Source organism: Mya arenaria, chromosome 5 (genome assembly GCF_026914265.1).
Source record: "Mya arenaria isolate MELC-2E11 chromosome 5, ASM2691426v1".
NCBI classification, from domain to species: Eukaryota; Metazoa; Mollusca; class Bivalvia; order Myida; family Myidae; genus Mya; species Mya arenaria.
Window position 1 is genome coordinate 49,791,954 of NC_069126.1, and position 72,089 is coordinate 49,864,042.

The 72,089-nt window shown below is 37.2% G+C and overlaps 1 protein-coding gene across 1 annotated transcript; it reads left to right on the top strand.

Moving 5' to 3' along the window:
* Positions 1-24,939: 24,939 nt before the first annotated feature.
* On the top strand, positions 24,940-50,710 carry LOC128235401 (guanine nucleotide-binding protein G(s) subunit alpha-like). The gene is made up of 9 exons (XM_052950219.1): positions 24,940-25,468; positions 29,151-29,223; positions 31,927-32,098; positions 32,340-32,437; positions 36,848-36,988; positions 39,655-39,834; positions 48,856-48,998; positions 49,660-49,802; positions 50,107-50,710. Exons 1-9 carry the CDS (start codon positions 25,297-25,299, stop codon positions 50,290-50,292), a joined length of 1,308 nt encoding a protein of 435 aa, XP_052806179.1. The 5' UTR covers positions 24,940-25,296; the 3' UTR covers positions 50,293-50,710.
* The last annotated feature ends 21,379 nt before the right edge of the window (positions 50,711-72,089 follow it).

The following is a 72,089-nucleotide window of genomic DNA, read 5'->3' on the forward strand; positions in this document are numbered from 1 at the left end:
TTAAATTACATTGTAATATATACCAGAAAAGCAATTATAAAAATCCTTAAATGTATAAGAAACTGAAGACAACAAAGAATAACACCCATTTATGAATATCTCCAAAGCAAATCAGAGGTCACCTAAACAATAATCATTCATTTAATTATGTACGTGAAGTTAGCGGCCTAGCGGCCTAGCGGCCTAGCGGCGTGAAGTTAGCGGCCTAGCGGCGTGACGTTAGCGGCCTGGCGGCCTAGCGGCCTAGCGGCGTGAAGTTGGCGGCCTAGCGGCCTGGCGGCCTAATTATTTTTTCTATTTCCAAGCAACTGTTAATGTGTTTTTTTTTAAACAATGTTAAATCAAAGTTTTTTATTCATATAGTTACATAGCGGCCTTAAATTGTTATCTATCCAGAATATTTTTCTTTACCTTTTATTTTACAACAATTTTAAATTAACTGTATTATGCACAAATTATAACTCACTTCAGCGACCTAGCGGCCTAAATTGAATCCTATTTCAAAGCATGTTTACATGCATTTTCTCAACAAAGAAATGACATTTTAACTGGGTTTTTTTTCACACATTAACAAATTGAAACGATTATCAACATTTTTTTTTCAAAAACGTCGATCAAGCACTTCAGCGACCTAGCGGCCTAACGGCGTGAAATTAGCGGCCTGGCGGCCTAGCGGCCTAAATTGAATCCTATTTCAAAGCATGTATACATGCATTTTCTTCTAAAACAATGACATATTAAATGTTTGAATGCATAAATGAACACTTTGAAGCTATTAGCGATAATCACTTCAGCGGCCTAGCGGCCTAGCGGCATAGCGGCGTGAAGTTAGCGGCCTGGTGGCCTAGCGGCCTAGCGGCCTAAAATGGTTTCCTATTTCAAAGCGAGGCGATTATCAACATATTTTTGAGAAGGAGAGGCATGTTCACATGCTTTGAAAAGCTGACTGCTTGTTCGACTTTTTGAAAAAAAAGGTTGATAATCGCCTCAGAGTGATAGTGTGTGCTTAAAAACAGTTAATATATCATTGTTTTAGAAGAAAATGCATCTATATATGCTTTGAAATAGGATAACATTTTAGGCCGCTAGGCCGCTAGGCCGCCAGGCCGCTAGGCCGCCAGGCCGCGAACTTCACGCAGCTAGGCCGCTAGGCCGCTGAAGGGCTCGATCGACTTTTTTGAAAAAAAGTTGAAAAACGCGTCAGAGTGATAATTTGTGCATAAAAGAGTTAATTTCAAATTGTTTTAGAATAAAAGGTAAAGAAAAATATTCTGAATAGATAACAATTTAAGGCCGCTATGTAACTATATGAATAAAAAACTTTGATTTATCATTATTTTAAAAAAAACGCATTAACAATTGCTTGGAGATAGAAAAAATAATTAGGCCGCCAGGCCGCTAGGCCGCCAACTTCACGCCGCTAGGCCGCTAGGCCGCCAGGCCGCTAACTTCACGCCGCTAGGCCGCTAGGCCGCTAGGCCGCTAACTTCACGCCGCTAGGCCGCCAACTTCACGTACATCATATAATTAGTATCAAATTGAAATGTGTCTTGTTTTGTGTCTGTTCATTATCTTTAAATGAGCATCTTTAAAGTGAAACTCTTATTTGAAATCAATACATATAATTGTATTTATAACACCCATCAAATTGACTGATAAAACAATAACTACTTACTAAATAATGCATTTACTCAAATATTGTTTACTGATAACAAGCTTGTGACCCTGTTTATAATAGCAGAAAGCATGACAAATATTTAAATGATTGGTGACTGTTAAAAGATTTACTGTGGTCTACTATAGTATCACAAGGCAGAAATACCATGTTTTATGTTCATTCTTATTAGCAAATTGAACTCATGATCCTTCATTAGAAACATTGTTGTTGACATAGATCTATCAACCCATTATAAAACAATCAAAACAATAATATTAATTGTGATAAGTCTTATTTGGGAGTAAGAGTGCATCTTTAAAAATAGTGTGTGTGTTTTTTTTTCACTTAAATATGTAACAATTCAATTTGACAAATGAGACAAAAAAATAAGTTAGGAAATAGATGTAGTAATTGTACATAATATAAAACAACAACAAAAATTGACAAAGCTCAATATAACAGGAAATCTATATGAAAACAAAAATCCTTAAAGGCCATAATTATTTAAACTGAATTAAGGAATAAGTAATACACACTTTTATAAAAGCTTTCACCGACAACATAATTATTATCATGGTACACTATGGGACTTTTATCCAAATTTTGAAGATTTTTTACCGTGAATTAAAAATATTTTGTCTATATTTGATTGATTTTTTTCACATTTAATATCAGAGATTATGAAATAAACACAACAGTTTCTGGTAAAATAAACTTCAGTTAACAGAAAACTTAAGTTCAACCGAACATATTATTGATACACAAGGAAAAAAAAATATTTTGATTGATCTTGTGTGTCTTCGGAACAGAGCAGTATTTCGATGTTTGAAAATATATAGCAGTTTTATAAATTCATAAAAAATAGTTAATAATAAGACAACCTGCTGAAATAATTTTAAATATTTTCTATGATGTCTAATGAACAATTTAAAGGACAATTTATGATAGTTTACAGTTCAGTTTTGAAGAAAATATACATAATGTAATGTAACCATACATTTTTATAACTAATAAAATGCTTAAAAATCAACCCTTTTCTTGTAAAAATTGATAAAGCTTAATTGGACTTATTCATAAAATGTAATCATTCACACAAATGAATTTTACTTATGATACTAACTCAGAATTCAGATTTAAAAACAATGAATGTACTTTTAAATTAAAATATGTAAAGAAACAAGAACACTAAGTAGGCGGTAATGCCCCTCCAAAAATGTCAGAGTATTTAATTGTTCATCAATTTAATAAATTTTGGTATCATTGCAAAGTAGAAATAACCAGCTTTTAGAAAATGGTTTTGGTTTTAAATTCCTACATTTACAAGCTGCGCAAATAATGTCTGAAAGTCACCGTTGAAATTCGCGTAATATCGCACAGAAGCGCAAGTATGAAAACACGACCCTAATGTCTAACTATTTTAATTCTTTATCAATTTAATAAGTTTTGGTAAATAAGAAACAACCAGCTTTCAGAAAATGTTTTTTTGTACTTAATTTCCTATTGTGAAAAGTGAAAGGCTCTGTGGTATAATTCCAATATTTCTAAATCAACTTTGTAAATCATGGGCTTTCACAAGCTGTTTTTTTTTAAATTTATACATGCCTTGTGTTAAGTGATGAAAAACACAATCAATTAATTAAATAAATGTATCAATGCAAATAAGAGACCACAAGCTTTCACATGATGTTCTTGTTTTTCGTTTATATTATGTTTAAGTTTATATCTTAAGAAAATTAAAGATTCATAAATTCAGCGCTGCAAATTGCTGTTAAGAGACATAATATACACATTATTGGCATTTATAATAACAACTCTTTTATTGCAGATAAAAGATCAGTCCGGTTGCATTGCCGGTGGGTTCATTAAAAAATAAATATAATCGTGAAGAATTTGCTTACGTAAATTAGATTTAAAACATCACTTTCACACATTATCTTTTGAAACATAAGATTAATTGGCTGACCACTGAAAGTGTGAAGTGGAGCTATTGGCTGCCCTTATTGGCTTAGACACGCCCACTTACGGTAGCGCTCTGTTCGATCTCCTCACAAGTTAGAATTCAAAGTCAGAAGATATACAGGTATTGCGAGAGAAAACAAGACTATGCAAATGCTGTAACGCTTATGTAATTGAAAATGAAAAACATTTTTTATTATGCTGTAGTTAATCCGTGCGTGCGTGTGGGTGTGTTGTAACAAACAAAACACGTTTTATGTGTGGCATCAATTTGGCAAATAAACAGGTACATTTCAGTGGGATGTAGGGGAAAATGCGACAGGAAGATTCTAGGTGGAGTACAGGTGTCATGTAGATATACGATTGTGACTTCCACTACGAGTATCGCGCAATAATGATAATATCTGTCATGTGTTCCCGATCCGGATGGAAAAATCCGACCCGAGGGCACCTGCGTTGCCAGGTAACGAGGCTTGCCGAGTTACCAGCCACGCAGCGTGCCCGAGGGTCGGATTTTTCTTTCCGGAACGGACACACATGATAGATATTTTTCTAGCATACATAAATAACCTTTTTATGGAGAAAATACATAAAAAGCCGCATTTTTGTACGTATCACCAAAAAGCGCGTGCGATGATGTTTACTGACGTCATGACGCGCAGTAATTTGTATTCACTGCATACGTCAAGAAGTTCCTTCAGTATCAAGTCTTTTAAGGGTTATTTTGTTTTGTTTTTTAAAGTACATTTTTGTAAAGTAAATGTTAATGGAACTTATCTATTTTAATCTCATAATTATGATACATAAAGTGTATTGTAAAAGAAATTGAAATTATTACGTCACAGCGCGTGACTCATCTGGCATGGTGATGCCAGATGGAGTTTTCCAGCGCGGCTGGATTCACCGGAAATGCCTATCCGGACATTCTGACGTGTTTTTGTTTTTTAATAATATATAGACTTTTACTCAAGCAATTTAATTTGAATACGAAGAATATCTTGGTAAAATTGAAAATGATACTTTTTCGAACGTTTTTCTTCCATGAGGTTATCTCCTCACAAGTTAGAATTCAAAGTCAGAAGATATACAGGTATTGCGAGAGAAAACAAGACTATGCAAATTCTGTAACGCTTATGTAATTGAAAATGAATAACATTTTTATTATGCTGTAGTTAATCCAGACATTTACGCTTGAAAAACTTGAGGTAATATAGCTTGGCCAAATTTAGAGATGTTTAAACGACTAATGTTAGCAAAAGAACAACTAATGAAGCAATCTACATTTAAGAAGCCATAAATTAAGAAATACTTTCCTTGTACAATATGTACAGCTTTGTTCATTAATGTATTTTCCTTGTAAATGTTTAATTTATGTTGTGAAATTTAATTACATAATGTATATTTATTATTATTCCGTTATTCTCTACAGTTGATTTATGTTTTTGCCATATTTATGTTCTTAATTGCCGAAGGCTATATTATGCCGATATGACAATACACTTTGGAAGCTTTTTGAAACTATATTTTTTTTAATTCAATATGTCATAGATGAATTTGGATACAATGGGTCACAAAATGAGGATGATGACCATAAACTATGATAAACCATAAGGATTTACCTATGATATTCCTTCAGCATTTTCGACTTCGATCTTGTTTTATTTTACGGCTTTTTTATATTAATTATAAGTGGTTTTTTTCTTATAATTCAGTACTACATATGATTTCATTCCATTTATTTGCAATATAGCTATAATAAAAATGAAACGGGAATGTCACCGTAACTTACCCAATAGGCCTTGTTTCTCCTGTATTTACAATTATTTGAGTAAAGGACTGGATTTTGAACGATTATTTCAAGACATTTTTTTTTAAATCTAAATCCAAAAATTATTTGAAAGCTTCTTGTCTTTTCTTTACAACAATAGCTTAACTATGTTCTTTGAAATTGAATAAGAATGAATAAAATAAGACCATATGGCCACGTTATTCACACCTATGTGACATCTGTGACACTAATGTGCAATTAGACGATGGCATATGAATTGAAGTTATTGTTTTAAGAAATTGTATCATTTTGCATTTCGTAGACGCGTGTTGTCTGTTTTTTTCCATCAATACCATTATTTACTTAATCAGGTATGACATATAGAAATCAGACCATAGGACCACGTTTTCATAAATGTGGTCCTATGTTTGCAGTAAAGCCTGAGCGTTTGCAGCGCTGAATTTAAGACAATTTAACTATAATTTCTTAAGATATAAATTTAAAACAAAACTACCACGTGAAAGCTTGTGTTCTCTTCGTGGTATTGACACATTTATTTACTTAATTGATTTAAAAATATAGTAATTAGATCACAAGATTCAATATTCACAGGGCCGTGTTTTTCATCACTTAGCCCCATTGTGGTACTGTGTGCATTTCAACGATATATTCGAGACAATTTTTAATACTTTCTCAATCTAGAAACAGCTCGTGAAAGCTTATGTTCCGTTTTTTGCATCAACACCTTCATTTACAAAGTTGATTTAAAAATATTGGAATTATACCACAGGGCCATGGTCGTCATACCTGTATCACTTTACTGTATAGCGCGTTTGCAAAGTTGAATTCAATGAAATTTTATCATAACTTTTTACAATAGGAAATTAATTACGAAAACATTTTCTGAAAGCTGGTTATTTCTTATGGTTCTAAGAATAGCAACATCCGTATATGTGAAGTGTTCTTAAAATAAAACAACTCGGGGGCAATCGTAATAAATTTTACTAATGTCACCTTCAACACATTAACAAATAAAGTTAGGAGAACATTTAATTCCAATATCGATTAAATTAAAGAAACAGCTTACCTCATGGATTATCAATGCAGTAAACATAACAAAACAACATAAAACATAATTATTCCCATTCACATAATTACCGGTCCACACATTTTACATTTCATTCGGAAATCCTCGGCCATTTTATCGAAAATAATGGCCGAGGAGCTCTGAATGTTTACATTTCCGGCACATGATATTACAGGTAACCAATCGGAAAACGTAAACGAATCGGGAACAGTTATTAAACTTATTTGTCGTTCTTCCGATATAATGTTTTGAAGATAAATTGAAGACAATCTATTCAACCATAAATAGCATTTTTAGCACCCATGCAATCGCCACCCATTTGCATTTGTTAATCATAATAAAATAACAGTAAAACCCAACTGTCAATCAACTTAAAAACCGCTCTTACCACTAACTAAAATAAATTCCCATTCCATAATAGGCGCGCACTTCGGTGCGGCGCCAATAAATAAGGTACCACAGGGGAGGGAACTCAGATATACGACACATAATAAATCAATGGGTTTTACTCCCTTCATGCGCTACTTGAGTAGCGAAATTAGCTAAATGGACGAAATATACAAAGAGTCAATGGACCTGAGCATGTTGCATATGCATATTTATAAACCACTAATATAAAGATGTTCATTTTGTCCACGAATGACATAGGGTGAGGGCAATATTTAGATACATCAATACATATACGGAATAAATAGTATGATGGTAATTCGAAACCGAGAAATTTTAACACGTCAAATGTTAAATGTTATCTTGGGGGCGTTGGACAGGAAATATTTAAGGAATGAATTGCGGGGTTGATGTCATTATCGGGGTATGAACGCAATTGGGCTGGTCTAAGTGTGTGGAGTCCGAAAGACACAACACGTACTTTGACCAGCCCAATGGAGTTCATATCCCCGATAATGACACCAACCCCGCAATTCATTACTTATATTTACACCAATAGTTCATTATTTAATTTAAAAAAATGTTTAAAAAAAAATCATTTCAGTAAAGAAAACCTTACAGTAAGCCTTTCTTACCCATTCTGTAAATCGAACGACCCGACTGTAACCGGAAACATTTTTTCAAATGACGTCACAATAACGCGGGAAAAGATCAACCACTTGAAATCACCTTTTAACGTAAAATTGAAACACTTATGACAACACTACATTTAAAATATAATCAATTAACACTTTCTAAAATGTTGATTTATATTTACGGAACCTGCTGACACAATACAAACAATAAAAAGATCAATAGTGTTCATGTTTATTGTTATGCTATGAATTGCGATCCGAACATATCCGAAGATGTAACATTTAAGGAATGAATTGCGGGCTTGATGTCATTATCGGGGTATGAATGCAATTGCGTTCATATTTACACCAATATTTCATTATTTCATTCAATAATTGTTTAAAAAATACTTCATTTCATTTTAGGAAACCTTTCAGTTACTCTTTCCTACCCATTCTGTAAATAGAACGACCCGACTGTAACTGGAAGCATTTCTTCAAATGACGTCACAATAACGCGGGAAAAGATCAGCCACTTGAAATCACTTTTAAACGTAAAATTCAAACACTTAAGGCAACTATTCATTTAAAATTCAAAAAATAATACTTTCTAAAATGTTGATTTATATTTTACACAATACAAACAATAACAGTATCAATATTTTTCATGTATATTGTTATGCAATGAATTGCGATCCGAACATATCCGAAGGTATTGCGTTCATCGATTGATGAACGCAATCGCCGAAACGCAGTTCATTTAAGGAATGGAAGTTGAGGTGTAAATATAAGTTAATAATCCGTCCATACGGAAAGCAATTTATAAAAGTTTTGGGAAGTAATTGACCATTTTGGAGGATGGCAACTGAATTTATAAATGTATAAGAACAGGGATGAGGCACAGCGTCTTAATAATGTGTATATGAAAAGGGAAATCATGCCGGAGTGTATCCTAACATTAACGGTAGACTTGTGTATCCCAATCCAGCTGGGTAAGCCCCTAAGTGGGAATTACACGTATTCTCAACATGCTTATATAATATAATTTTGAATAAAAGTAAGATTACTAATACAGATATATAATAATTATTAAGTGAGTTTATATAAATATAAGCGGCATGTGCGAACACTTTGCCAGCAGACTCAGCGTTTTGCGTCGGGCAAGGCCGGGCCAGGCCAAGCCAGATTTAATTATATTATAATTATATTTAATATTGCTTAAGAATTATTCCAACTAAAAAAGGGACTAGTTCATAAATTGCAAAACAATGCTTTCAATATTTTCCACGTTGCATGATAAAATGTGAAGTTAAGTGTGTTTTATAAAACTTTACACTTTAATTGATAATGAAACCTTAAATTATACTAGCCCTGCTTATCATTTTGAAAATTTTGATTTTAACTACAAACTCAATTATAACAACTCGGCCATCTCCGGCAAGCTTCGAGATAGATACTGACCGAGATGTTCCGATTGATACTAACTTCCCCCAAATAGATGAAGGTTACATGGTACTATTACAATATCCTTTATGCTTCTAAACCTCCTACGCAGTAATATCCCTTGACGACAGCAAAAAGGCGATTTTTGAAAACTTAACATTTGAAAATGTCATTCGAAAGAATGAACTCCAGATAATTCCCTCTTAATGTATAGTATTTTATCCCCGTTCCATTTACTCAAGAACACAAGAACAAAAATACAATATATATTTAGCCCGGAATTCACATCCCGGTACAAATGAAAGGTGAATTTCATGCTATTGAAATTCATGTATTAGACCAATGCTTCTTATTTCTCCCGAAAGAACGTGTGTATATTGTTGGTATAATTTAGTTTGTACCGGAGGATTAGCTTGGAAAAAAAGAGAATATCTATAATTCCGGGCTTAAACTATTGTAACAATATTATGAACCATAATGTCCTTCGAACATATGTATACCCAACATATTATCATTGAAATAGTATATATTTTTTGGTTCACTACATGCACGTTTTTCTTCTTATTTTATTGCGCCGTCTTGATGCTATGCATAATTTTTTTCTTGTATATATTGAGAGTACAATATACCTTTATTTGGAAATTAAACTGCATGTTTAATATAATGATTCTTTTCTGAGTTTTATTTAGATAAAAGGATAGTTTAATTGAATGCATTAGAATATTGTAAACACTAATCTGATAAATTCATATTTAAGTGCTCAGATCAGGCTTTACAAATCAATATTTAAAACCAATGTGTTAAGACTCAAGTAATACATACATATGATGTTGTTTTTTATTTGTGATGATTTCTATGTTTTGTCTGTATTTTAGTTGTAGGTATTCCATCTTATGGTTCATTTAGTTGATCATGAAGTAGTTCAAAACACAAGCATAGTTTAATTGAAAACATTGTATAAGTGAATTAATAATTCATATAATTGAACTTCATTATCATTACTTAGATCAATAAGTTGTTGTATTTAATAGAATTTTCAAAAAATATTCATGCTATCATTTTGTATAATCTTTTTTTATACAAATTATCCTAAGCATTGGTAGATATATATTCAATTGCTAGTTTATTTTATTTTATCTTTTCCATTTTTAGACTATCTGTGCATGCGTGCAGGTAGTCATAAGACCGCAAACTCCAAAGAACTATTTCTTTTCATGTCGTTTTAACCCATTCTTTTGTCTCAATGCGCTCTATGTTTAGCAGAATGACACATCGAAACCATAAAAATAGAGAAGTTGCATTGCGTTCCGAGTATGAGTTCATGCTTGTTCGGCTATTTCCGCGCTGTATTTCTGTATCCCGGCGTTTTATTTTTAGCAGAATATATCTATTTTTAGATCGCTATATTTATCAGATTAATGCGGGTCAAAATGATGGAGGCTCTGGTACACGGTGATGATGCAAAGCGGATTCTTTCCGTCCACATTTTTCATTTACTGGTTCTCTCCGGCACCGATGCGGAATCTATCCGTAACATCGCAACAAAGTTCAGTACATCTCAGCATTTTCTTCGCATTGTTACTGTTATCGTTTTGGATTGAGGAAAATATCTTTATTTTAAAGAATGACCATATTATAAGTGAATGTAAATCTATTTTTATTTAAGGGATGTCGTGTCAAATTAACCAAAAAAATGAAGAAATTGTACATGAAAAACGTAGGCGACGAGCAGACACGGTGTTTTTTTTTTGTGTTTTTTTTTAAATATCACTTATTCTAACATTTTATATGAACGCATAGCAGTTTTATCCTTAGAATCATGCTTCAAGTTAAACTAAATTCAGTGTTTAATCGTGTTTTAAGAACTTTTTTTCGATTTAACACGGCAACGGAATCTAGCGTTTGTGGTCACCGGATTCTACTGGCACGTTACATGTTATATTGTTTTGGAGTCTGTAAGTAGTTAATGCTAGAGGAGTGTGTGTGTATTTAGTAATGGTATACTCTGGTATGCTCGACCGAATAAAGGGTTGGGCCTAGAGAAGGCCAAAAAAGAAAAATGTGTTTATCGTAGCGGTCTCAAACGTAAATATACATTGTTACTGTAATTATTATATAATCATGATGCCTTTTCCTGATATAGGAAACAGTCATTAAAAGGGAAGATGAATTAAAATTATGCAAAATGAAAGTAATCAATAAAAGTGCGTTATTGTATGTAGGGATGGAGTATTGTAGTTTACAGATTACGGCCCAGGCAGTATTGCAATGTAGAAATTGTACAAGTCTCGTGCATGCCTTTATATTTGCCCGTGCACATGCGCATGCGCGAGCTTCTAGATTCACGTAATAAAGCCAATTAATGACTAAATGGATAGTAGTTAAAACTAATCAACAATTTGTTTCTTTTCAGGACTTTTGTTAATTAGTATCTATGCTCCAAAAATATCGGTCTTGTTGCAACAATCGAAACCAAACAAAAAATAATCATTTGTTTTCGGGCAACAGCAAAGAAGCATTAAGTTATTATTTACTTTAAATTGTATAAGCAAATAATTATCAAGACTTTATAACTCTCATATGTGAATTAAGGCATTTGGATTTTGCTCCATATTTAATTATTTATTCATACAAGACGATCTAATCCCGTATCTTAAGAGTAACAAGTAATTAGTATATTTTGTTGTTTATGTCATTGGAATGCCTGGGAATGATATTCGTGTTGATTTGATCTTCTTTTCCGGCTGAAAACAAACAAACAAAAAAAGCATATCATATCTTGGATAGAACCTAGTGCGAGTGTCAAAATATATTCGGTGCCCAAATTTCTATACAACTACTCATAAAATATAGAATCCGGAGCTCCGCTGAACCGATAAACGAGGACTTTATTTCCACTTTTTATCGCAAAGAGTATATACAGAAGCAAGAAATTAAACTATATCTACTTCGATACCTTCTTTGAAAAGATAAACGTAATTATCAGGATGTAAATAGCTGATAGTAAGAAAATATTAAGGTTTCGTTTGCATGCTATTTGTTGTCAGAATTATGATCGCTGATTTATTTTCATTCGTTAAGATGAATAAAAAGATATGGGGCTTTCATTTTTGTGTTTGTTTGTCGATAGTTGATGGAGTTATTCTTTAGGTATAAAATCACAAACATAATTACAGCACTTGTTGTTATTTTCACAGATTTACATTTCGGCATTCCACTTTTTAATGTAAACACGACGGATAGAATCCGCATCGGTGCCGGATAGAACCCGAAAATGAAAAATGTGGACGGAAAGAATCCGCTTTGCATCATCACCGTGTGGTAGGAAGGTAACACAATGATATTCACTCTGAGTTAAGCCCAATATGTTCAAGAATTTATTACCGACCGATCACCTGCAGGGTTTGTTATTATAACCTGACGTGACCTTGAAGTACGCTTATTTGCAATGGTGTTTTTTTTATATTACTTTTATGACATAAGAAACAAAAATGATTGTCTGAATGTCAAAATGATTGTTTCTGAGGTTTCGCGTTGCTAATGCTTCAAATAATATGATTTCCCTGCTATACAATAACAAATACTATTCATTCTATGATTTTTAGGCATTTATATTTCTAAGAAGATGTTTTCATTTTTTGCATATAAGCTTCGTTCCGGTGTATTCTTGGCATAGTTTTAAACATTAGGCTTTCAATTTATTTTAGCACACATGCCGGCCCTGATACGACAGTGCGTTATGCATACGTTTGATGAAGCAAAGTAGTTCGGATTAAACCTGTAAAATATCCAAAGAGTGCGATGTATTCATAACAGCACTAGTACTATTTCTACACAGATACTTACATAAACATTAAAAACATTTATTTATCAATAAAACTTGAATAGGCACAATCCTATTCTCATTCTTAGAACAGACAATTTCCGATAATCTAAAAATAGTTTCAACTACATTAACTGACCGATATTCTAAAAATAGTTTCTACATACATTTACTTACCTCACCGCGGGAAAACGACATTCATTGTAACATTAAATACATGGTGATGGGGGATTACGACGATTGAAGTGACTTTTACATAAACAAAATGACACAAGACGCCATAAAATAGATATAGATATGTTTGTTTCCTCGCCCAATCTGGGCACAAGCGCTCTTGACCCTCTTGACCTTTCACTTTTATCTATGTGCCCTTCGTCCATTCCCATTGTTCGAATAAAATTTGCAACTCTCATATATTTGCCCGCAGATAGTCTTTCAGCGCATTCGCGCTTTGATTTCATTTGTATTTTACTTGTGTTTAACTGATTCAATCAAACTAAACTAAATCAACTGACTTTTTTATTATGAATACAATCTGGGCTGGCCTGGGCTGGCCCGACCTGGCCCGGCATAAAATGCTGAGTGAGGTGACAACGTGAGGCCGACCCAGGCCAGATTTTAGAACAGAACAGATATTTTATTTTTATTAAGACTTGTACAAAGTACATCATCTTCTTCACCACAAATGAATAATAAATGAACAAACACATGGTATGACATAAGTTATACATTATATGAAAAAGATTCATAAATACATTCAAAAAAATATATATTCAAATCAGGTGAGGATTAAAAAAAACATTATTATTATAAATCAGTATTTAAAGTTGATCTTCTAATACTCAAAGCTTGTTTGACAAATAAGGATAGTGTTATAAGTTTATATCTTGTGTTTAACAGTTCAATGAACTTAAAAACAGACGGACATAATAATGATACCGTTTTATATATTTCGTTCTTATAATTTCAAAACGTGTACAAAATAAAATAAAATGAAATTCGTCTTCTATATCTCTTGAGTTACAGCATAAACAATATCTTTCTTCACGTTGTATACGATTACAATTATATATCCATCCGTTTGAATCATTAACGGGTGTGCAGAAAGTCTAAGTCTACAGAAAAATAGTCGTATACTAACCATCAGAACCTCAGATTCCAAGTAAAACAATGAAGTTTTCTAAAACAAAGTAAAACAAACATCTCTGTAGACTTTAACTGTGCACGACAATCAATCAAGCTTAAGATTTCCCGCTTCTTCTTTACAAAGGCAAGGGAGAGAAATCTGATTAACTTACTACATTATCTCATTACAGGATTATCTCTCTTCGACTGTAAATTAACTTGGCTTCGTCATTGTGTCACGTGATTGAATGATGCGCTTTGAGTGGGTAATTCTTTGTTAACATTTCGATGTTCATTCTTTTTTTGGCGCAGGGATACTACTTTAAGGTGGAACGCGACTATGAATTTTGCTTCGAGTTTCTGTCTGAAAATTGGTATACGAATAGAGAAGCATATGCCCAGTTAGGGACTGTTTTTACTTTTTCAATATTCGGAACAGTTTTGAATCTACGAGTCTTCAAAATATGCCACTGACGTCAATTTTGAGACGTCTGTCATATTTTTGCGTTCAAGCTACAATAACCGATATTTCCATCAATTCTTCGTTTACAGCTATGAAATTTCAACGTCAAGTGCGTCTTGTGAAAACGTTCACGCTCATATATTTTTCTTTCTCTTGTTGAACGTTAGTGTTTCTAAATTCGTCTTTAACGTCATTTTTCGTGGGAAAAACGGCGTCGTGTTTCGCTGAAAAAAGTGCGCCTTTCTTTAATTCTTGAAAAAAACTGCTCGTTTAATTTTTGATTTTTTTAAATATATGTATTCAATGTTTCATTGAAAATCGCCTGATATCAAGAAAAGGGTACCTCACCGACTTCGTTTTTGCGCAGTATCAAATAATCTAACCCCTATACCTGTTTCTTTTTTAATTCGTAGTGTATTTAAACGTTTAGCATGACGTTAATCGAATTGTTTTTGTTTATTAAATGGTAAGATTAGAAATCTTAGAGTGCCTGATCAGTTTTATGTTAGTGATATTTGTTATTGTTGTTGTACATTACTAATTCCACACAAGACGGGCGCTGAATAACCAGCTTTATAAATCAATGACTTAAATCTGGCGGCAATTTTAATGAAAGGCTTTCTTAATTATTGAGCAATCTCATTTGCCGAATTGTAATATGTTGATAATACACATCAATAATCGCTCCAGTCACTATGCTATGAACTGCAACTATGATGATTAGTGCTTTGTTTTTTATGTATACATCTACAGTAATAACACAACAATAAACGGTTCTACTACTTTCTTAGTTACCAATTTCTTTTATAAGTTTCAGAAAAGATCTGCAGTTATAAGGCTCTAAACTAAGCAAAAGCATAGTAAAACCAGTGTGTGACACTCATTTCATACACAAAATATAACTAACAAACCAAAAAAATGATAATCGACAGAAATCTGCATTGTAATAAGCACAAACGGATCCCGGCAGTAGAGGGGGTGCAGCCCCCCCCCCCCTAAAATCATCCAAAGTTTTCTTCTGTATGTCACTATCGGAGAGAAATGTAATAGTATACAGATCTATTATATACGCGACTATAGAGTTCAGTGTTTTGAATCTAATCTTGATGTAGTCAATCGGTTATCGTTGTATAAAAAATATACAATTAATAAATTCCACTAATAGGGGTAACCATATTATTGACGAAGTTTGGTAGTGAATATAACTCTTGAAAATTTTCAACGAGGGTCATTTGTTACGCAACGGTTTGGGGAGGGGTGGGGGATGGTCAGTTCTTGACGTTAAAAAATGATCGGTCATTCTTTGAACAGAAAGAAAATGAGTCAATATATAACGGGTCAAAATTGAATGATACATCGGCGTTAATTTAAAACACACTAAAAGTTTAAAGTGAAACTCTTATTCAAAATCAATATTCCACATGTATAACAAACAATTATTTTGACTGATAAACCCTTACTTCTTACTAAATAATAAACTCATACAAACTATTATTCACTGATTACAATATTGTAACTGTTAATTTAATAGTAGAAAGCTCAAAAATGATTCATTTATTTTGGTGAATGCTAAAGGATTTACTATGGTCTCATATTTCTTTCAAATTGAACTCGGTATTCTTCATAAGAACCATTGTTTTCGATATGTATAATAAAACAATAGTATAAGATGTGGTAAATCGTATTTTTGTTTAATACTTGCGTTTGCACTGATTGTAAATGATCGCATAGAATTGGTTCTATTATCTCATCTTATTAAGGGTTGTTATAGTTCACACAAATGCACTCACATGGACGCACGTATACGCCCACATACTCGTACATGCACGCACGCCCATACACACGAACACGCACGCCCATACACACGAACACGCACATACACGCACGCACACACACACACACACACACACACACACACACGCTATGATAAAATATATATTCCAAATGGCTCAAAGAATTATCTTAAAGTTAATGTTTTTAGTGCAGAAAAATGTTTAAATGGTTTAATTTTGTTAATCAATGCATTGTTTGTTTTAACCCATAACGAGTAATTTTGTTTTCCTGACTTTACCACGTAATCAAAGCTTCTCGTGCGTACAAGCAACTTCATAAGACAACTTTCGGCGATGCATTCAATGCCCATAATACAGACGCCAACATAGCTACTTTATCCCACACTCAATGTCCCTGCCGTGCGTACAATGGCTGTGCACGCGTGCGTTCGTGCGTGCGTGCGTATGTGCGTGCGTGCGTGTGCGTGTATGTGTGTGTGTGTGTGTGTGCGTGTGTGTGTGTGTGTGTGTGCACGCTGGTGTGTGGGCGTGTGTGTGTGTGTGTGCGTGTGTGTGTGTGTGCACGCGTGCTTGAGTTAGGGATGGTGTGTCGGGTGCGTTTTTACGCGTGCTTGCGTACCTGACTTTATTGTACGTTTTGTGCGTTTGTTTGTATGTAAGCTATAACAACCTTTAACAAAATGACCTTAAAGTAACTATTTAATGATGCACTCTTACTCTCCCATCTCAACTCAACTCAATATCTTAATTTTCCCCATGGCTGGACATAATCACAATATATCCAAACATTGATAGACATAGAACATAAATAATATTATATACAACAATAGTACAGTAAATTATAGCAAATTGGTGTCAAAATATTTATATAGGTAGGATATAGCTATATATAAGTATAAACAAAAAGCTTATATTCTACATGCAAATAAAATAATATGTGATCTGACGCTTGGATGCAGAAATCTTGTCGAAAACATAGGTTCTTATGAGAAATACCGAGTTGATTTGAAAGAAAGGAGCATAAAACATGGTATTTTTTTACATTATGAGATTAGGGTAGACCACAGTAAATATTTTAGCATTCACCAATAATTTTTTGCGCATTCTGTTATTAAACACGCGGTTAAAATCTTGTAACCTGTAATTAATATTTTCAATAAATGCATAATTGAGTAAGAAGTTTAAGTTTTATTAGACAAAATTGATCTTGTTATACATGTTTATGCATGGATTTTGGATAAGTATGTCACTTTAACAATAGTTCATTTATAATCAGTGCTTTAATGATTTAGTAATGTTAACTTTTCGGAATTCAACAGAAGAAAACAATGTTGAATTATCAATTTAACTAAAATTAACAACAACTGTTATATGTTATTGATCAGTGGTTTATTGAAAACTAAGCTCTTATTAGCGTAAATAATAGTTCGATTTACGTCATGCTAAACGTTTTATAACAATACGTAATGAAAAATAACAGGTATAGGGGTTAGATTATTTGATACCGCGCAAAAACGAACTCGGTGAGGTACCCTTATTTTGATATGAGGCGATTTGTAATGAAACATTGAATACATGTATTTAAAATCAAAAATTAAACGAACAGTTTTTTCAAGAATTAAAGAAAGGCGCACTTTTTTCAGCGAAACACGACGCCGTTTTTCCCCGCGAAAAATGACGTTAAAGACGAATTTTAAAAAAATAACGTAAAATAAGTGAACGAAAAATATATGTGCGTGAACGTTTTCACAAGACGCACTTGAGGTTTAAATTTCTTAGCGGTAAACGAAGAATTGGTGAAACTATCGGTTATTGTAGTTGGAACGCAAAAATATGAGAGACGTCTCAAAATTGACGTCAGTGGTATATTTTGAGGAGTCATAGTTTCAAAACTGTTCCGAATATTGAAAAAGTAAAAACAGTCCCTAACTGAGCATATGCTCTTCTATTCGTATTCCAATTTTCAGACAGTAACTCGAAAAAAAATTCATAGACGCGTTCCACCTTAATGTTATCTATATCTAAGTTCAACAGATTCAATTCAGTTTGGTTGTCCGGTTAGCGCAGTGGTTAGCGCACTCGCTTCTCACCAAGGCGACCCGGGTTCGATTCCCGGCCTGGGCGCATGTGAGTTTGGTTAGTGGTCACCAAGCCGTACAAGTGGGTTTTCTCCGGGTTCTCCGGTTTCCCCCACAACACAAGACCACACTCTCGCGCAACATCGTGCCAACGAGAGTGATTAATATAAGTTGTTATAGCTTGTTTCACAATCGTTGTAAAATTAAATAAAGTTTAAACTAACAGATTCAATGATTTAAATATATATTGCGTTATGATTGCTTCTTGCTTTGTCAAATCTACCTCGGTTAAATTGGAAACATAGCTTGCAATTTATATAGTCCACACTTTCTCAAACTATATTTTAGGTGGATAATCGGCAGGCGACATTTGTTACTATTAATAGGAATTTTATGTTGTGAGTGTCGAGTTTATGGCTACACTGAACAGAGTTGAAAACAACCCTGTTCAAAAAGGGTATTGAATTGTGGCAGACATCCAATTCTTACATACCGGACGTGTGTTTCCGGTCATGTGACCGATGCTGGAATAATAATATCTGTCATGTGTTCCCGTTCCGGATGGAAAAATCCGACCCGAGGGCACCTGCGTCGCCAGGTAACGAGGCTTGCCGAGTTACCGGCTACGCAGCGTGCCCGAGGGTCGGATTTTTCTATCCGGAACGGACACACATGATAGATATTTTTTCTAGCATACATTAAATTACATTTTTTGTGAACAAAATACATAAAAAAACTCATTTTTGTACATATCACCAAAAAGCGCGTGCGATGATGTTTACTGACGTCATGACGCGCAGTAATTTGTATTCACTGCATACGTCAATAAGTTCCTTCGACATCACGTCTTTTAAGAGTTATTTTGTTTTGTTTTTTAAATTTTATTTGTTTCAAAGTTAATGCAAATGGACTCATCTATTTAAATCTCATAATTATGGTTACATAAAGTGTATTATAAAAGAAATTGAAATTATTACGTCACAGCGCGTGACTCATCTGGCATGGGGGGAGGGGATGGAGTTTTCCAGCACGGCTGAATTAACCGGAAATGCCTATCCGGTGTGCTAGAAAAACTCATCTTACATCCCCCATGTAAGATGAGTCACGTGCAACAACGCGCCACTTCTTATTTCTTTTATTGTATGGTTTATGAAAAGTATATTATGTAATTTCAATAAAAGGGATTCAAAAATATAAGTAGACAATACTTTTAATTAAAATTGAAAATAAAAAATCGTAAAAGCGCGATTTTTAGAGGAACTATTTGACGTCGATAGTGATTTAAAATAACCGCGCTTTATGACGTCAGTACACAACGTCGCACGCGCTTTTTGGTGAAATGTACAAAAGTGTGTTTTCTACGTCAATTTTTACACAACTTCATAATTTTAGGTATGCAAGAAAAATATCAATCATGTTTTTCCGGTCCGGATCGAAAAATCCGACACTTGGGCACGCTGCGTGACCGGTAACTCGGCAAGCCTCGTTACCGGCTTACGCGCGTGCCCTCGAGTTGGATTTGTTTATCCGTACCGAAAACACATGATAAATACTTATAATCTTGCTCATGGCTAAAGATAAAAAATGCCCGTTTTAAACTACTTTTCTGTTCCAAATGCTTCAAATGGCGCCAAATAAAATTCACGATTCAAGAAATAATGCCAACTCTACCTTAGATCTACATGTACACAAAGAACGATTTGACTATCAACATATTTTGAATCACTGCGCGCATATCTATGATATCCACAAATTATCACATTTCTCTTTCAAATGCACTTCTCGGAAAAATCAATTTAAAAATGTATTTACGCCCTTTTTGAACATTTCTTTTTTAAATTAGTACAAGATTGATGCACAGGAACGATTATATTCCTGTGTATTTAACTGTGCGATATTGATTTAATTGCCCCTCTTATGTTCCATCTGAATATCATTTTTGTTAAAACTATACATCATGTTTCAATTTCATTATTGAATTCAAATAATGATTCTCGGTTCATATTGGAACAGTTATTTGTCCCAGTTAAGCTGTATTTGCCTGAGCCCGAAAGGGCTTATTCATTCATGGTGCCTGCTTTTCAAGCCAAGTTTTTTAATGCGCGTTTAGGGAACTTTGGAAATGCTATAAACTCATTTTAATGGAAAATTACTATCTACATGCCGAGCACGAGCAAGTGATTCTTCTTTTCTCGTTACCGGCTTACGCGCGTGCCCTGGGTCGGGTTTTTCTATCCGTACCGGAAACACATGACAGATACTTATATAATTCCTGAGCGAAACTGTTCTCTATATCCATTGTTCCATTTGTACTTTATCTCTGATCTTTCTTGATCTTCTTGAGTAACATAATTACATAACAGTTTAAAATGCAAAGGTGAGTGGTCACTCTATTGATTAAATGGACAAATAGTGAAGTCACCAACATTGAAAAGTTTCGCTAATGCATCAATAGATAATCTATAACGGAACAACCATTATTTGAAAAGTATGTATAATCATTTGAGTTGCCTACTCTGCCAATAACAATACGTATCGATGACGATTTACATAACTCTTATAACTTGATTCCGTGACTATTATTTACTATGTCGACAGAGGCCCGCAATATTAACATTATCATGTATAATAAAATCATGATTTTACCAGTTCTACTATTTAAATCGCCAGTAATAGCTACACAGCCTAAATCACTGAACTCAGATATATCGTATAACGTGTCAAATAAATCAACATTGTTAAACGCATTATAAGCTGGAGATTCTTCACCCCATAAGTAGACACCACATAAATAAATGGTCTTAAAAAATAAATGATCTAGCTTTAACCAAATAATTGTATCATGATGATTTCTAATAATTTCAATTCCATCTTTCAAGTGATCCTTATAATACAATACAATACCTCCACTACACATACGAGCATTTTGATCTTGAAACTTGCGATAAAAATTCAGTGAAATATAAACATTTAAAGAAAGGTTGCTAAGAAAATTATTCCATGATTCATATAAGAAACATATATCAGAATTAGAAACAATATTTACAAAATCAAGCGATAAGTAAGGCTGTGCACATTCCAGGAGAGAGCTCACCCTCGGCGTGTCCCTAATCCCTGACTGGCCGACCGTCCACATAGAGGGTGTCTTAAACTATCCACGCCTTCTTTCCGCCGTCCCTGGCCTCTTTCATCCTCTTTACCAGAACATGTCCTCACAGCACTGTTCTTTCTTTGTCAAGTCGTAATTACCTGATTTCCTTACTATTACTTAACATATGTGTTGACTTCACTTGAATAGGTGACCAAGATATTGAAATAGTATGAATAACAATAGAATATGAATACGTGTTTTTTGAGAGATTAGCTGTGGCATTATTACATTTATCATGTAAAATGTTAAAAAGTTGTTGATATAAAAAGCCTGGAAGTCAACATAACTTAGTCAATATAATTAAGTTTTAGCTGTCGCCTGTTTAAATGAGAATAAAACCCGGAATTTTCACTTTTGATTGAAATTCGTGGAAACCTGGTTTGAACAGTCTGGCCATACAGATGTTATAAAGTGCCCCAAGTTACCCTGGTCAGCACAATCTTATGTAGCTTTATACTCCATATTTATAAAGCTTTAGCCTTCCGCTATCATATTGTCCTGTCAATCACAGACCATTCGGTCGGTATTCGATTATTCCATTCAGCTTATTGGTCAGCTAAATGTACAGGCCAATCTAAACACCCAGTTTCAAATCTTAAATTTTAGTTCAATCACAGTTGTATATTGAATACGGCTCCCAGGTGGCTCCTATGAAAACAGATCCGAAATCAAGGACTGGGCTACTGTTAATTTTAATTCAACTTCCATGTTGGCAATAACGCCATACTCCACTCAAATAGAGCCACACGACATCACTTATAACGCCATACTCCACTCAAAGAGAGCCACAGGACATCACTTATAACGCCATACTCCACTCAAAGAGAGCCACACGGCATCACTTATAACGCCATACTCCACTCAAAGAGAGCCACAGGACATCACTTATAACGCCATACTCCACTCAAAGAGAGCCACAGGACATCACTTATAACGCCATACTCCACTCAAAGAGAGCCACACGACATCACTTATAACGCCATACTCCACTCAAAGAGAGCCACAGGACATCACTTATAACGCCATACTCCACCCAAATAGAGACGCACCACATTATTTATAACGCCATACTCCACTCAAATAGAGCCACACGGCATCACTTATAACGCCATACTCCACTCAAAGAGAGCCACACGACATCACTTATAACGCCATACTCCACCCAAAGAGAGACGCACCACATTATTTATAACGCCATACTCCACTCACATAGAGCCACACCACATTACTTATAACGCCATACTGCACTCTATGAGAGACGCGCAATATCACCTATAACGCCATACTCCACTCACAGAGGGACGCACCTCATAACTTATAACGCCATACTCCATTCACAGATAGACGCACCACATAACTTAGAACGCCATACGGCACTCTATGAGAGACGCGCAATATCACTTATAACGCCATACTGCACTCTATGAGAGACACGCAATATCACCTATAACGCCATACTCCACTAACAGAGAGCAGCACGACATTACTTATAACGCCAGACTGCCCTATTTGAGAGACGCGCAATATCACTTATAACGCCATTCTCCACTCACAGAGAGACGTTTCACATTACTTATAACGTCATTCTCCACTCACAGAGAGCAGCACGACATTACTTATAACGCCAGACTGCCCTATATGAGAGACGCGCAATATCACTTATAACGCCATTCTCCACTCACAGAGAGCCACACCACATTACTTATAACGCCATACTCCACTCACAGAGAGCCACACCACATTACTTATAACGCCATTCTCCACTCACAGAGAGCCACACCACATTACTTATAACGCCATTCTCCACTCACAGAGAGCCACACCACATTACTTATAACGCCATACTCCACTCACAGAGAGCCACACCACATAACTTATAACGCCATACTGCACTCTATGAGAGACGCACCACATAACTTATAACGCCATACTCCACTCACAGATAGACGCACCACATAACTTATAACGCCATACTGCACTTTATGAGAGACGCACCACATAACTTATAACGCCATACTCCACTCACAGAGAGCCACACCACATAACTTATAACGCCATACTGCACTTTATGAGAGACGCACCACATAACTTATAACGCCACACTCCACTCACAGAGAGCCACACCACATAACTTATAACGCCATACTGCACTTTATGAGAGACGCACCACATAACTTATAACGCCATACTCCAATCACAGATAAACGCACCACATAACTTATAACGCCATACTGCACTTTATGAGAGACGCACCACATAACTTATAACGCCATACTCCACTCACAGAGAGCCACACCACATAACTTATAACGCCATACTGCACTTTATGAGAGACGCACCACATAACTTATAACGCCATACTCCACTCACAGAGAGCCACACCACATAACTTATAACGCCATACTCCACTCTATGAGAGACGCACCACATAACTTATAACGCCATACTGCACTCTATGAGAGACGCACCACATAACTTATAACGCCATACTGCACTCTATGAGAGACGCACCACATAACTTATAACGCCATACTGCACTCTATGAGAGACGCACCACATAACTTATAACGCCATACTGCACTCACAGAGAGACGTACCACATTACTTATAACTCCATACTCGACTCACAGAGAGCCACACCACATTACTTATAACGCCATACCCCACTCACAGAGAGACGCACCACATTACTTATAAAGCCATACTCCACTCACAGAGAGCCACACCACATTACTTATAACGCCTTACGTCAACTTGAAAATATTAAAAAACATGGTTTTCTAGACTACCCAGTGACTGGTTAAACTTCGGCCAGCGGCAAAATTCGTTTGAAGGTTTCAAATTCTGCAACAGAGCGTATTTGTTTTGTAGATTTGTAGGCATAATCGTTTTCATCCTCATGAAAATGATCATGGTCAGTTTTATTACTCCAAGGTGAAATTGATGTCTTTAATTGATGTTCTATTTCTTTCAAGCATTGTATATATTACCTTCTTTATTTAACAAACACAAAGAAACAGATGCCTGAAGGTTCTTTTCTGTCACCGTTGATTTATTTCTGAACAAGAGATCTCTTTATTCCGAATGTGTCGAAATTCTACCTACTTTGCCATGTTCTCGTGAATTTCGCCACGTTCCCGAGAAATCCGCCAACTTTTTCTATAACTTTGTTGTTTCCATAGAATCAGAATATACGTGTGCAGAACAAAATTAATTGGTTAATAATATTCCGTACTTGACATTTTAGGTTTATGAAATGTTTACCAGACTTATGTACATTTCATTGGATTAATAATAATACAGGATTATTTATTTCTTAAGGTAAAACAGTCAAAATAATCATTAGATAATTTCAGGGAACGCTATATGAGTAATGATGATGATGATGATGATGATGATGATGATGATGATGATGATGATGATGATGATGATGATGATGATTGTCAAAGTATTGTCATTTACAATTAAGATATATTTTTTTCCAGAAAATCTGATGCCTTCGGTTGATGGAGTAGAAAGAAGAAAGCAATAGCAAGTATGTAATACAGTTGTTACTACTATCGGCAACATTTGTATGATGAGTATGTCATGAACTTGATCTAAACTATACCTCACCTCCACCCCCTCACCCGCTACTTATTTTGGAAATTTCGGTCTTCAATTTTTGTTTTAATTCTTATCTCAGAGACAGCTGGAATGACTGGAATTAATTAGTGACACATTTCGAAAAAAGCGGCATGAACGTTAACCTGATAAACTCATACAAGTCCACCTTCCAGCTATATCAAGACTGAGAAGTTTTAAACGGTTTTTCCAAAAACTTCAAAGACATGTGTGGCAATGTGAACTTTAAACAGAGAATGCAGAAACAAAGAAAGGTTTAAGAGAACAAATAATCAAAACCACCACAAGCGGTTTTGTTCACTACCATATTTGTTGTAAAGAACACAGATGACGGAGGAAATCATGGCTTGCTATGGAGGCGGTTGTTATGGCAACGACCCTTTATACTTTGATTCACAGGAAGAGGAAAGACTAGCGCGAATGCGCAATAAACAACTCACGAAAGCCTTAAAGGAATACCGACACCAAGAATTAAAGAAACTGAAACTTCTGTTGCTAGGTAACCGAAACTATTATTTTAGCATAATTTAATTATTATATAGATGTTGATACTTGTTCGAGTTTATCAGAAATGGTTAAGGGTTTCAATCAAAAGCAATTGAATTATTTCAGAAATAACTTTGTACCAGATGAATATGTTTTTGTGTAAATAGTCAACACTACCCTATCAACAATGTCTTGCAGGTTTGTGGTAATTGCACCTATTTTAAGAAATTTAGTGCATTTTTGTAACCAGGAAATGGATTTGATCCGGTTTTTTTGTCACTTTTTTATTGAATATTTTCTTATTAGAAAAAAATATCAGCGAGCAACCTATGACACTGTTCATTGGGTAGTGTGTTACATTTTGATACATATGTTGTCAAAAGACTTTTTCGAAAAAAACTGCAAATGCTTTTTGATCCAAAATCTGATAATATCGTCTTTCGTAAAACTTCTTAATACCACAAAACATGCCACAAAGGATGTATGTTTTACTCCAGAAAAATATTGATCCCCAAAAATGAATAAGACATAAACTTTTGAAACTTTTTAATTCTTAGCCTTCCCCACCCACTTTTGCACTCTGGAAGGCCCTTATGGGCTGATACTTATGTATACATCTTACCTAAATATTGTAATAGCTGTACGCTACTTATACAATTAGCTGTACATAGTTACAATAGTAGTTTGCAAAGTATCTCTTTGTACATCTCGACGAAAATGTGTCCGTTATAAAGTGTTTGCCTGTCATTGCCCATGTGATGACGTACTACACTCACCCTAATTTTAATATATACACGTACAAGTAGTGTGCTTCTTGAATATACATTGTCTTTATCACGCTCGCAAAATTTCAAGATGTTCCAAACCGTTATGTGTTTTACGCCTAACGTCAAACCAAGATTCAATATTTCAAGATTTATTTAGATCATGAGTTATTACAACCATGTGATCAGAACAATAACACCTTAACAGACAATTAATTATACATATATATAAACACAGTAGGCATATTTTTCATACAATTTCCTATAATATGAAATACTAAGACAAATAAGTCGTATTGTTTTAAAGGAGAATGACTATTTGACATTAGATAAAAGGGTCTTACAAAATATAGCCAATTTAATAAGTTTTTTTTTTGCATTTACTGTTCATTAATTGATCTAACTTAATACAATTAGAGTTACGACAAAAGTACAATTTAATAGTTTTCTTTCTATCATCTGAAAATGTTGACATTCAAACAAGTAATGAAATTCATCATCTAAACGATTACTACTACACAATTGACATGTTCAACGAAATCTCTCAACATTTTGACCACGACCTAGTTCAGGAAATTTGTGATTCATAATTCTAAATTTAAGCAAATACAATGAAAGATTCTTCGGTAGTATATCAATATAGCTTTCAAAAACTCTTTTTTTGTGTGTAGATTATACATTACCGCAATACGCTTAACTGGGTTTCGATTACGAAACTAAACGTGTAAATGTCAACTTATCACTGAAATGTTACGTCGTTAAGTTACATGTTTAGTTTCGTAATCGAAATCCAGTTAAGCGTACATTCGGAGCTCCTCGGCCATTTTTATCGAAAACAACCTAGGATGTATACTCTAAAAGTGGTTCTTTTAAAACCGCTGCAAGTAGATCGCGTAGTAATTTTATTTAGCAGTTAAATTTATGACTTAACTCTTGGGAATCTTAATTATGTTTGCAATAGTACACTTCAATGGCAATTAATTTAAACTTAGATCAATAAATACAACTCTAAAACACTACATTTAATTAATGATATAATTCAAAAGTTTACGAACAACTTCAACTGATCTATCAGCATACATCCGAGGTAAATCAAAGCGCGAATGCGCTTAAAGACTATCTGCGGGCAAATATTTTTTATGTGAGAGTTGCACATTTTATTTGAACAATGGGAATGGGTGAAGGGCACATAGATAAAAGTGAAAGGTCAAGAGGGTCAAGAGCACTTGTGCCCAGATTGGGCGAGGAAACAAAAATACTGATATCTATTTTATGGCGTCTAGTGTCTTTTTGTTTATGTAAAAGTCACTTCAATCGTCGTAATCCCCCATCCCCATGTATTTTAAGTTATAATGCATGCCCCTTTCAATCGATTTGTTTAAGGAAAATGATTTGATTTTACGAACAACTTTAGCAATAATTCCTTTCAAAATGCAGAGCTTATCAGATGGTCATTTTCCCGCGGTGAGGACAAACATGTGGTCAGTTAATGTATATAGAAACTATTTTTAGAATATCGGTCAGTTAATGTAGTTGAAACTATTTTTAGATTATCGGAAATTGTCTGTTTTAAGAATGAGAATATGATTGTGCCTATTCAAGTTTTATTGATAAATAAATGTTTTTAATGTTTATGTAAGTATCTGTGTAGAAATAGTACTAGTGCTGTTATGAATACTTCGCACTCTTTGGATGTTTTACAGGTTTAATCCGAACTACTTTGCTTCACCAAACGTATGCATAACGCACTGTCGTATCAGGGTCGGCATGTGTGCTAATATAAATTGAAAGCCTAATGTCTAAAACTATGCCAAGAATACACCGAAACGAAGCTTTTATGCAAAAAATAAAAACATCTTCTTAGAAATATAAACGCCTAAAAATCATAGAATGAATAGTATTGTGTTATTGTATAGCAGGCAAACCAAAGTATTTGAAGCATTAGCAACGCGAAACCTGAGATACAACTATTTTGACATTCAGATAATCATTTTTGTTTCTTATCTCATAAAAGTAATATAAAAAATACACCATTACAAATACGCGTGCTTCAAGGTTATAATAACAAACCCTGCAGGCGATGGGACACTTGCGGTCGGTAATAATTTCTGGAACATCTTGGGCTTAACTCAGAGTGAATATCATTATGTTACCTTCCTATCAGAGCCTCCATTATTTTGACCCACATTAATCTGATAAATATAGCGATCTTAAAATAGTTATATTCTGCTAAAAATAAAACGCCGGGATACAGAAATACAGCGCGGAAATAGCCGAACAAGCATGAACTCATACTCGGAACGCAATACAACTAATCTATTTTTATGGTTTCGACGTCATTCTGCTAAACATAGAGCGCATACGGACACAAAATGGGTTAAAACGACATGAAAAGAAGTAGTTCTTTGGAGTTTGCGGTCTTAAGACTACCTGCGCGCATGCGCAGATAGTCTTAAAATGGCAGAGGAGTGCCGAATGGTTAAGCGTATTGCGGTTTGGCGTTAGGCGTTAGACATATAGCGGTTTGGAACATCTTGAAATTTGCGAGCCTGATACAGACAATGTCTATTCAAAAAGCATGGGAAACGAAATGTAAATAAGGATATAACACTTTATAAAAGCGAATTAAACAATGCATGAATAGGATTTATTGTAAGAGACTATTAATCAAGCAAACAAATGTTAACAAATTGCAAATTTTATTTTTCGAACCGAATACCGCTCCATAGTTTTCATCCTCTCTTTGGCTGTCGACTGCATTGCAAAGGACTTTTACACTGGTCAAAATAAGCGTGCGTGATAAACATGCGAAACTGTTTCATTAAACTTGAAATATATCAAGAATTCTAACGTTAAGTATAAACTTAATATAGCAGTATAGTGAACGGCGTGCATATAGGTTGATGATGGGGGCAAGTACTTGTATTGTAGGGACGGGGGAATCAGGGAAGAGCACAATCACCAAACAGATGAGAATTATTCACATAAACGGCTTCGATACCAGGTAAAACACATATTTATATTCCTATCACGAGGGTTGTGAGAGTGGGAACTTTTTGTACAATAGTGCTACGGACAGCGCTCAGTGATTAGCGTGCGTATAAGTGCATATCGTGTAATTTATATGCACGCTAGTTTTTCCGTGGCTTAGCCCCGCCTACTTGGTTATGCACCAGTTAATTATAACCACGGCCCCCAGGTCCGAGGGTATACCGGGGATAGCCGGGAAAATGCGTGTTTTTACCCGCAGTGCCGGGTGAATGCGGTGGTTTTGTCTTCGCGCCAAAAAAAGCGGGGAATGGGCTTTAATAATAATAATAATAATAATAATAATAATAATAACAACAACTTTATTTAACGAAGGTTACATACTAAGTGTACAAACATTACGGACATACTACTTATTTCCAGCATGGCCTTCACACAAAAAGTATTACAAAAACACATACACCAAGTTACATATTAAGCAAAAAAACAACAACATACAATCACACTATCACTATCATACATTTCTTCGACAAACACAACTCAGTTTAATATGATGATTATAAATTACAATAATTTCATACTGTAAATAATGTAGATATATTCAGTAAAACCACATTCAATCAATATATTTTCAACATTTACATATTTGGAAGTATCCATTATAAGTTGTTGCAAGAATGTCATATGCGTACATTAACACAATTCATGTAAACAATGAACTGTTTATCATTATGTGAATTAAATAAAGTGTCAAGATTTTTTTTCATGTGATAAAATTAGTCTGCCAATAAGTAGCCTAGGGACGTGGTTATAATTGACTGGTGCATTACCGTTCGAATATGGGAGTTCATGTATAGACAAAATCTCTCCAGTATGGTACAACACACTTCTAATATTGAATCATGAAATAGTTTTGACACACTAGCGGAACTATAGAATGTCTTGTTAGAAACGGACCAAACTTTTCCTACTTTTCTTCATTTTTACCTCGACTATTCGAAGAATAAGGATGGCTATACTACTCGCCTCAGCGTCTACGTCGGCGTCGGCGTCGGTTTAAGTTTTAGGGCAAGTTGGGATTTTCACTTCTAAGTCCAATACCCTTTATTTAGTTGACTTAATACTTCACCATAACACAATGTGGTAACATAACTCCATATTATTAAGTTATGGCCCCTGATTGACTTAGGTTAAAGTTTTAGGGCAGGTTGAAGTTTTAGGGCAAGTTGGGATTTTCACTTATAAGTCCAATACCATTCATTCAATTGACTTAATACTTTACACTGTTGTTCAGGGCTATCACATAATGAGGTTAGATAACTCCATATTATATTATATACAAATTATGGACCCTTATTGACTATGGAACTTAGGTTAAAGTTTTAGGACAGGTTGGGATATTTATTGATAACTTTTATACCCTTCATTCAATTGACTTAATACTTCATACAATTGTTCAGGACCATCACACAATGAGGTTACATAACTCCATATTATCCTTTATACAAGTTGGCCCCTGATTGACTTAGGTTAAAGTTTTAGGGCAGGTTGGGATTTTATGAAAAATAACCTTCTATACCATTCATTCAGTGCACTTAATTATTGACGATCATCTAACAACAAGGAATATAACTCCGTTTTAGCCCTAAATACAAATTATTGCCCTTGATTGTTTTGTTTTTGTTTTTAATTTTTCTTTTAATTTCTTTTGAAAGGCACATTTTGATATTCCTAACCACATTTTCATAAAGGAATATCAAGTAATTTGAATGACTTGCGTCATTGTTCGGGCGGGCTGGTGTTAGGGCAACGTCAAAGTCGCCTTACGTATCGAATAATTTTAGCTAGGTTTGACATAAAGAGATCAAACTTATATGCAAAGAGTTTATGGAGACTTTTTATGGGAATGCGTTTGAGGCCCCTATGATCAAGGTCAAGGTTACTATTAATAGAAAAAGGGTTGGTATTGAATAACTTAAGTAAGGGTCTTCATATTGGTACCAAATTTGGTATATATGAAGAGTTTATAGAGACCTTTCCTGAGATGGTGTTTTGAGCCCCGAGAGTTATGTCAAGGTCAAAATAGAAATATGGTTAGTACTGAATAACTAAAGAAAGGGTTGACATAGTGTGACCAAACTTGTTATATAGGACAAGTTTATGAAGAGCTTTCATGGATTGCCTTTTGGCCACCTAGGGTCAAGATCCCTGTTACTAAAAATAGATTACTGTTTCAGTTATGGTTGACATACTGTGACCAAACTTGATATGTAGGAAGAGTTTATGGAGGTCTTCCATGGGATTGTGTGTGGGGCCCTTAGGATCAAGGCCACTGTAACAAAAAATAGAAGAAACAGTTGAAACTGAATCTCTTCTGCCAATCATTAAACACCTGGTTTTATCACATTCTTGTGATTCTTGTTCACTTTTCAATTTGATTGTTTTATTGCTTGTGACAGGCACATATTACATCGTTATTGTATTCACTTTTAAGTCAAAGCGGCATAGTCGAGCGCGGTGTCATACGACAGCTCTTGGTTGTTTTTAATACACAGTGTACGTACCATATTTAACATTTACTATTTGCGCATCTTATGAAATAACATATATAGAAGGTCTTATTTTATATTTTATATCAATATATTATCTATCAATTCTATAAGGCAAACTGTAAGATGAAGTGGGTATTATTCGGACGGTTATTTTGCATGCGCGTCAGGGAGCGACAAGGAAAGATACTGGACATCCGGCGGAACATCAAGCAGTCCATTGTGGTGATCCTGGGCGCCCTAGAACAGCTCGCCATCTCACTGGAGCACGAGAGCAACGTTAAACGCATGCACAACATCCTACAGGAGGCTAGCTCACAGGGGGACGCTGCACTCACAGATGTACGGAACCGGCAAACCAGCCATTCATTACCATGTTTTCATTATTAATTGTCATCTCTAGTAAACAACTATCGGAAAGTGTTTAGAGTAAAGTCCATAGGTAATTATTGCTGATTTATCATTTACATAATGTTTTCTATTTAAGAACGTTTGGGGGACTATGGTCAATGGGTAATATTCACTGCAACATTTCAAAACAGACGAACTCGCTATATATAACACACGTTTTTGTTTTACCAAGGAACTTCTGGCCGACATCGAGGTGCTTTGGCGGGACGCGGGTGTCCAAGAATGCTATTCACGGTCGTATGAGTACCAGCTCATAGATTCAGCAAAATAGTAAGTAAATTCGCCGTCATTTTATTGTACCAAACTCAAAATTAAGGTTGTGATAATAACGACATATCCATAAAGGATGGACTAAATGGCACTAGAGCTAAATTACCTGCTTGTCTACATCACACATCCCAAATGCCACACATCGGTCTTCTTTTGACTACAGATGCTAAGATATTTTCCAATCTATAAAAGGTCAGAACAAGGTCAAGGTTGGTTGCCTTGTCAACAATCAAGCACACGGGCCATACGCTTCGGACACATTATAACGACATATTTCATAACTGGCTCTGTTATAAGCTCAAATGTTTAGTATAATACTAAAGCAAATAAATTCCTGTTCATTTTTAACAGCTTGGGAATACGATTTTGCAAGAAAAAATAGGTTTGTCTTGTTATTTTTTATTGTTTTACATCTTAAAAGTTCTCGAAATGGCAAAAAGGGTCGTTGCGCTGTGAAAGGTGTATGCCAAAATGACTGAACCTTCTACATTGTATATCGTTTCACATTTTATATTTTTCATTGAATGTGAAACGCCTAAACTGCCTGATACATTCAATTTTCATTAAATACACATAGACTTAAACTTCTGTAAACTTATGTAGGCTATTTGTGTTATTTCATGAAGCTACAACATCATTACATAAAGATAAAACATCATTACATAAAGAAAGACTTTATTATATAGAGCTAAGACTTCATTATATAGAGCTAAGACTCCATTATATAGAGCTAAGACTCCATTATACAAAGGAACAATATTAGTACATAGAGTTACACAGTAATTGTTCATCTAAATCATAAGAGAAAAAGGTGATTTTCCCTTTGACTTCGAGAAAAAAACATTCGCCGTTCGGTACTTGTGTTTCAACAGGAAATGACATCATGAAAATATTATAAATAATGTACATATGATGATATTAACAAAGTATGCATTCTCTTTGTAAATAGAATGCAAACGATTTGAAATATTTTGTTTTAAATTATTTCGGGAACTACATTTCTTATATGCATTTACCGCGGGAAATGGCAGGTATGTATGTTTTGCTTTTTTTTAAAAGGCAAAAATGTTATATCAAAATTAAACATCGTAATATGTATCTGTTTGCTTACAGGCTGTGAAACTTGTCCTACTTAATGCCAATGTTCCATAAAATAAATTAATTATAAACTATAGAGAGTTTTCTCAACGACATCAATTTAGTTTATTTTCATTATTTTGTTATGCTTAGTAGGCTAGTTCTTAAACAATGAAACTAAAAATGAAATCTTATTGCATAATTGTTATTGTTTCATTAAACATGTAGGCAAAAATATATATATGTGTATCCTCAGCCGAAAGGCGAAGGAGATGCAGTATCATTGTTCGGAGCATAACTAGAAAGGTCTTTCAGGTATTGACTTTAAACTTCATATACAGTTACATCTCATTTAGGAGAAATGAAGTGCACAAGAACCATAACTATGGTGCAGTATTCTTGAGTTATTGCCCTTTGTTAATATTCGTAATTATTTTTGTCAAAAGCATTGTAACGCCACATAGCAGCATCGACGCATAAACGTGTTTTTTTCGTTTATGCGGTGGTTTTCAACGAATAAACAGGGCGACCACGTTTATGCGGCGACGCTCAACGCATAAAGCAGAAATTGCTTATATGGGGCGCAACTGTGCCATTTTGCCACATAAAGAGGATTAACTAAACCATTTATTATAAAGCTAAAAAAGAGTTCTAATAGTTTAACAAAAACGATGGTGATGACGTTGATGATGATGATGATGATGATGGTTGTGGGGATGATGATGATTCTGGTGGTTGTATTGTGGTGATGATGATGGTGGTTGTTGTGATGATGTCGTTGATTATGAATATGATTAAGATTAGGGCGTAGCATATAACTGTCATTTTGAAGAAAATACGGGAAAGATATGCAGGCAAATTGATCAATTTTGAGGTTACATTTTAAAGTTGATTTTTCTTGAAACGTTTGGAATGACGTTAAAAGTGCGCATTGTCAAGGGTACATGCCCGTCAGTCTGACAAAAGGCGAGGATATATGTTACGTCATACGACAATTCAATTTTTTGATTATCCCAAATGACGGTGTTGTGCGTTGTTGTAACATATATTCCCGCCTTTCGGGCCAAACGTCATTTCAAACATTTTCGCAAAAAGATCAATTGGTTTGGTTCACATTTAAACTGATCTTACTATATCTTTGTCAGAATATACGTCTCAAAAAGTAAAGTTCAAAGCTGGGTTAAGTGGACACATAAAACTAAGTCCGATCTTGATGAAACTTTATCAACCACTATTGTACTAGTATGTGTTTTTTATGCGGCGAATGTGTGCCTTTTTGTCACATAAGAAAGTCTTATTTATGCGTTGAAAATCACCGCATAAACTTCGTCGATTTCGTTTATTCGGCGATGCTGTTATGCGGTGTTACAGAGCATAACTCGAAGTATTTTTATGTACTAAAACTTCATATACATATTTATATCTCATTTAGGAAGTAAAGTGCATAAGAACAATAACTTAATGATAACTGTGCAGTATTTTGAGTTATTGTTCATTGTTTAATTGTAATCCTTTGTCGTAAGAAGCTTATACTGTTCTTTATTTGGGGAAATGGCAGTCTGTGACTGCTCTTGTTGCTATCTATGCTTATTCGTATGCATCATATGTTATTTCTAAACTAATTGTTAGGGTTAGGGTTAGGTAGTTGAGATATCTACGGTAGGCATATACCAAACAACTAAACATAGTCCCCATTTAGTCTCATTCATATACACGGAGTATCTTAATACATGTCAATAAACATGAGTGCACTTATATACAGCGTTTTGGCTCAGACTCCACGCTTTGTCTCTAGCTTCCTTGGCTGTTGGCTCAAGCTTAATCCAGAAAAAGTAGCATAAACATGCTAAGTCCGGTAAACAGGCGGTCATAGTCATTCCCGGCAAAATAAAGCACTCGGTTTTATCTTAAATGTAAGCTTCTTTAGATAAATTCAGCTGAAATTTGACTAAAATATTCCAGTATCGTTTGTAAACATGCATGTGTTTGATTGGAGAATTGTTCTTATTACTCGATAAACATTGTGTTTACAGAATAACCGAAATTGTGAAGATTAAACATTTATGTGGCACTGCATTTCCCGATTTCTTTATAATGAATTCCGCTCTTTTACTCTAGCTCGGAAGTGTCATTGGCTCTTTTTATGAAAGAGCTGGAATCTCTGTTTCGAATCAATGATACATAAAATATGGGTATAACTGCTGAAATTTCGATCTTTTATATGGATGTGTTTTCTTTTCAAATGATGTCAAATCATTCCTTTTGGATGGCATTATTTAACTGTTTCTGGTAGGAACCTGGATCTAGGTTACGTCCTTCCATGATCAATTTTAAGAGGTTAATTACACGTCGTTTCAAAAGAACTCCAGCAAAATGTTTGTTTCCGTAAAATAACCTGCACTCGGGTTGGGATACATTTGACCCAGGGAAGAAATTTAATAATGGTGACATTTTGTCTCGAATCCGTAAACAGGGGGTGTTAATTTGTATAAAAAAGGCTGCAGTATACTAGGATTGTATTTCAAACTTGACATAGGCATTAAATAGTAAGACAACTTCCTACAGATTGATTTTTAAAAAGATAGCGTTAAGCAATGCTACTGTTATACGAAATCAATTCATTTACTTTTAAATATTACAGCAAAAGCATTTCTTTCAAGACAAATGAACAAAATATGAATTAAAATGTTAATGATTGTTTTAAACTCTTTACCACTGATTACTTGTTGCTGTTATATGTCGTTGTAAAGCAACTTATCAATATTTTCTGTACTTTGTCGCATCTGTAGCCAACTCTGACAATGGTTTGAACCTATTTAATGACTTACCTTGTTGGCATTGTTAAATAACTTTTAATTCCTTCTTTTGAGTGAATTTTGATTTAGCTTTAAATCAATGTTACTTTTAAGTGAATTAATTTCATTTTAAACAAATCGTCAACAGCTTCAAATAAAAACTACAGCAAATTTACCTTTAAACTATTTAAAAGAAAATAATTTAGGTCACTGAGGAGAATAAAAACATTGGTTTCATGCCCTTCGGTGAAATATTGAGTTATGTTAGTGAAATTACAGCAGTGGATATCAGTTTGATATTTCCATCGCAAAACTCAGGAGTGAAATTATCTACTTTAAGACCTACTTAGAAATCAATTGTAGATACTTCCCCGTTGATTAGAACCGAATACCTCACTTGAATAAAGATTGTTTGAAAATAAACACAACTTACAGTCCATTAGGGGAATGACTTTGAAAGTGGAAAACATTTTGTCATAATGTGTACAACGCAATATTTGGTATGGACAGGTGGTTGATAGTTGTTTGTTATTTCTAGCTTCCTGGACAAAGTGGAGGAGATCCGGCGGCCGGACTACCTGCCCTCCGACCAGGACATCCTGCGCTGCCGCGTACTAACCACCGGCATACATCACATCGAGTTTGACGTGCACGACGCCGGACATCCCGTCTCCTTCAGGTGAACGCACGCACGCACGCACGTAAGCACGCACGCACGCACACACACACACACACACACCACTGGATTGTCGAACTATCCCCTCACAAACACTGTCCCTGGATGGCTACTAGTGATCCTGAAAGACAAGTTAACCAATTTCTTGATAATAATGTAAAAAATGAATAACTTCACAGTTGTAAAATATTACTTATTCACACATATTATTGACTACTTAGCCATTTTATCAACTGTAACCAAAACCAATTCTGATATTTTCTTTCATCTTTTACCTTAAATGAATACAACCATTTGTAATATTTATATAAACTACCTGACAGTTCAGAGAGAAGTTGCCTTAAAATCATTTTTAATTGGAAATAAAAATAAATTTTGTGACGTCAGGTTTGAAGTTGATTTTCTCGAAAACGAGGTTACCTCATTTGGACGCAAAATCTCAAAGTGCCTCTCATATTATGGCGCATACATCATTACACATATAAATGACGCCATAATTATGGCAAACATAGCATGGCACACTCACCACGGTGTAGACAGCTTGTCACATGCCACATGAAACATACATCACGGCACATATAGTATTGCACACGCAACATGTACCATACAACATCGATTGCACCCATAAGATGCCAGGCGTAACATGGAGCATACAGCCAGGTACACACAAACGCACAGAATCTCTTCTTATTTATTTCAGGAATGAATTGCTGGCTTGATGTCATTATAGTTAGTGTGTGGAGTCCGAAGGACTACACGCGTACTTTGACCAGCCCAATTGCATTCATATCCCCAATAATGACATCAAGCCCGCAATTCATTACTTATATTTACACCAATAATTCATTATTTCGTTCAAGTATTGTTAAAAAATACTTCATTTCATTTAAAAAAACTTTCAGTTATCCTTTCTTACTCATAATGTAAATAGAACGACCCGACTGTAACCGGAAACATGTTATCAAATGACGTCACAATAACGCGTGAAAAGATCAACCGCTTGAAATCACTTTTAAACGAATACGAATACGAATGTTTATTTGTAATGAAAGGCCGCCAGCCCAAAATACAGCCAGATTTGTGTTATAAATACATAATAATAACATGTTTATAAATCCATGATAATAACATATCAAATCACAAAGAAAATTACAACACTTACAATGTAATTTCAAGAGTAAAATATATGAAATTATTGAAGCGTTTAAACTATTATCATGAGATTAATATTTTACATGGCATTAACAATAGTTGATCAAACATATGTGAAAAGTGGTAAATATAATACAATGGCAAATGGGATACAAAACATATGATAGTGTATAAATCTAATGGTATATACAATAGTAATAGAACACAATTTGGATGTACAATTTTAGGAAAACAACCTGTTCATGAACTCTTCTCGTACTTTGCTGCATTCATATACAAATTTTGCTACAATGAAAATCTCTCTATCATTTTCACCAGCCATAATTCTGGTGAATAAATGTACAGTTTCTAAATGATGAAGCCAATAAGGAGGAAACATATTTCGTCTTATTGTATCATACAAAGGACATATCAAAAACATGTGGAACTCATCATCAACTGAATAAACATGCCGCATGTTTAAGCAAAATTGGCAATATTTATATTCACGGCTAATATCCATATGACGCCATTTTTCAATCATAAGTTGATGCCCAGAACAGCGAAAATTAGAGAAACATCGTTTATTAAATACATACTTGGCATATCAACAAACAAATAACGTTCGACATTTAAAAGCGTTTTAAATTCACGGTAGTAAAATGCCTTCGGCGAATTATTTGTGCTTGAAGTTTTTGTAACGCACAGTCTTTAATCCGGATTTTGAATGTTTGTAAGAACAATTTTGTATTACCATTGTCATTTGCCAGCCATGCATTTCCAAACCCATTTTCAAACAACAGTCTTTTAACGTGAAATTGAAACACATATGACAAAAATTCATTCAACATATCATAAATTAACACTTGATGTTGATTTATATTTTACGGAACCTGCTGACACAATACAAACAATAACAGGATCAACAATTTCCATGTATATTGTTATGCGATGAATTGCGATCCGAACATATCCAAAGATGTTGCGTTCATCGGACGATAACCGCAATTGCCGAAAGGCAGTTCATTTAAGAAATGGAAGTTTATTTATAGTTATATAGTTTATTATTTCATTCAAGAATTCTTAAAAATATGCTTAATTTCATTTAAGAAAACCTTTCAGTAATCCATTCTTACCCATTTTTGTAAATAGATCGACCCGACTGTAACCGGAAACATTTTATCACAATAACGCGAGAAAAGATCAACCACTTGAAATCACTTTTAAACGCAAAATTAAAACACTTATGGGTACAATGCATGTAACATATCATAAATTAACATTTCCTAAAATGTTGATTTATATTTTACGGGGCCTGCTGACACACTATAAACAATAGCAAGATAAAAAAAATCCATGTATACTGTTATGCGATGATTCGCGATCCGAACATATCCGAAGATGTTGCGTTCATCGGATGATAACCGCAATTGCCGAAGACAGTTCATTTAAGGAATGGAAGTTGAGGTGTAAATGTTGTTTGTTGTTGTTGCATTTTTATTCTAAATAAATACAGTTGTATTCGATTACATTTGCAGTGTGTTTGATGTGGGTGGGCAGCGGGGCGAGAGGCGGAAGTGGATCCAGGTATTCGACAGTGTGGTCGCCATTTTGTTCCTCGCTGACGTCAGCAGCTACGAACAAACACTTAGAGAGGACCAGACGAAAAACCGCTTCATGGAAGCACTCGAGATATTTGAACAAGTTTGGAAAAATAGGTACCGTTTAATTAAGTGATCCGCATAGCATCTTACAAGTCCATCGGACTTGGCATGAACGTACTTCCCCTTTCGTCGGACTTGGCATGCACAAGCTTCCCCTCCATCGGAATCGGCATGCACATACTTCCTACTCCATCGGAATTGGCATGCACTTACTTTCCCTTCCATCGGACCTGGAATGCACAAACTTCCCCCTACATCGGAATTGGCATGCACTTACTCCCCCCTCCATCGAAATTGGAATGCACAAGTTTACTTCCCACTCCATCGGAATTGACATGCACTTACTTCCCCTTCTATCGGACCTGAAATGCACAAATTCCCCCCTCCATCGGAATTGGCATGCACTTACTTCCTACTCCATCGGACCTGGAATGCAAAAACTCCCCCCTCTATCGGAATTGGCATCCACTTACTTCCCACTTCATCGGAATTGGCATGCACATACTTCCTACTCCATCGGAATTGGCATGCACTTTCTTCCCACTCCATCGGACTTGGTATGTACTTACTTCCCACTCCATCGGAATTGGCATGCACTTACTTCCAACACCATCGGACCTGGAATGCACAAACTCCCCCCTCCATCGGAATTGGCATGTACTTACTTCCCCCTCCATCGGAATTGGCATGTACTTACTTCCCACTCAATCGGAATTGGCATATACATACTTTCCACTTCATTGGAGTTGGCATGTACTTACTTCCCCCTCCATCGGAATTGGCATGTACTTACTTCCCACTCAATCGAAATTGGCATGCACAAGTTTACTTCCCACTCCATCGGAATTGCCATGCACAAACTTCCTCTTCCATCAGACCTGAAATGCACAAATTTCCCCCTCCATCGGAATTGCCATGACCATACTTCCGCTTCCATCGGACCTGAAATGCACAAACTCCCCCCTCTATCGGAATTGGCATGCACTTATTTCCCCCGTCATCGGAATTGCCATGCACAAAATTCCCCTTGCATCGGACCAGGAATGCACAAACTTCCCCCTCCATCGGAATTGGCATGCACTTACTTCCCACTCCATCGGAATTGGCATGAACAAACTTCCCCTTCCATCGGATCTGGAATGCACAAACTCCCTCCTCTATCGGAATTGGCATGAACTTACTTCCCCTTCCATCGGAATTGGCATGCACATACTTCCTTCTCCATCGGAATTGGCATGATCTTACTTCCCCATCCATCGGAATTGGCATGCACTTATTTCCCACTCCATCGGACCTGGAATGCACAAACTTCCCCCTCCATCGGAATTGGCATGCACCATCGGACCCACTTACTTCCCACTACATCGGAATTGGCATGTACTTACTTCCCACTTCATCAGAATTGGCATGTACTTACTTCCCACTCCATCGGAATTGGCATGCACTTACTTCCAACACCATCGGACCTGGAATGCACAAAATCCCCCCTCCATCGGAATTGGCATGTACTTACTTCCCCCTCCATCGGAATTGGCATGTACTTACTTCCCACTCAATCGGAATTGGCATATACTTACTTCCCACTTCATCGGAATTGGCATGTACTTACTTCCCACTCCATCGGGATTGGCATGTACTTAATTCCCACTTCATCGGAATTGGCATGTACTTACTTCCCTCTGCATCGGAATTGGAATGATCTTACTTCCCCTCCATCGGAATTGGCATGTACTTACTTCCCACTCCATCGGAATTGGCATGTACTTACTTCCCTCTTCATCGGAATTGGCATGTACTTACTTCCCCCCTCTATCGGAATTGGCATGTACTTACTAACCGCTCCATCGGAATTGCCATGCACAATCTTCCCCTTGCATCGGACCTGGAATTCACAAACTTCCTCCTCCATTGGAATTGGCATGCACTTACTTCCCACTCCCTCGGAATTTGCATGCACAAACTTCCCCTTCCATCGGATCTGGAATGCACAAACTCCCCCCTCTATCGGAATTGGCATGCACTTACTTCCCACTCCATCGGAATTGGCATGCACATACTTCCTACTCCATCGGAATTGGCATGTACTTACTTCCCACTCCATCGGAATTGGCATGTACTTAATTCCCACTTCATCGAAATTGGCATGTACTTACTTCCCTCTGCATCGGAATTGGAATGATCTTACTTCCCCTCCATCGGAATTGGCATGTACTTACTTCCCACTCTATCGGAATTGGCATGAACTTACTTCAACTTCCATCGGAATTGGCATGCACATACTTCCTTCTCCATCGGAATTGGCATGATCTTACTTCCCCATCCATCGGAATTGGCATGCACTTATTTCCCACTCCATCGGACCTGGAATGCACAAACTTCCCCCTCCATCGGAATTGGCATCCACCATCGGACCAACTTACTTCCCACTCCATCGGAATTGGCATGTACTTACTTCCCACTTCATCGGAATTGGCATGTACTTACTTCCCACTCCATCGGAATTGGCATGCACTTACTTCCAACACCATCGGACCTGGAATGCACAAACTCCCCCCTCCATCGGAATTGGCATGTACTTACTTCCCCCTCCATCGGAATTGGCATGTACTTACTTCCCACTCAATCGGAATTGGCATATACTTACTTCCCACTTCATCGGAATTGGCATGTACTTACTTCCCACTCCATCGGAATTGGCATGTACTTAATTACCACTTCATCGGAATTGGCATGTACTTACTTCCCTCTGCATCGGAATTGGAATGATCTTACTTCCCCTCCATCGGAATTGGCATGTACTTACTTCCCACTCCATCGGAATTGGCATGTACTTACTTCCCTCTTCATCGGAATTGGCATGTACTTACTTCCCCCCTCTATCGGAATTGGCATGTACTTACTAACCGCTCCATCGGAATTGCCATGCACAATCTTCCCCTTGCATCGGACCTGGAATTCACAAACTTTCTCCTCCATTGGAATTGGCATGCACTTACTTCCCACTCCATCGGAATTTGCATGCACAAACTTCCCCTTCCATCGGATCTGGAATGCACAAACTCCCTCCTCTATCGGAATTGGCATGCACTTACTTCCCACTCCATCGGAATTGGCATGCACATACTTCCTACTCCATCGGAATTGGCATGTACTTACTTCCCACTCCATCGGAATTGGCATGTACTTACTTCCCACTTCATCGAAATTGGCATGTACTTACTTCCCCCCTCTATCGGAATTGGCATGCACTTACTTCCCACTCCATCGGAATTGGCATGCACTTACTTCCCACTCCATCGGAATTGGCATGCACATACTTCCTACTCCATCGAAATTGGCATGTACTTACTTCCCACTCCATCGGAATTGGCATGTACTTACTTCCCACTTCATCGGAATTGGCATGTACACACTTCCTACTCCATCGGAATTGGCATGCACATACTTCCTACTCCATCGGAATTGGCATGTACTTACTTCCCACTCCATCGGAATTGGCATGTACTTACTTCCACCCTTTATCGGAATTGGCATGTACTTACTTCCCCACTCCATCGGAATTGGCATGCACTTACTTCCCACTCCATCGGAATTGGCATGCACATACTTCCTACTCCATCGGAATTGGCATGTACTTACTTCCCACTCCATCGGAATTGGCATGTTGTTACTTCCCACTTCATCGGAATTGGCATGTACATACTTCCTACTCCATCGGAATTGGCATGCACATACTTCCTACTCCATCGGAATTGGCATGTACTTACTTCCCACTCCATCGGAATTGGCATGTACTTACTTCCCTCTTCATCGGAATTGGCACGTACTTACTTCCCCCCTCTATCGGAATTGGCATGTACTTACTAACCGCTCCATCGGAATTGCCATGCACAATCTTCCCCTTGCATCGGACCTGGAATTCACAAACTTCCTCCTCCATTGGAATTGGCATGCACTTACTTCCCACTCCCTCGGAATTTGCATGCACAAACTTCCCCTTCCATCGGATCTGGAATGCACAAACTCCCCCCTCTATCGGAATTGGCATGCACTTACTTCCCACTCCATCGGAATTGGCATGCACATACTTCCTACTCCATCGGAATTGGCATGTACTTACTTCCCACTCCATCGGAATTGGCATGTACTTAATTCCAACTTCATCGAAATTGGCATGTACTTACTTCCCTCTGCATCGGAATTGGAATGATCTTACTTCCCCTCCATCGGAATTGGCATGTACTTACTTCCCACTCCATCGGAATTGGCATGCACATACTTCCTACTCTATCGGAATTGGCATGCACATACTTCCTATTCCATCAGAATTGGCATGATCTTACTCCCCCCTCCATCGGAATTGGCATGCACTTATTTCCCACTCCATCGGACCTGGAATGCACAAACTTCCCCCTCCATCGGAATTGGCATACACTTTCTTCACACTCCATCGGAATTGGCATGTACTTACTTCCCACTTCATCGGAATTGGCATGCACATACTTCCTACTCCATCAGAATTGGCATGATCTTACTTCCCCCTCCATCGGAATTGGCATGCACTTATTTCCCACTCCATCGGACCTGGAATGCACAAACTTCCCCCTCCATCGGAATTGGCATGCAATTCCTTCCCACTCCATCGGAATTGGCATGTACTTAATTCCCACTTTATCGGAATTGGCATGTACTTACTTCCCTCTTCATCGGAATTGGCATGTACTTACATCCCCTCCATCGGAATTGGCATGTACTTACTTCCCACTCCATCGGAATTGGCATGTACTTACCTCCCACTTCATCGGATTTGGCATGTACTTACTTCCCACTCCATCGGAATTGGCATGTACTTAATTCCCACTTCATCGGAATTGGCATGTACTTACTTCCCCCTCTATCGGAATTGGCATGTACTTACTTCCAGCTCCATCGGAATTGCCATGCATAATCTCCCCCTTGCATCGGACCTGGAATGCACAAACTTCCCCCTCCATCGGAATTGGCATGCACTTACTTCCCACTCCATCGGAATTGGCATGCACAAACTTCCCCTTCCATCGGATCTGGAATGCACAAACTCCCCCTCTATCTGAATTGCCATGCACTTACATACTTCCTTCTCCATCGGAATGGGCATGATCTTACTTCCCCCTCCATCGGAATTGGCATGCACTTATTTCCCACTCCATCGGACCTGGAATGCACAAACTTCCCACTCCATCGGAATTGGCATGTACTTACTTCCCACTCCATCGGAATTGGCATGTACTTACTTCCCCCTCCATCTGAATTGGCATGTACTTACTTCCCACTCCATCGGAATTGGCATGTACTTACTTCCCACTCCATCGGAATTGGCATGTACTTACTTCCCCCTCCATCTGAATTGGCATGTACTTACTTCCCCCTCCATCTGAATTGGCATGTACTTACTTCCCACTCCATCGGAATTGGCATGTACTTACTTCCCACTCCATCGGAATTGGTTTGTACTTACTTCCCCATCCATCGGAATTGGCATTCACTTACTTCCCCCTCCATCGGAATTTGCATGTGACTTACTGAATTCGTTAGATGTTATCATTATTGGAGTTTACATTCATGCCTCCGCCAATGGGATCGCCGGAGTTATTAAGTGGGTTATTTATCGGTTCGCGCATGCGCTCTATCTAGTATAGAGGTATTCCCACCAACACCAAGTAAGTTACTTTTTGGACGAGGACAATTGTGTCTTAGTTCGTAGTGTTGCACCAGATATCGAACACTTCGGCCAAGTCTACAAATCACTGACGTCACTGACGTCATGTATCACTACGCTCTGCAGTTTGATTGGATGTCCGTTAGCGAATTTGAATGCTGTTATTTTAGCGAATTTGAAAACAACAAAACAAAGTAGTACCAGGACAGAGAACAATGTACGTAGAATATAAATAAATAGGTATCCCAGCCAGACATTCTGAAACTGACAGCTGCCTTTGTTGTTGTTGGATTATTCGAAGTGTTCAGTACGAAAAACATGCCAAGAAAAGTACCCAAACGAAAAGTTGCAACAAAATCATGCAGCCTATATGCAGAATATCCCCCAATCTTTCAATTGCTACCAGATTTTACCTGAACATGTGTCTAGTTGACGGAATGTTTTCAAGTTTCCGAATGTATCCAAAACAATATCTTAACACAGATCTCCTGATCACTGAATAACACTACAGTCATTAGAAGGGAGTACAGTACAATTTAACTGTATATAGTATGTGTGGTCGATATATGTCTTTTACTCAATATGTCCATATAATAACCAAGTCCCATGTGATAGTATAGTGAAGATGTTGTTAATTGATTTTGAAATGCATGTTCTTGAAATTTTTGTTAGCACGAGGCTACATTCGAAATATGATGTGTTTTTTTTATAGTTTTATCAGTAATAGTGTTTAACTAACTTCTCAAAATGAAGATAATCTCCCTGCGTCGTCGCCGCACATTTTTCCTATTGAGCTCTCAAACTTAACCGTTTATCCTGCGCCATCCCCGCTCTCACTTCATTTTCTCCTTGTGCAAGCCTGCTCTTTTTCATATTTTCCTTGCGCCATCCCCGCTTTGTCTTTTCCTATTTTCTTGCGCTATCCCAACTCTGTCTTGTCATATTCCCCTGCGCTATCTCAACATCACTTCCTATGTTCCCAGCGCCATCACCGCTTTCCCTTTTTCCCTTTCTCCCTGTGCCATCCCCACTCTCTCTGTGCCATCCCTGCTCTAACGTTTCCCGTTTTCCTTGTGCTATCCCAACTCTGTCTTATCCTATTTCCCTGCGCTATCTCAACATCATTTCCTATGTTCCCAACGCCATCAACGCTCTCATTTTTCCCTTTCTCCCTGTGCCATCCCCACTTTCTCTGCGCCATCCCTGCTCTCAATTTTCCTTGCGCTATCCCAACTCTGTCTTGTCATATTCCCCTGCGCTATCTCAACATCACTTCCTATGTTCCCAGCGCCATCACCGCTTTCCCTTTTTCCCTTTCTCCCTGTGCCATCCCCACTTTCTCTGCGCCATCCCTGCTCTAACGTTTCCCATTTTCCTTGTGCTATCCCAAATCTGTCTTGTCATATTCCCCTGCGCTATCTCAACATCACTTCCTATGTTCCCAGCGCCATCACCGCTTTCCCTTTTCCCCTTTCTCCCTGTGCCATCCCCACTTTCTCTGCGCCATCCCTGCTCTCACTTTTCCTATTCTACTTACACCATCCCAATCATTTTTCATATTTTCCTTGCCCCAGCCCCGCTTACACTTTTCGGCTTTGACTTTCTTGGCAATCGATGACTTCTTTAGCAATTGCGTGTTTTCCTAGTTTCTCCATTGACATTAACATGCGCGATATAAGGTCATCACGGCAAGTTCTCACTTTTGTAACACTCATTGGATCATCCCCGCTCTCAAGTTTGCTATTCTCCCTTCACACACCCCGATCTTACTGCCTCGTCCGCGCTATCATTATTCCTATTTTCTCTGAACCATCCCCGCTTTCACTCTTCTTATTCTCTCTTTCCTATTGCCTATTGCCTGCACCATCCCTGCTGTCACATTTCTATTCTATCCGCGCCATCCCCGCTCCGACTTTGTTAGTGTATAAACACCACGTGATAAATTACGTCATAAATGCTTCGTCTAAAAGCAATATTTTGCTTCGAATGAAAACAAAGATAACTTTACTATTTGTTCACCATTTTAAATGAAAGCGCAGTCTGCGTCACTTACAGAGCCCCGCCTTCGGTATTTTACAAAATTTTGATTGAGAGTTTAGATTCTTAAAACACTTCGACAAACATTTACACAAAACCGCCGCCTGATGGAGCACTGTCAAAACGTTATTTTGAAAACTGGTTGGTCGAAGTGTTTGAGGAAACTAACCTCCTTATCAAACTCTGGTAATAAAACGAAGGCGGCTCTCTTAAGGCGGCATAGACTGCCCTTTATTTCATTTAAAATGGTGTAGAAAAAAAAAAGTTATCTTTGTTTTAAGTCTTAATTCGAAGCACATATTGCCTTCCCATGTAGCATTTATGATATAATTTATCACGTGGTATATATACACACTGTTTGTCAATGTCTCTGTGTCATCCCCAATCGTACTGAGCCATCCCGCTCTCGTTTTTCTATTGTACTTGCGCCATCTAAATCATTTTACTATTTTCCTGCATTACGTTTAGCTCACCTTAATATTGAAAGATGAGCTATTGTTATGGGTCACTCTCCCGACATCTCAACCTTTACCACTGGTCCAATTTCAACCAAACTTCTCAGGAGTATTTAATTGTTGATCTTTACCAAATTCCTTGAAAAGGAGATTCATTGCAGAACCATGGTTGCAATGCAACCGAAAGGAAAATTCTTATATTCTCCTAAGAAACCGCTGGCCTGATTTTAAAAAGATCTTCACAGAAATATTTCCTAGGTGACCCTCTTTTTTATTCCTTCAAGCCATTTTTGTTCGTAGAAAATGTGGTTGCCATGGGGTGAGGAAAGTTTCCCACACTCAGTCATCAACTTCCGTAGCAACTACAATTTTTATTCGACACCCTGAATCTCCTTAACAACCACTTACTTCCTTAGCAACCATATTTTGTCTTAGCGCTCTCACTTTTCCTATACTTCTGTTCTTAATCAACACTCACGTCTCCCATCATCCCTGCGCAATCTTACTGCCTTGTCCAGCTCCTACTTTTGCTTCACGCTTCACCATCCCCGGCTCTTACTTCTCCCTGCCAAAGCACCATCACCGCTCTCACTTTTTAATTTTCCCCTTAACTATCCCCGTTTTCGCATTTCCAATTATCCATTTGCAATCTCCGCTCTCACTCTTATATTTTCCATGCGTCATCCCCGCTGGCACTTTCCCTATTATCCATGTAACATTCCCGATCTGACCGTTCATATTGTACATGCACAATCCCCGCTGTTCAAGTGCCATCCTCACGCTGACTTTTCCTTTTTTCCCCGAGCTATCCTTCCAAATAATTAACCCTTCCACTTTTTCTTAAATGAGTTATCACTTTTTTAAGTTTTTGGATTTTGTTTTAAGATTTCTGAAGAACGTGTCCATCCTTCTGTTCATGAATAAGATGGACGTGCTAGCGGAGAAGATCCAGCGTGGTCGGAGCATTAGCGCATTGACCGACAAATATCCGGAGGTTTTCCCCAATTATGAGAAGTTTATACCATCTAGTAAGTGATTGTTTCAAGCAGATTATATGTTTATATTTGCCTTTCTGTAAGTTATATACAAAATTGCCGTTCTGAATTTTAATGGTTTGATCTTGACTAGAAGTACGTTTAAGTCCGCGCTAGAATACACCACAATTCGTTAAGACTAACAGTCGCTCACCTTAGCTAACGTTAGCAAACTATTTTGTTTTGAACCCGTTGCATCGCAGCTCATACACTACAAGTTGAAATCCAAATTGGAAAGATTGGCGACAAACAAACACCTCTACTGATCATAGGGCAGGTTTCAACGTATACGCAGGAGCCAAACTCGAGTAGAATTAATATCCACCAAAAGATGTCTTAATAATCAAGCTCAAATAAAATATGTGTTAATTACTGAATACCAAGATGGTCGCTTCTGCAAAAGTTCGTTCTCAACGTGGCTGACCATACTATTATATTTTTTGCATGAAGTGTCGGAAAGAAAAAGGGCAACTCACAATTTTTGTGTCGGAACTGCTCAGCCATTTTTAAATCACAACAGTCCTTCGCTTACCTGTATAAATAAGTTGTGCTCTTAATAGTATACGCAAACGTTACAAGATAAATGCTATTTTTACTGTAAAGTTTGGAAACCAATTTGAAACTGCAATGATTTTTTGTGTTTTTTAATATGCAGGCTCCGAGAAGATAGAGTTTCTGGACAGTTATTACAAGCCCGAGGGGGACGGGCGTAAACGCCGTAACTCCCGAGGCTCTAAGTCTGCTGACGTCAATCCGGACCTCATAAAAACCGCCGTCTACGTGAAACACATATTCATGGTAATTATCCCGTCATCTTTATGCAGGAAACCTCATTGAGACGTATACACCAATAACTAATTAGTAAAATTGTATTTTATAGCTTGGGGGTTAAGATGAAAACAACGTTTTGATGATAATGTTCATGGCCTGAAGTTTTGTTTTTGTATGTCTGGACGAAAAAATAACCTAATGTTAATAAGAAATGTGATGGTTTTGTAGAAGAACACTTAACAGCTTTGTTGCATGTGGAATGCAGTGTGACATGTGTTTCAAAATTATACCTTTACACGCAAACAGTTAAAGGTTTTCATTTGCATTTCAGAAAATCGTTAAGGGAGAAGTTGTTTTAAATCCAACCGTGCAAAAGATTAGCAAAGACTGGCACCAAAACCACAGTTGTGAATACTTCTACACATGCGCAGTGGACACGAACAATATACAACGTGTACTAGATGGGTGCAGGACGCTCATCATCAGAAAACATCTTGAACGATTTGGCATTATCTAAAAGACTTCACGTAGAAAAGTGTCCATCTTATATATACATGTCTAGATGTGTACAGAGTCTACCATGCTGTAAGTCCAAATACTCGACGGAGGAAAATGACAATGCTTCTTTGAGAGTAATTTATTAGCTGATTAGAAGATTTAAACAAAGATTCCAGTATTTTGTCAACTGTAAGATTGGTAAATATCGGTTAATTCATGGACACTTTTTAGACAATGCTTACTTGAAAATGTCTTTAAATTCTCTTGACATGGAACGAGAAAATGGAATGTAGACAAAATAATAGTGCAGTTGTGTAGAACAGAAATCTGACTGTATCGACATTCATAAGCGAAGGGAAAGTGTTGTCGTAGAATGGCAATTGTATGGAATCCCCCATTTTGGAATATTATAGTTTTGTTAATAGTGCGCCTTTCAATCCATGATGTTTACATTACAAAATACTAACTAAATGCTGCCACTTTGACCAACGTATTGTTTGATCTGCGGTAAAAGTTAGTTAATACATTAATTCAATTTTGCAGTGATTTCATATTCCATATACCCTATTCTGATCAAGGGCCATAAGACCCGTAACCCACTTGTCATATCTCAAAGGCACTATTCTGTCCAGTGTGATAGGGCCCATAACCGGCTTGGCATAATTCATTGAACATATTATGACTAAGGGCCATATGAAACATAGCTGTCTTGTCATATGAAATATGACCTATTCGGACCAACGACCATACGACACACGGCTGTCTTGTCTTAGTTCATAGACCCAGTTCTGACCTAGGACCCACATTTATCTCGTTATATCTCATAGACCCTATTTAACACAGGGCCATAGACACATTACTATCTCGTCATATCCAATAGACCCTAATCTGACCGGGGCCATAAGACCAACATCTGTCTCGCATATCTCATAGACCCTATTCTGACCAGGGATCAAGGTCCTTAAAACTTATAGCTGTCTTGTCGTATTCCATAGACCCTACTTTGACCCAGGCCCATAAGACCAACATCTGTCTTGTAATATTCAATAGACCCTATAATGATCCGGGGCCATTAGACCAATAACTGTCTCGTCATATCCCACACACCCTATTTTTACCCAGGGCCATAAGACCAATAACTGTCTTCTCATATTCCATAGACCCTATTTTGACCCAGGGCTATAAGACCAATACCTGTCTCGTCAATCCCACAGACGCTATTCTGAGCCGGGGCTATAAGAATAATAACTGTCACGTCATTTCCCACAGGCCCTATTCTGAGCCGGGCCGTAAGAACAATAACTGTCTCGTCATATCCCACAGACGCTATTCTGAGCCGGGCCGTAAGAACAATAACTGTCTCGTCATATCCCACAGACCCTATTCTGAGCCGGGCCGTAAGAACAATAACTGTCTCGTCATATCCCACAGACCCTATTCTGAGCCGGGCCGTAAGAACAATAACTGTCTCGTCATTTCCCACACACCCTATTCTGAGCCGGGCCGTAAGAACAATAACAGTCTCGTCATATCCCATAGACCCTATTCTGAGCCGGTCCGTAAGACAAATAACTGTCACGTCATATACCACAGACGCTATTCTGAGCCGGGCCGTAAGACAAATAACTGTCACGTCATTTCCCACAGACGCTATTCTGAGCCGGGCCGTAAGACAAATAACTGTCACGACATATACCACAGACGCTATTCTGAGCCGGGCCGTAAGAACAATACCTGTCTCGTCATATCCCACAGGCCCTATTCTGAGCCGGGCCGTAAGAACAATAACTGTCACGTCATTTCCCACAGACGCTATTCTGAGCCGGGCCGTAAGAACAATAACTGTCTCGTCATATCCCACAGACCCTATTCTGAGCCGGTCCGTAAGACAAATAACTGTCACGTCATTTCCCACAGACCCTATTCTGAGCCGGGCTATAAGACCAATAACTGTCTCGTCATTTCCCACACACCCTATTCTGAGCCGGGCCGTAAGAACAATAACTATCTCGTCATATCCCACAGACCCTATTCTGAGCCGGGCCGTAAGACAAATAACTGTCTCGTCATATCCCACACACCCTATTTTTACCCAGGGCCATAAGACCAATAACTGTCTCCTCATATCCCATAGACCCTATTTTGACCCAGGGCTATAAGACCAATACCTGTCTCGTCAATCCCACAGACGCTTTCCTGAGCCGGGGCTATAAGAATAATAACTGTCACGTCATTTCCCACAGGCCCTATTCTGAGCCGGGCGTAAGAACAATAACTGTCTCGTCATATCCCACAGACGCTATTCTGAGCCGGGCCGTAAGAACAATAACTGTCTCGTCATATCCCACAGACCCTATTCTGAGCCGGGCCGTAAGAACAATAACTGTCTCGTCATATCCCACAGACCCTATTCTGAGCCGGGCCGTAAGAACAATAACTGTCTCGTCATTTCCCACACACCCTATTCTGAGCCGGGCCGTAAGAACAATAACTGTCTCGTCATATCCCACAGACCCTATTCTGAGCCGGTCCGTAAGACAAATAACTGTCACGTCATATACCACAGACGCTATTCTGAGCCGGGCCGTAAGACAAATAACTGTCACGTCATATACCACAGACGCTATTCTGAGCCGGGCCGTAAGACAAATAACTGTCACGTCATATACCAAAGACGCTATTCTGAGCCGGGCCGTAAGAACAATACATGTCTCGTCATATTCCACAGGCCCTATTCTGAGCCGGGCCGTAAGAACAATAACTGTCACGTCATTTCACACAGACGCTATTCTGAGCCGGGCCGTAAGAACAATAACTGTCTCGTCATATCCCACAGACCCTATTCTGAGCCGGGCCGTAAGACAAATAACTGTCACGTCATATCCCACAGACCCTATTCTGAGCCGGGCTATAAGACCAATACCTGTCTCGTCATTTCCCACACACCCTATTCTGAGCCGGTCCGTAAGAACAATAACTGTCACGTCATATCCCACAGACCCTATTCTGAGCCGGGCCGTAAGACAAATAACTGTCTCGCCGTATCCCACAGACCGTATTCTGAGCCGGGCCGTAAGACAAATAACTGTCACGTCATATCCCACAGACCCTATTCTGAGCCGGGCTATAAGATCAATAACTGTCTCGTCATTTCCCACACACCCTATTCTGAGCCGGGCCGTAAGAACAATAACTGTCTCGTCATTTCCCACAGACGCTATTCTGAGCCGGGCCGTAAGAACAATAACTGTCTCGTCATATACCACAGACCCTATTCTGAGCCGGGCCGTAAGAACAATAACTGTCTCGTCATATCCCAAAGATCCTATTCTGAGCCGGGCCGTAGGACAAATAACTGTCACGTCATATACCACACACCCTGTTCTAACCCAGGGCCACAAGATCAATAACTGTCTCGTCATATCCCACAGACGCTATTCTGAGCCGGGGCTATAAGACCAATAACTGTCTCGTCATTTCCCACACACCCTATTTTGAGCCGGGCCGTAAGAACAATAACTGTCTCGTCATATCCCAAAGACCCTATTCTGAGCCGGGCCGTAAGACAAAATAATAACTGTCACGTCATATCCCACAGACCCTATTCTGAGCCTGGCCGTAAGACAAATAACTGTCTCGTCATATCCCAAAGACGCTATTCTGAGCCGGGCCGTAGAACAAATAACTGCCACGTCATATACCACACACCCTATTCTAACCCAGGGCCACAAGATCAATAACTGTCTCGTCATATCCCACAGACGCTATTTTGAGCCGGGGCTATAAGACCAATAACTGTCTCGTCATTTCCCACACACCCTATTCTAACCCAGGGTCACAAGACCAATAATTGTCTCGTCATATTCCATAGACCCTATTCTAACCCAGGGCCATAAGACCAATGACTGTCTTCTCATATTCCATAGAACCTATTCTGAACCGGGGCCACAAGACCAATAACTGTCTCGTCATATTCCACCTTCCCTATTCTGACCCAGGGCCATAAGACCAATAACCTTCTCGTCATATTCAATAGACCCTATTCTGAGCCGGGCCGTAAGACCAATAACTGTCTCGTCATATCCCACAGACGCTATTCTGAGCCGGGCCGTAAGACCAATAACTGTTTCGTCATATTCCACAGACCCTATTCTGAGCCGGGCCGTAAGACCAATAACAGTCTCGTCATGTTCAATAGACCCTATTCTGAGCCGGGCCGTAAGACCAATAACTGTCTCGTCATATTCAATAGACCCTATTCTGAGCCGGGCCATAAGACCAACAATTGTCTCCTCATATTCCATAGACCCTATCTGACCAAGGGTCATATAACACATAGCTGTTTTGCCATATATCACAGACTCTATTCTGACCCAGGGCCATAATACCCAGAAACTGTCTTGTCAAATTCCATAGGGTCTATTCTGGCACGGGACCATAAGACCCATATATCACAGAACCTGTCTTTACCCAGGGCCATAAGATCCACAACTGCCTTGTCGTTTCCCATAGACCATATTATGGACCAGGGCCATACAACCACAGTTGTCTCGTCATAACTCATACAGCATTATCTGGCCAAGGGCCAAAGGACCCGCAGTTGTCTCGTCAGAGCCTGTTCTGACCCAGTGTCATAAGGCCCACAACTGTCTTGTTATATCCCATGGAGCCTATTCCGGTCCAGGGACATAATACCAACAACTACACTGTCATATCACACAGACCCTGTTCCGACCCAGTGCCATGTGTCCCATAAACGAAGTGTCGTATGACCCTTAGTTGTCATGACATATCCCATAGACCTTATTTTTATCCAGGCCCATAAGACCAAATAACTGGCTAGTACATTGTATATCCCAGTGTTTTAAAGCATACGGTTTGGACAGAGTGTGTTTGACTAGGATAATAGAAGTAGATCAACTAATTACATGCGGTAAGGGGTTTATTATACTTGCGTCTATGTTCAGAAATATAAAATCAACCCTGTTTCGATGCCTTGAAGTACAGTATGAACGTTGTTAAGATAGTGGATTTTTGAACATACAAATTGAACTATTGTAAATAATTGATTATGTTATATATATTATGTAAAGTTATTTTCATTTGCGGCTTTACTGTACAGCATACAGTTGTTGTTGTTGTTTTTCAATTAGAACACTGCCAATCATAGAACAAACTACAATGGCATTTGATGACAAGACCAATTGAGTAAATCAACAGGAAATTATTTTTACAACATTTTCGCATAAGGAGAAAAAAAAATGAACAACATCTATACGCGGCATATAGTTAAACATGTTTAACGTGTTTAAAATTTAACATTTCTTTCATCTGTAGAAAATTATAAATAAATAGCAATATTATTAAATATTGTATCATTATCACCCGACAAAAGCTGTTAAATTTGGACATGTTTGGCGAGTGTATAATTATATTTCCTGGGTATAGTTTGGACATGTTGGGCGAGTGTATAATTATATTTCCTGGGTATAGTTTGGACATGTTTGGCGAGTGTATAATTATATTTCCTGGGTATAGTTTGGACATGTTGGGCGAGTGCATATATTTCCTGGGTATAGTTTGGACATGTTGGGCGAGTGCATATATTTCCGGGTATAGTTTGGACATGTTGGGCGAGTGTATAATTATATTTCCTGGGTATAGTTTGGACATGTTTGGCGAGTGTATAATTATATTTCCTGGGTATAGTTTGGACATGTTGGGCGAGTGTATAATTATATTTCCTGGGTATAGTTTGGACATGTTTGGCGAGTGTATAATTATATTTCCTGGGTATAGTTTGGACATGTTGGGCGAGTGTATAATTATATTTCCTGGGTATAGTTTGGACATGTTGGGCGAGTGCATATATTTCCTGGGTATAGTTTGGACATGTTTTGCAAGTGTATATATTTCCTGGGCATAGTTTGGACATGTTTTGCGACGTAGCAAGATGGCGTTGGGTGGTCACGGATTTTATGCACTCCAAGTAAAAACTTTATAAAATTAATATGGAATGGATATTTTGTAAAATGAAGAGTAAATACATGGACTATTAGTTGCGCAAAACTGTTCTGTACTTTTGTCTTAGAGAAAAATACTGTTTTTTGTGTGTACGAGTGCATTACATTTTTCTCGTGCTCTTGTTTTCAACGGGGTACAAAATGGCGGCTAACTTTTCCCAGGTAGATATTTCTCGGGACGATGATACGGGTGATTGGGAGTTTACGGCCAAGAATACTAGTAAACGGAAGCGCCATACTACTAGTGCTAGTTCGGTTCCTACAGGCGAGGACTTTGAAAATGCAAGTAATAATACCAAACTATCAATGATTTTTGAAGAAATATTGAATTTGAAAGGTGATCATGCCAGTACACGTGAACTAATATCGATATCCAATCAGTACATGAAAATTGCCTGTGATAAGACTAACGGTATTTCCTCGGTCATTAACCAGCAGTCAACACTTCTCAAAACGCTCTCGTGCAAATTGATACAACTGGAGTAGTGATTACTCGTGCACATCGATTAGGCCCCATTAAGATGGGTCAAATCTATACTAGGCCAATTATTGCAAACTTTATGAACTTTAATGATGTAGAACATATTATGTCCAATGCAAAATCACTTAAACATTGCCCTGGTTATTCCATTGATCGAGATATGCCAAAGGAAATTGTTGACGCCAGGAAACGCTTATGGGGGCAGTTTAAGAACGCCAAGAAAGATAACCCCGGGTCCAGCGTGCGTATCGTTTATCCAGCCAAACTCCTCTGTGGTAACCGTGTAATCCAAGATGAGTTTCCCGACTGGCACTCTGTACTAAATCAGTCCAGGTTAGTTGATTTTCCCATACTGGACACACATGGAAAATGTGACGTCACGTCGTACAACTTTTTGTCGCCGATGGACAGGACATCAGTTTCTGCTTCTAGAAACCCACCCCAAACTGCGCTTGATGTTATGCCAGATAACGGCGTGGCGGCGGAGAGTGTGCCGTCTGCTGATGCCTCAGGACATACAGCCCAAATTACACCTGATGTAATCTTTCCAACGGCACGATCCAAAAGTCACGAGAAAGACATGGTGACTGACTTTCCGCAGCCACGTGATATTGTTGTATCATCACTCTTTAAACATAGGGAAACACGTGACGCCCCTAAACAAAATGGTACAAAACTAACAACTGTTAAGTCTAAACCCCAGCCGAGTAAGGATGGTTCACATACTCCTAGATCAACGACCAGACGTAAGCAGGGTCCACGTCGGACACAGTCAGTATCAGCGCGCCGTGTAAACCTTCAACTTACTCCGGGTACAAACATTAACTCTGCCCCTGGTGGTGAATCTGTGGCATTAGGAGGTGCTGACTCTGGCTAGGAATGGCAGGAGAAGGTTAAAGGGGTAACAGGAGTATATAAACCTCCAGGTGGCGCTGGGGCAAGCTTTTGTATAATTTTATGCATGTTTCACATCAGGGACACTTTTTCCAAATTTATGCAATGCTTACAAAAAGTTGAGACATGAAACTTTGCAGGCATGTAGAATGAAGGTTAAACAAATAAAAAATCCTTAATTTGTTTTTGAAACATTACTAGAAACATGACTTTAAGAAAAAAAATCCAACTGTCAGATTGAAAATTTGAATTTGCCGGGGGAGTGGCTAATTGGTGTTCTGGGGGTTATGAACCCTCTATGCTACATTTTAGTCTAATTGTTTTCTATGATATTAACACTTTTTCCTTTTGAAGCGTTACGTAATTAATAAGTCTGGTGAATCATTCCCAGGTTTAAATATGTAACATTGTTGTCATATTTGTCGTTTTAAAAAAATAATTATGAACCTCATTGCTTAAATGTTAGTTGATCCTTCGCTTTCTATCAAAAGTTATGTCATCATTACAAATGTTTATATCCCAGCCAGGTAAAGGGAATATCTCCTATTATTCTTCAGTCATGTAAACTATATATATATATATATATATATATATATATATATATATATATATATATATATATATATATATATATATATATATATATATATATCTTTATCCTGATTATTTTGTTCCATATTTTGAGTCTTCTTATTCTGCCCAAAGTTATTATTTTAAAGGAAGGCAGTACCTAGTTCCATGTCTTGCAAATGTTCATGTATAACTGTGTTTGAGTTCCCTCCTTTTTGACTCAAAATGTGCATTTGATTTCCAGTTATCAATACACAAACCAGATTCCAGCCAGTGACATTTAATTACCAATTAAAGGTGTCAACACTATCTGAATTGTTTCCTTGCTGAACTCGTTTACAATAAGGTTAATTTGTACTAGGGTTGTGGATGCATTCAATAAAGCATTATTATTGTTTGTTGACAAAATAGTTTTGGATTCCAGACTGAGAATAAACCTTGCTATTTTGGACCGGAATGAGAATGTTGATTCTAAACATTTGAGAGGGATGTCCCATACAGAAAAAAAGATTTAGTCGAAATAACAAAATGCCAGTCAGGGACAAGAAAACAATCATTTCAAAAAAAACATCTGTTAAAGATGGCTTGGTCATCTTTATTTCATATAGAAGATTGTAGTGTGGGGAAATACATCGTCTGCTCTGATCAGCCCTGTTTGTTTACATTTCTCTTGTGTGTGCTAAAGATAGAACACTGGTACATAGCTGAGGGAATTTACAATAAGCCACTCCCCATTTACTCGCTGCCGAGGCAGCGAATGCTGCCCCTTTAACCTTAAAATAGCCGTCCTTAATGTACAGTGTTTAGTGTCTAAATATTGTAACAAACTGCATTGTCCTGAAATTATTTCCATATTGCAAATACAGAATATGACATAGTTATGCTTACTGTTATGCGCACATGGTCTAATGAATCTATTGATTTAAATGTACAAAACTTTCAGCATTTTTGTTTACATAGGAAAAAAAAGTAAAAACTCTAAACGTGATTCCGGTGGAATAATTATTTATGTAAAAGATACATATGTCAATGATAAAAGTTTGTTTTTCCAAAGTGAAGATGACATTTTATGGATACGGCTAGACGGCAATATTTTTTTTCTAGATAATGATTTATTTATCGGTTTATGTTATGTTGTACCAGAGAGTAGCGGGAGATTTAACTTACAGTTAGAAAATGTTTTTGACAGATTGTTAAACTGTGTAGCATTTATTCACAATTTTACGGATGGTCAGTGTAATATATTACTGTCTGGTGATTTTAACAGCCGTACATCGGATAACTCCGATTGTATTGATTTTGACCTAAATAATGACCTGATTATACTACCTGACGATTATACGGTTGACATATCCCGACCTAGATTCTCTCAAGATAAAGGTCACACCAATAGTAACGGTACTGCTTTTATAGATTTTTGTAAACAAACAGGTTTACGCATAGTGAATGGTCGTTGTGGCGAGGACGCGGGGTTTGGTAAATTTACTTTTGTAGGGTCGAGAGGATGCAGTTAGTGGATTATGTTTTAGTTTCGGAATCCGTGTTTGATTGCATTACTTCATTTACCGTTCATGATCCAAATTCCTTATCTGATCATTGTTTAATTGAGAGCATCTAGTACTGAATGGTTTTAATGGTATCGAGACAAAAATGTTTATTTTATTATACGCTGACGACATTGCTGTTTTTTTCTGATTCGCCCGAATGCATGCAAAACGGTTTAGATCATTTATATGAGTATTGTCGTAGATGGAAACTCAAAATAAATGTCCAGAAAACCAAAATAATTGTTTTCAGAAAGGGTGGCATTTTGCCAAGGAATCTACAGTTTTCATTCAATGGGGAAATTCTTGAAATAGTCAGGTCTCTTTCTTATTTAGGTGTTGTCTTTTCCTCGGGTGGTTCTTTTAATAAAACAGAAGTAACTCTAGCTGGCAAAGCACAAAAAGCTATTTTTAAACTTAATAAATATTTATACAATTTTCCTAACGCGAGCGTGAAACACCGACTCGACCTTTTTGACAAGCTGATTGTACCTTTTTTGAATTACTCTAGCGAGGTTTGGGGTTTTCATAAGGCAAATACTATCGAACGTATCCATACACAGTATTGCAAACGCATTCTTCGAGTAAAACGCTGTTCACAGAATGATTTTGTTTACGGTGTACTCCGTCGATTTGATTTACAATAGATATATTAGAATTGTAAAGTAATGGCTAAAGATTCTAACTAGTGACGACCTGAAGTATTGTAAAATTGTCTACGAAGTTTTAAAAACTGATGCTGATTTGCTTCCAAATAAGGTGTCGTGGGTAACATTACTTCAACATTTATTGTCATCATTAGGATTTTATGAAGTTTGGGTAGCTCAGGGTGTTGGTGATGCTAATGTTTTGTAAGAATTTTTAAACAACGTTTGTGCGATACAATTGTACAAAACTGGAACGCGAGAATTTAAAATTCACCACGCAGCACTTTCTTTAAATCCATTGTTTCCTTTGGCTTTCAGTATTATTTAAAATGTAACATATGTAATAGTTTAACCATAGCAATGTCTAGGTTACTTCTTTCATCTCATAATCTGTCTATTGAAACAGGTCGATGGCATCGTCCAAACTGTATTCCATGTCAAGACAGAAAGTGTTTTACATGCAATAAATTGGAAGACGAATATCACTTTGTGATAGAATGTAATTTATATACTGAACTCCGTAAAAGATACATTGCACAATATTATTGGTCCAATCCAAGTATGTATAAACTTAAACAACTCTTCGAAAGTACTAATATTACTAAACTCAGAAAGTTATGCACATACGTAGATAAGGCTTTTAAATTTAGAAAAAGTTTACAAATATAAACAACCTTCTTTTTTTCCATTTTTTTCTTCTTGTTATAATATGTTGCCTTACATTTCATTTTATGTATTTGTAAATTTGTCCTTTGATTTGTATGTATTGAAGATCGATAATTTTGTTTTTGAAATGTGTAAATGTACAATGTGTAAAAAGTCCACTTTTCTCAGATTTCTATGTTGCACTTTGTTGACACTGTATGTAGTAATATAGGTATATGTACACTTTCTCCGTATATGATGTCGCCTTGCACCTTTAAGTATTACGTTGTCTCTTATCATGTCCTTCGTTAGCTGTAAAATCTATCGTAAAATTTAAATAAGCCTTACGTGCTCCACTTGCTATGTCATTTTTAAATGTTAAATGGTGTATTTTGTTTTTCTCACGGGCCATCAGGCTTATTGAATATGTATTCAAAATAAACCATCTCTCTCTCTATTTCCTGGGTATAGTTTGGACATGTTTTGCGAATGTATATATTCCCTGGGTATCGTTTTGTACGTAAGTCCATAGGGACAATCTAACAACAATTATTTTTCTGTTATAACATTCCTATTACATTTACATTTATTACATTTTCTATTGTCTGAGTTTATTTTTAGTCTTCAATATAAAGGTTGTATGCCGAAAATCTAACTCGAGTTAGTAATATCCTTAACTTATTGCTGTTGAAACATATATTTTTAACGCCAGTAATTCAACTCCGACAAGACGTACCGAAAAAGACGATATACAAAACGTTGTGAAAAATGATATACTTACATATATTATTGTCTTATGCAGACAAATGAATCACATGTACGTATACACGTATTTTTGAGTTAACTAGTGTATGTTACAGGTTTACAAGAAGTATACAATTTTGAACTTGGAGTTTACCATGTTAGTGCTTCAATTTTAAGGTAGTAAGGATAAGATTATGATGTGTTTATTACAAAATTGTTTGTAGTCACAGGTCTTTCATTTTGCATGTTTTGCCCTTTAATTTAGTTTAATACATAAAAGGGAACACGTTTGTAACATAGTGATGAAACGATATTCGAGTACATTCGTTTCATCACTATGTTTCACACGTGTTCACATAATTAATACACTCAGAACTAATCGGCGTCTGTTTTTGAAATGGATATCATTTTTCCTGAACGAATCATTCTACGTTTTATAAGAGTTAAACGAATGCGAGTTCACTTTTCCATAAAAAACAAAGTCACTAGATCATTTAATAAGATAAAATATAAATTAAATATGTAAATAATAGCTTAGATTATATATATATGATGTTCAAAAATTAACAACATATAAAGTAGACTGTTCCTGACAGTATTTAATAGATAATGCTAAATCCAGTTATGGGGCAATTAATTAATTAATTAAAAGTGCCGACAGCTTCCAGACAACCGACCTTTATAAATAAAAATAAAAATATAATTAAAAATAATGTAACATATTGTATATTATGATATACAACACATTGTATATTATGTCTAAATTTTGTCGGTTATCTGGCAGTCAACCAGGAATTTGGCAAGTGACCTGAAGACAGACCTTTGGGCAGCCTTGCTGGGGTTTAGAATATTGTTTATATTATAATCCAAACCAGAAAAAGTTAGGGCTGCCCTAAGTTCTGCCCTCTGGCCCCTGTAAGTGTCACAGTGTAACAGAATGTGGGAAGTGTCACAGGTCACTCCACACCGAGCACAGTTCGGATCACTTTTGAGAATATATTTCCCAGCACTTCCTGGGAGAAGTGATGTGCCCAGTCTCAGCCTCGTTATGCATTTATCAATTCTAAAGAAATTAGAATATTTATTTGGAGGCTGGAGACTCACAGAGGTCCTATCAAATGTATTAATGTATGTTTTAGGTGTCCTCGCCGACCGCCATTCATTTATTCATTTTTTTGTTTAGGACCATGGTTTAGTTTATACACCCTGTGTACTTTAACGGCTTGGCTTAGTTTACACGCCATTACCCATTCCTTACCATGGTTTAGTTATCACACCATGTGTAGTATTTACAGCTTGGCTTAGTTTACACGCCATGTCCCATTACTTACCATGGTTTAGTTATCATACCATGTGTATATTTTACGGCTTGGCTTAGTTTTCACAACATGGTGGCGGCGGAGGATTCTCCTTGTGGCGGTTTGCCCACCCAGATATGTATTTCGGGAACTGTTATTATACACTGGCTATTGACTCTTGTGTTTTGTTAATATTGGATGTTTTACTATTCCTTGATTCAGTTAATAACAGAATATAAAAATTAGATACAAAGTTTAAAAAATCAGGGTCATCAAGTTTAGAGCGTATACCCTGGACATTCCATACGAGAAAGGTTAACTGTTTCCAATCACAATCCTAGTAGTGGCTATAGCCAGAAGTGTTCACAGTGTTTATGGAATAGATTTTGTAAAGTTTATCAGACGACATGTACAGGTATGCTGTCTTGCCGTCCTTTTTGGCATTGATCATAGCGGGAATAAGCTGCTTCCGGCGCTCCTAAACATTGCTACGATCGGGCGTTTCTTTGAATCTTTCAATGCGATGTGCCCGCTCGAATTTGATTGAGTCCTGAGGATTTCAATTTTAAGAACATCCCGGAAATGGTTATGGAGCATTTTTGAACAGTCCTCGTTTTTTTCGTTCATCAGAGGAACTCTGCTCAGGAAAACCGAAAAATAACAGATTATTTCGCATTAATCGGGATTTCAAGTCAATAATATCCTCCTGCACCGAGTTAACTTTTGCAAGGTCCTTTTCAAGTCCAGTTATTTTATCTTGTCAGCCTTTAGCGTATTATCGATGGCGCACTGCTTTTTGGATATATCGTCATTAACGCTTGACTCGAATGCACGTGTCGCTTCAAGTTCTATTAGTCTTTTATTGACATCATGGGAAGCAGTTTCAAGAGACACGACACGGCGGTCCATTCCAGAAAGCTTGAATGAAACATCCGACAGCTGCTTTTCAATGACATCTAGTCTCACAAGACGTTTATCCATTGAATTTAGTTTGTCTAGGATTTGTTGTTGAAACGCGTCATGTGGTAGACAATACTGGGGGACGTGGGTAGCGTGGCTGGTGTGTAGAAGGCACCCGTCGGGGTTTGATAAGCGTTCATATTGCTCATGTTTGACATATACATAGGTTGAACATACTGCTGCGGCCCGGGTGTTGCCATGCTATGATATGTAACAGGCTGATCGTGTGCGGACGAGACACCCGGCAGGGTCCTCTTTTCCGGCTGCGAGTTGGTATTGTACGTCGAAGAAAGGTTCTGCTTTTTTTGCCTTTTCGCTTAGCTGGCATTTGGGAGCATTGTACACTAGTAACTAGTAGCATTTACAGTTATCCATTGTTAATGAGAAAATAACACATAATCCGATAAACGAGTGTTCACCAAAAGTTCACCGCACAGGTGTGATGGTATTGTGGTCAAACTGACCCTTTGTTAACGACTATATTTAAACCATTGTTCTTATGTTTATTTACAATATTCTCATTGTGGTAGTTCGTATAATAACACAAATTAGCAAATCACATTACTCTCATAAAATCCAACGTTTTGGTATATTATTAGTGACAATCCTATAAGTATATCAAATTCAAAATATCGAAAATATCAGAGCTCGTTAAAAACACGTCTGACCGCCATGGCATACAAATCATAATAAAGACGATTTGCAATTGGTAAGGTATATTGTTATAGTACATGGTCACTTAATGTAAACACCATTTGAATGAAAAACGGGCATTTATTAAATTTATTTTAAATTAATTTTAAAAATGAATTCCAGAGACTGGCAAGCGCTTTGCATATACGCCAGAGAGAACAAAGAAGAATGGCATACGCCTTCTGATTGGCCTGTAGCATCACGTGGCACAAAAGTGGGGAATTGATTGGTTCCTAGGATAAAGTGAGCGTATAGCGAATTCCCGAGATATTGCCTAAATCTCATGCCATGGACATACAGAAATAAATTGAACAACGCCATAAATAATTTTTTGTTTGCATCAAATTACATTTATGTAATTGTCCAAGGTCAAAGTTACATTATGTACAGGGAAGTCGAACTAGTAATGGATTGAAGGAAAACAAACACCGTTTGAATGAAAAACGGGCCTTTATTAAAATTCCATAAATGTTGAGAAGTTATTAAAAAGGAAAAAAAACATATCTGGGTGGACAAAACCGCCAAAAGAAAACGCCGCCCTGAGAGATAATTTATGTATTGATTGATATGAAATTAAAATATACATGTATATTAACTCATAATACAACTCTTTTATGCTACCTTACCACACTCTTTTACTTCAGTTTTACTAAATGGGCTGCAGCATCAACATATGCCATTATATCCATATGACCAGTTTGCAGCTGGTGCTTAAGCCTGATGAGTCTTAGCTCCAGCTCACGGTCGACCCGCTTCCAGGCCCCTGCTTTCAACCATTGGCGTGTTGGAATATCTTGATCTCGTTAGCAGCCTGCTCTTTCTGGAAAATATCTATCAGAGTATATACATTAGGGTGACAGTTTAAATCAATTTGATGGTGTCTACATTTCGCTAGCATTGGCATGTGTATATCTAGGTCCTTTTCGAATTGAAGACACAAACAAATGGGCGAGGGTGCGGATTTGAAAACAGAGGCGGTTAATGATGCTTTTAAGACTATCTTGATTGAGTACTCAACTCAACGTGTTCAACTGTCATATCTTAAAGACACTATTCTGCCCAGGGTCATAGGGCCCATAACCGATTTGGCATAATTCATGGAACATATCATGACTAAGGGCCATATGAAACATAGCTGTTTTGTCATATCAAATATTCCCTATTCTGACCAACGACCATAAGACACACGACTTGTCTTAGTTCATAGACCCAGTTCTGACCTATGACCCACAATTATCTCGTCATCTCTCACAGACCCTATTTAACACAGGGCCATAGACCCAAAACTATTTCGTCATATCCAATAGACCCTAATCTGACCGGAGGCATAAGACCAACATCTTCCTCGCATATCTCATAGACCCTATTCTGACCAGGGACCAACGTCCATAAGACTTAAAGTTGTCTTGTCATATTTCATAGACCCTTTTCTAACCCAGGGCCATAAGACCCACATCTGTCTTGTAATATTCCATAGACCCTATAATGATCCGGGGCCATAAGACCAATAACTGTCTCTTCATATCCCACACACCCTATTCTGAGCCGGGGCCATAAGATCAATAACTGTCTCGTCATATCCCACACACCCTATACTGACCCAGGGCCATAAGACCAATAACTGTCTCCTCATATTCCATAGAACCTATTCTGACCCAGGGCCAAAGGACCAATAACTGTCTCGTCATATCCCACAGACCCTATTCTGAGCCAGGGCCATAAGACCAATAACTGTCTCGTCATATCCCACAGACCCTATTCTGAGCCGGGTTATAGGACCAATAACTGTCTCGTCATATCCCATAGACCCTATTCTGAGCCGGGATATAATACCAATAACTGTCTCGTCATATCCCAAACATTCATTCTGAGCCGGGGCCACAAGACCAATAACTGTCTCGTCATATTCCATAGACCCTATTCTGACCAAGCGCCATAAGACCAATAACTGTGTCGTCATATCCCACAAACCCTATTCTGAGCCGAGTAGTAAGACCAATAACTGTCTCGTCATATCCCACACACTCTATTCTGAGACGGGCCGTATGACCAATAACTGTCTCGTCATATCAAACACACCCTATTCTGAGCCGGGCCGTAAGAACAATAACTGTCTCGTCATATCCCACACACTCTATTCTGAGCCCGGCCATAAGACCAATAACTGTTTCGTCATATCCCACACACCCTATTCTTAACCGGGGTCATACGACCAATGATTGTCTCCTCATATTCCATAGACCTTATTCTGACCAAGCGCCATAACCCCAATAGGTCAAGGCGGGGCCTTTCAGTTGCATGTTGCTACCCGCCATGACCTTCTACATCTGCTCTTATTAACAGTACTGTTATTCACTGCTTTTTCATTCAAATGTCACAAATGAAAGTGTCAAAAGTATATTCAGTATGGCTATGATCATTTGTAACTTATTTGTTGCTTGTTATAACAGTTTTGCATTTGATTTAATTTAGAAATTAATACACTGCAAAGAAATAACCAGGTTAATATAAAAGTATTAATACATCATTAAACTAGTGTAAAATGAGTTTATGGAGAAAAAAGGAAACCCCGAGTTATGAGATTTTTCTTAAAACAAATTAATGCACTCTTTGTTAATAAACCTAAGAAATTAACAATAGACAGTTGTTCCATTGTGAAAAATTCTAGTAGTTAATTATCAATAAGTTCTTTTATTCAAATTAACTTTGGATAATTTTATCGTTTGCTTCTGCATACTTGTCGGAGCTTACAAAGGAGTCACTTGACATGGTATGCTCAAGCCTAATCGCTATATATTGTTGATGACATACTACGCATAATAGAAACTGGATATAATGATTACAATAGCTCCTTTTGAGCATTTTGAAAGTAAAAGCAGGACAAAGGAACATCATAGAACATACTATTGAGATTTTAATGTATTTCGAAGTATGGATTTATCAATGGTCAATTTATATATATTTAAATGAATTACAACCTAAGCGAAAATAGATACAAGGAAACAAGTACAGTCAGCATTAATAACACTGAGGATATGTTTAATGTATCAGGTAATGTCAACATAAATTACAAGATAGAGAACATGCCAGGGAATTATCATGAAGGAAATGTCAAGATAAAAAAATCTCAAATGTTCATATAAATTTCTTTAATATAACAACAGTGCATTTTAAAGTGACACTTTTATTCAAAATCAATACATACACATGTATAACTGATAATAACATAAAATTTGAGTAATAAACCTTCAAAAACTTCCTTAATAATGCATTTATGGAAAATATTAACTACTGAACTTGCTGAATACGCAAAAATATTAAATGATTGGTGAATGCTACTTTTGATAATCGTACCAAAAAACAGAGGTTTAACACTTTATGGAAATATGCATACCTGCAGATAATGAGCCCTTCTTAATCATTAAGCTTATAACTTCAGGTCATCTTACTGACTTAGAATACAAACTCATTGTTTAATACATTGTCATCGTAAAATCTAGTGCAGGGATTGGGCATCAGGTGAGTGACAGTAGGCTGAGGTTAAACCAAACTCGAAGGTTGAAATTGTTAATGATTAAGTCTAGCACTTTATTTATGCCTATCTGAAATTTAATCTGCTTAATTGTAGTTTTTTTTTATTATTGTTAAGGGCTCATTATTTCTTAGTCTTAACAAATAGATGTTCAAAATAAGATTTTTCGTATCCATAAACACCTTTTAAAACAAGTTTTTAAAACATAGGGTGTTTTGAAAATATCAAAATTGTATTAAGGAAAAGAATTTTATGTTTGTCAGGTTTTAACTGACATATCCAAATGCTTTATCCTTTGGAAAAGGCTATGCGGTAACTAAGAAATCAGTAAGGTTACAACAAATTGATCATTCGTTCGTCGGATTTGCCTCACATAAAATTCAAAAAACGAAAAAAAAATATTAAAAAAAACTTTTTTAGCGCCCGCACATACTATTTGGCCGCGCATATTATTTTGTTTGTTTACTTCTGAATTTCCTCTATTTTCTGAAGTTCTTTTACTTATTTAAATTTAAACCTGCAACGTCGACTTCGCCTTTTTGAAGGTATTCCCATGCTTTACATTCTTCGCGAGCAAAATTTCCTCGTGTCAGGACAAAATCAGGTCCGGGTAACCGCAAATCAGCCGATATTTGTTGACAGTCTTTTTTGTATGTTCGTGAAGTTGGCAGACTGGCAGCCCAGCAGCCCAGCAGCGTGAAGTCAGCAGCCCAGCAGACTGGCAGCCTAGCAGCGTGAAGTCAGCAGCCCAGCAGACTGACAGCCTAACAGCGTGAAGTCAGCAGCCCAGCAGCGTGAAGTCAGCAGCCCAGCAGACTGGCAGCCTAGCAGCGTGAAGTCAGCAGCCCAGCAGACTGACAGCCTAGCAGCGTGAAGTCAGCAGACCGGCAGCCCAGCAGCTTGAAGTCAGTAGCCCAGCAGATTGGAAGCCTAGCAGCGTGAAGTCAGCAGCCAGCCTACCAGACTGACAGCCTAGCAGCGTGAAGTCAGCAGCCTAGCAGCATAGCAGCGTGAGTTAGCAGTCTAGAAGCCTGCCGGCGTGAAGTCAAAAGCTGAGCAGCTGGGCAGATTAGCAGCTATGCTAAGACGAACTCGTGTGAAGTTTCCCGTCGGTTTTCAGTTTTCAAAGCCAGAAAAAACCATAAAAAAGAAGAAAAAAATCATTTACAACAGTTGGTTTGCCACACACCTTAAACTAAAGCAAAATACTAAAATGAATCATTTAAAAACATGTACACTATTCCTTTTTGTGAACTAAAGAAATCACTTTACTCTACTTTTTGATTTCACGCGTCTGACACCCCCAAGCAGCCCTAGGCAATTTATGGTATTTTTACTCCGGCTGGATACATGGTTTCTAGTATATGAAACGTTCGAATGATTACAAGTTGAATGACTTAACAACACGGAAAATTCAGAAATTCATGTTTTCAAAGCCGAAAAAAATGGAAAAAAAATATTCACAATAGTTCGTTTGTAAAACACCCCTTTAAATGACGCAAAAATACTCAAATGAATAATTTAAAAACATTTACACTTTTTTGTGTGAACTAAAAACATCACTTTACTCCACTTTTCGACTTTAGTTTTCTGGCAGCCCGGAACAGCCTGGAGCAGCCTTAAGCGTATAACGATATTTTTACACGGGCTGGATACAAGGCTTTAATTCTGTGTAACGTTCGGATGATTCCAAGTTTAATGACTTTAAAGCAAAGATGAGATGTAGAATGTTACAGAACACTAATTATTTGACGTAATCTTGCTACAATTTCACTCGATTTGTATCGCTCTTCTAAGACGAAATCGTGCGAAGTTTCCCGTCGTTTTTGTAAAAATAAAGCGCGTCTTCAAATTCAAAACACTTCATTTTGCCATTTAAGCTGTAATTTATTTTCCCCTTACCACGATACGCATCAGAGCGTTATATGTTGAATATTGTCTTTTCTAACAACACGGAAAATTCAGAAATTCATGTTTTCAAAGCCGAAAAAAGATCCAAAAAAAAAAAATCATTCACAACAGTTCGTTTGCAAAGCACTCTTTAAATGCATTTCCATTTATGATGGAACGCGACTATGAACGAATTTTGGAGTTAATATCTGAAAATTGGTATACGAATAGAAGAGCATATGCCCAGTTAAGGACTAATATTACTTTTTCAATATTCAGAACAGTTATGAAACTACCAATCTTCAAAATATACTACTGACGTAAATTTTGGGACGTCTGTCATATTATTGCGTTCCAGCTACAATTACCGATATTTTTTATCAATTCTTCGTTTACCGCTATGAAATTTTAACCTCAAGTGCGTGTTGTGAAATCGTTCACACACATATTTTTCTTTCTCTTGTCTTACGTTTTTATTTTAAATTCGTCTATAACGTCATTTTTCGCGAGGAAAACGGCGTCGTGTTTCGCTGAAAAAGTGCGCCTTTCTTAATTTTTTGAATTTTTTTGATTTCTTTAAATACATATGTATTCAATGTTTAATTACAAATGGCCTGATATCAAGAAAAGTGTACCTTACCGACTTTTTTTCGCAGTATCAAATAATCTAACACCTATACCTGTTTCTTATTCAATACGTATTGCATTAAAACGTTTAACATGACGTTGAACGTAATATTATTAATGCTAAAAAGAGCTTAGTTTTGAATAAACCACTGATCAATTGAAGATAACAGGAATTGTTTTTGTTAAATTCAACATGGTTTTTATCTGTTAAACTCCAAATAGTAAACATAATCAAAATATTTAACACTGATTATAAATGAACTATATTTTAATAGTTACTAAAACACAAATTGTTAAGGGTGGTTATAGCTCACATACAAACACACACATAACGCAGGTACAATAAAATCACGCACGCAAGCACACGTAAAAACTAACCCCACAAACCGGTCCACACTCAAGCACGCGTGCACACGCAGGCAGGTATGCGGACACGCTCGCTCGCATACACACACACGCACGCACGGGCTTGTATTACCACCGTTTTGAGGACGTATAGTGTTACGCACACCAACGGTCTGAGGACTGTTCGTAGTATGAGGACTTGCACACGAGTCCTCATAAAGATTTTTCATTATTTGGCATCTTCGTGAGGACTATGTTTAAATTTTCCAAAATCTACGAAGTCCTCAGAAAATAGCGTTGTCTTGAATTCGTGTATGCCACCATGCACATTTTTCCCCGGTCTCTTAAAAGTGTGCATAGGCGAACCAATCAAATTGCGCCTGAGTGGTAGTATCTGTCCAATCAAATGTAAGTCCTCATTTAAGCGATATGGTGTATAAAGTGTATCCATGTCCTCAAAATATCGGCACAGCTAAACATTGTGCATCCGAACTTGAGTTTGTATGTTCGTTAATTTGTTGTTTCTTTTTTATTTACCTATTGTGACTGATAAATAAGAGTGTTAATTATTTAGCAAGTTATGTATCTAATGCCGTTTGTTACGTTGCGTTACTAACGTCTACTGTCTCTGTTATAAAAGTTATAAGGAAGTTATAAAAAAAATCTCAAATTTAGCCATTTTAAGATTTGCAATTGTTTATCATTTCAATGAAGAAAACGAAATGCCATCATACTTCCCTGTGATTTTTATCTGGTCTAACAAAGCACTCGCATTCAGTTTGACGCGTACTTTATTTGGACGTGAAAAGTCCAAGATCACGAATTTACAATATGCTTTATAGCTTGAATTGTATCCTTTTTATCAGCTAGAGTTCGAGTGAAACATGTCTGGTACCCGTGTTTGATTTTCAAAGCGGGGGTAT

What these genes read in the sequence shown, in the direction of transcription:
- LOC128235401 (XM_052950219.1), top strand. Translation starts at nt 25,297, where the DNA reads ATGACGGAGGAAATCATGGCTTGCTATGGAGGCGGTTGTTATGGCAAC. An exon ending in ATAAACGGCTTCGATACCAG is followed by an intron (nt 29,224 to 31,926) that starts GTAAAACACATA and finishes CATGCGCGTCAG; the next exon opens with GGAGCGACAAGGAAAGATAC. An exon ending in GGGACGCTGCACTCACAGAT is followed by an intron (nt 32,099 to 32,339) that starts GTACGGAACCGG and finishes TGTTTTACCAAG; the next exon opens with GAACTTCTGGCCGACATCGA.